This window comes from Adiantum capillus-veneris, chromosome 4 (assembly GCF_014529385.1).
Source record: "Adiantum capillus-veneris isolate H3 chromosome 4, ASM1452938v2, whole genome shotgun sequence".
NCBI lineage: Eukaryota > Viridiplantae > Streptophyta > Polypodiopsida > Polypodiales > Pteridaceae > Adiantum > Adiantum capillus-veneris.
This window is the reverse complement of record NC_140934.1, coordinates 161,122,610-161,194,698: the sequence shown is the minus strand read 5'-3', so window position 1 is coordinate 161,194,698 and position 72,089 is coordinate 161,122,610. Positions and strand designations below refer to the sequence as shown.

The window sequence follows — 72,089 nt, the reverse complement described above, 5'->3', positions numbered from 1 at the left end:
AAAAATGTTAGTAATGAAATACAAGGATGTATTTCCAAATGATTTTTCATCTGGCTTACCATTGACACGTGTTGTGCAACATGACATATATATGGTTGCAAGTAGTAATCCCATAAGTAAACCACCTTACATATTGAGACATTCTGAGGCTACCTCAGAATGACTCAGTAGAGAGTTTATACAACCCAGTTCTTCAACATGGGCCTCTCCAATCTTATTTGTGAAGAAAAAGGACGGTATTATGCACATGTGCATAAATTAACATGGTTTGAAAATGGTTACTATTAAGAACAAGTATTTGTTGCTAAGAATGGATGAGTTACTTGTGATAAACTCACCCTTACTCATGTCTTTATGAAGATAGACTTGCGGTTAGGGTATAATCAAGTACGCATTAGGCTTTTTGATATACCCAAAACTATTTTTCCAACAAGATTTGGACACTATGAGTTTTTGGTTATGCCTTTTGGGTCGACCAATGTGCTAACTACTTTCATGATGCTAATGAACAATGACTTGAAACCATATCACGATAAGTTTGTTATCATTTTCCTCAATGAAATTCTAGTGTATAGTGCCTTCAAGGAAGAGCACTTGCAATATTTGAAGCAAGTGTTTGAGTTGTTACAACAAAATAAGTTATATACTAAGGAATCCAAGTGTGATTTTCTCGAGGAGAAAATTCACTATTTGGGGCTTGCAATTTTAGATGTCGGACTCCATATGGATAAATCAAAGTGGATGCCATTAGGAGATGGCCTCCTCTCAAAATGTAGAAGAGCTATAGATTTTCTTGGGATTTACAGGTTTTAACCGATGGTTCATTAGAAATTATGCTCATATTGTTGTTCCAATGATGGACCAACTAGAAGCCAAGGGGAAAACCTTTCAATGGGGAGAATCTCAACAGCAAAGTTTTGATGCTCTTAAGGTTGCATTAGCTACAACTTCTATTTTAGCTATTGTGGATCTTATGAAATCATTTATGCTAGAAATGGATGCTAGTAATCATTCAATTGGAGCAATCCTTCTACAAGAGGGAAGGCAAATTGCATTTGAAAGCAAGAATCTTGATTTTGCACAACAAAATTGTTTTGATTATGAAAGGGAACTCTATGTGATAGTGTTTGCTCTGAAAATGTGGCGGCGTTATTTGTATGGGGCTCAATTTGAGATTGTGTTTGACCATGAAAGTATAAAATGATTTACACAACAAACCGATTTGAAGGGTCAAAAGGCCAAGTGGAATGATATTCTTCAGGAATATAATGCAAAGCTCCTATATCATAAAGGACAATAGTATGTGGTAGATGATGCTTTTAGCCGTATGCCTGAGATAAACTCTCTTCTCTTTGCACAACTTTGAAGCGAGTTTTGGAATCTCTAAAGGGAAATATGAGCATGATGAAATATACTCCAAAGTGTGGAGCTATGTGAAAATGAGGGATCCTTCTAATTCCAATGCTAGCACTGTGCTTTTTTTCTCCACACCCATTTCTCCTCCTTTGAGTGATGAATTGTAGAGATGGAATAATTTGATGGGGGCCTAGTCCACAAGGGAAGATTTTGTGTACCGATGGATGGAAACATTTGGTGCCAAAATCTTTATCAGTGTAGGACACCCAAGCATAAAGAAGACTTATGCACTTGTACGATGATAAATTTATTGGCCAGGTTTATACAGGTATGTTCCAGACTATGTCTTGCATTGCCAAAAATGTCAAGTGAATAAAGCGGAGTGCCTGAAAGCAGGAGGTCTCTTGCATCCATTGGAGATTCCTAATGGTAAATTGAAAAGTATCTCTATGAATTCATCGTGGGTTTAACCATTGTACAAGGTCATGACTCAGTATGGGTGGTAGTAGATCGAATAACTAAACTTTGCAAATTTATTCCAACCAAATCGACAATTAAAACTTCGAAGTTAGCTAAGTTATTTGTTGATAATTTGTATAGGTTGTATGGGTTGCCCAACAATATTGTGAGTGATTGTGATTCCAAGTTTAATAGTCATTTTACAAGGGCTATTTTTAAATGATTGGATACACAACTCAACATCAATACTACACATCATCCAAAAATGGATAGTCAAACTAAATGTGTTTATCAAGTGCTAGAGGATATGCTAAGGACATACATCAGCAAAAAGCAATCAGATTAGGAAGATTATCTCCCTATTCTAGAGTTTGCTTACAATAGTGTCAAAGCATGCGATGACTTGTTTTTTAGTCCTTTCATGCTTATGTATGGTTTTCAGCCTAGATTATCAGTTACAATGAGGTTGAAAACTAAGAAACTTTATGAAGTCAAGGATTTTCTCCCACACCACATGGATATGTTGAAACTTACTCGTCAAAATGTTCGACAAGCATAAGAAAGATACAAAAAGTATGCTAATAAGAAACATTGGCAAGTTACTGTACGCTTTGCCGTATGTGTCGAAGCTAGGAACTTGCCTGTGCATTGTGTGCGAGCCTCGAAAGGATGCAAACACACAACTAGAAGAGCCTAGCAAGCTCAAAGGGACAGGGGTGTGTCACTCACCGCTCAATGCTTCCGTCGTGAAGGATACTGTGCTGCAAAGAAGATGGAGCCGTCGTCAATGCCGCGCTCAACTGCCTTGCCACCGCTGATGCTACCGCAATGCTCAATCACTCTCTCTCTCTCTCTCTCTCTCTCTCTCTCTCTCTCTCTCTCACACACACACACACACACACACACACACACACACACACACAAACACACACACACACACACACACACACACGCCTGTGAGCACATGAAGGAGAAGGAGATAGAGATGGAGCAAGAGCACTTCTTAGCTTACACCTCAGAGAATGAGGATTTTTAGGTCAAATGGACCTTTTATAAGAGTTTGGTCCATTCACACATGGATGTCCACAGTGACCGATCGTTGCAAAACTACTGTAAAAATAAGATAAGTGGTGCGCCTCTCATGGGTGATCACCTACACACCTAATGGACTGACAAGCCCGGTCCATGACTCAATCAAATAAATAATATGTGTCTGTCGAAGGTGATAGGGTGTCCGTGAGGGTTAACATGCCTCCCTTCCTAATGTAGATTCCGTCCTCGGAAGCTATTGAGATGAAGCCCGTTCGTCGAGGTGGAAGAGCATCCGAGATTGAATGTTCTTTGCCTTCTTCAATCACTGCAAAATCAACCAAAATTGGCACAATAACTGCATTCTCATATACAATTAAAAAGCATATGCAGTTGTAGATAGACAAATTGATTGGTAACAAAATATTAAACAATTTGTCAGCATAAACATTAAACTGTAATATAATCAAACTCATAAACAGTTGTAAAAGAAGGAGCATAGGACTATTGGATTTTGCAAGATCGTCATGGGTGAGTCGGAGGCAGAATCAGATGCCCATGGTCTACTTGAAATATTTGCAGGCAAATGATGATCATATTTTTACTCAAGATTACCTGACTGAAGCACTGATTACCAAGTTGTTTGATGTGCCTACTGCTGAAGACAATGAAGTCTCAGTAAAGCCACAGAGAAGGACATGACAAAAGATTTTGGGCCATCTTAGGGTGACAGGCACTACTACCAACTGTCAGGCATGAAAAATCAGGTCAGGCAATAGCAGGTTAGATGGCTTATTGAAAGGGTGTTTTTGTTGGTCAAATCAGAATACATAAGAAGGGAAAACTATGGGATAGTGTTGGCAACTGAAGAAGGTAGACAAATTGGACGGGCCAATATTCTCTTTGATAGAATCAAATTTGAGATTTACACCAAGCAAAGAAGAAAAGACAAAACAACCAAGGTGAGTCCATACTTGGCAACAGTTTTTCAATATGCTAATAACAAAAGTAACTTGCAGGGGAAGAGCTTTCTATCATCGGAACAAATGATTGAAGACTCAAGGTCTGCACAAAGAAAGGAGAAGAGAAAAAAACTGTAACATGACAAGAAGCCCTTGCAGATGACAAAGGATGTGGACACACTGATGGCTGCAGGTTATTCAAAGAAAGAATCTTTAGATGCAGTAAGAGTAAAGTTAGATAAAAAAATCTGGAGATTTGTTTCCTGAGTCTACAGTTCAGGAGCTCTGTGTGACAGACCTGCAGTCCCTATGACAATGAAAACATGTATCAAACTCAAAAAATTGAAGGGGAAACTTACAGGGGAAGTGCCTATACTTGCAGTTGGGGAATCTATAGTTCAAAAGACTGGCATGTCTGAAGAAAGTTTTTTAAATGTATCTTTAAATGAGGTGCAAACTGCATTGGGTGTAGTAAAGGAGTATGTTAAACAACAAACAATGGATTTTATCTTGTTGAGCAGGGAAAATGAGGGATTGCACAATGAGTTGAAGCAAATCAAAGAGGGTGCACTAAAAGAAAAGAAGACTCAGTCTGAAGTGGAAATTTTACAGCAGCAAGTAAAGAAGTTGACTGATAGGCAAGAGCTCATGAAACAGGAATTAGCCTCTTATAAGCAGTTAACAGTGTACTGAGAAAAGAGTTCATAGAGAATTGCATAGTGGAAAGAAGAGTGGCTAGGTGTTTTGCAGGGGCAGTTGACTGAAATGACAACTTTGAATGCTACACTTGAGAGGAGTAACATGGTTTTATTGAATAGAGTGACAACATGCAAAAGAGTGGAAGAACAGATCAGGCAAATGTCAGAAGAAGAGCTAGATGTAAAGCGTTGGTATCTAGCTTCAACTGATGTGGACGAAATGAAGACTGAGACAATGGAGTACATGAAAGGAGTATGGGATCGGATCAAAATCAGAATGTATGATGTGGTTAGTAAACCATCTCAAATGTTTGCAAAGGAAGAAGCCAAAGAGGAGAATTTGTTTGTGCAGAAGCAGTTTGATAAACTGAAGAAGAAGTATGAGGAATTGCAGTTGCAATTGGAGCTATAGAGAAGTTATCAACCTGAACAAGTGATTACTCAAAGTGATATTGTAATGCTGGAGCAAACTGAAATTGAAGTTCAGAAACAGTTAATTGAAGGTGCAATCGCAGTTGCAGTTCTGATAAAGAAGCATGTGTTGCAAATGGACAACAACAATTTAAAGATCCAATATTGTCTATTGTGGATGACATACTCACTGGAGAAGATGCTGAGGTTGCAACGAAAGAACCTGATACTCAAGTCGATGCAGCATTTGGTAAAAATGGTAAGGAAACTGCAACGGAAGAGGAAAGTTCGAATGAGCCTGAAGATAAAGTTGCTATTGAAGTTTTTGATCAAGGGATGGTTTCTCACAATGTTTGAGAAACATTGCCCACCAGGAGTGGCAGAGGTTAGTGCCTGATTCGTCAGGGCACTTATTTTTTGATTGTAACTAAGGTCTTAGCTTTAAGCCTTAGAGGTTCATTTACACAAGAACTTTATGCCTAAGTAGTTTTTAAATATTCGAATGGTCAGATGGCGTGTAGCAGTTTTCGAAAGTAATCGACATGCAATTTTAGCAGTTCCCTACAGACGTACTGTTGTTTTTTCTCTGTAGTTCGATGGTGATGATGAATATACCATGAAGCAATACTTTCTTATCCTTATTATGGTGTTTCTTCTTCATCTACTCTACAGTTCTATGATTAAATGTGCAGCAGTCTTCTACCTTGTTTTCCTTCATATTGTCTATTTCTTGTACTTAATATCTGTTAGGACTGTGAGCCCCTAACAGTCCTTCAATCATTCACTTTTTGAGGATTCAAGATTACTTTTACCATAGGAAATGTTTGTAGTAAGCACAAAAATGTGGACAATCAAGTCACGAGGGTGCAAAAAAATACTCTTTGGCATAGTCAAAGTCGGGTTGTTGAGCCACTAAATGAGCAAAACGTTAGTCCCAAAGCTTCAAGTCTTAATAGATTCTGTGCTAAGAGTCATAGTTATTAGGCTTGCACTCAATGAGCAAAGTGTTAGTCCCAAAGCTTCAAGTCTTAATAGACTCTGTGTTAAGAGTCATAGTTATTAGGCTTGCACTCAAGCTTAGAGAATTGAGCATATCTAAGTCATGCCGCTCATGCTGGATGAGATGAGCATAGGAGTTGAAGTCTATTAACTTAATCATGGTGGAGTGACGTAGAGTCTAACACTCACGCACATTGCACAATATGATGAGAACACATATCCTCGACAACAAAAACCCTCCTTAAAAGGGGTGCCAGCTTGTAAAGCGACGTCATATGCTTTCATAGCTACACCTTCTTTTTAAAGAACTCCTCAAAAATCTTTCTTGCACAACATATTGTTTTTCCATGTATTTTTGTGTATGCATATATACGATAACCCATCATTGGACATATGCATTAGACACTCTTTTTGGCTTATCCTCTGCACCTTGAGTGGACTACAACAACCAAACCAAATATCCATAATGCTACTCTTATATTTGTTAACCTCTTATTTTCATATCCATCAGCTAATGATCCCTTCAATACCATGGAGAAATATGGACTTTGCATGGGTCTTGTAAGAAACCCTAATTTTTTGAGATTAAGGATAATGTTGTGTAGGGTTAAAGGGACAAGGACATTCAAGAAGTTAGTTTTGAGTAGGATTTTCTAGCTTTTTTTTAAAACACATGTAGGATGTGAACCTAAGAGGTCACTTTCTCTCCCTAGCCTTTTGAAAGTGAAGGAAGTAAAGGGGTGTGGCCACATCACCAAAAACGTGGGTCACTAAGAGCCAAAATTTGACTTTTTTTTAAAAAAATTATTTTTACTTAATTTTGACTTAAAACTCCCCCCCAACATATATACATATCAAAAAATCATTTTTTGACTTTTTTTTAACTTACAAGCACTAAAAGTCCACTTTTTCAAAAAAAATCTCCCCAAAAAATAAAACCATTGTTCTCTCTTGCTCCTCTCTCATCTCTCCCTCTCCTCCTCCTCCCTCCTCTCTTCCTCTCCTCTCCCTCCCTGCCCCCTTTTCTCCTCCTCCTCCCCTCTCTCTTCCTCTCCCCCCCTGTCCCCTTCTCTCCTCCCATGTTCCTCACTCTCCCTTCTCTCTTTTCATCCTTTGCTTCCTCACACAACAGCTGCCATGGTGCTCACGAACATCACAAATTGTATGCCTCCATCACCATGTACTACGCACAACAAAGCATACATATTTGCTTGTCTGCGACGTTTGCATCGGAGGTCACATGTGAGGGTGAGCAGAGGTCATCCTAGGAACGTCGTACCGTCGGTGAGACGAATGTTGATGGTTCTTCAATATCTTGGGAGGGGAGCAGTAGGCTTGTTAGGCTATTGAATTGGTTGTGTATGGGTGTAGGTGCTTCTTTACATTTATGGATGCACAAATGTCAAGCTCTTCAGCTCAAAATAGTGGCATTACAAGAAAGTATTGCCTCTTCGAAGAGGGAGGTTGAAACTCTCCAATAACAATTGTAGGAAAAGGATGTGTACATTATGAAGCTTGCCAATACCATCGTATATTTGAAAAAAACACCCCTTGGTGCAAGGTAAAAATATACTTCTTACTTTTGGTTGTGTTCTTCTTATTATAGACTTTGAAGTCAAAGGTGTTGCCTCTACTTGTTTTGTAGTGCTTGGCACAAAGGTTGCTTTTGTGCACAAATAGTGAAAGGCTGCATGTTAGAGAGATCAAATGCCACCACTTTTCCTCTAAAACAACCCTTTTGTTACATCTTGTAAGTAGGTGCTTCAAATCCATGCTTATTAGAGGTAGGTAATCTCATCCTAATGTATATTTAGAATTGTTTATTCCCAATTGGATGGAAATACTTGAAAATTTGTATAACATATACTTAACAAGTGTTTTTATTATACAGCTTGAAATTTTGAATTCATACATGCTTATGTTTAAAGAACATGTCTTTAACGCATCATGATACAAGGTGACCTCTTACTATGCTAGTTGAGTGGCGGTGTTTGCAAGAATGGCTCAAGGAACTGGCATAACATGAAGCTTTTACAGTGGCACAAAGCTCTCCTCAAGCAATGTGGCTTCCACTATACCAAAAATCATTATGCTAACATGGAGAGATCCCTAGTAGGACAATACAACAGCTTTTCATCAACAACACATCCTTTCCTAACATGAGGGCACCCCCACCAAAGATATTTTTATGTGATAGGTCACCCCATGAGCATATCATGTCATGGAATGGACGTAAGAACTATAACCTCACTACCCCTTGGAAGTTGTTCATGAATGTATGTTTATCAAGTTTAATAAGAATAAATTTGGACCTTTTTGTTTGTTGATGTGTAAGAGCACTCTACATCTACCATATTTTAGATTTTTTGATAAGTTAAATAAGATTTGTGGTCATTTAAAATGTAAATTTGTTTTTGTTTGGTAAGATTGTACATAAGAAGACATGATAAAGTACAAGAGATCTTCATGAAATAAACCTCGATAAGATTCCTACCATGCACTTGTGACTCCATACCCCCTTTGACTTCTACCATTGTGGGAAGTCCAAGGGGGGCCTATTTTCAATTTTTAGCAATAGCATTTTTTTGAAGAAATTTTGGTTGTTTTATATTTTGTACACAATCTAAGAGTTCATTCTGATTGTTTTCCTTCAGTTTCAAAATTTTGAGACTGAGGGAACTCTTTGGAAGCCACTTTTGAAGATGTTAAGGCAAGATTTTGGAGAGTTTTGTACATAGAAAATATAGTCCTTAACACAATGAAAAACATTGGTTCTTTGAGTATTTTCACATTCCATGGTTTTAATGCTCGTTGGAGCCTGTAGATTAAGGAAAAAGTAAGAAATGTCTGTTTTACATCATTTTTAAAAAAATTGCCAACTTGCTCGTCGATTTTTGGAAAATCCGAGCAAGATATGACTTTTTTGCATCACACGATGGTCGAAGAGCCCGATGAGATGAACAAATTCATGTGAGTGAGACAAGCCCGAACATATTCAGAGCCAATTGGAAGCTAGAAGTTGTTAAAAATAGCCTAAAAGTTCAACCTTGTATCATGTTCATACACCTTCATATTGCAATTTTTGGCCATGTGAAGGCCCCGAGGCCCTCAACAAGAGTGGCCACAAGGGCATGCAAAATGCTTAAACAGGACCCCTATATGGGCATTTGCGCGCCCTTGTGGCCATTCTTGTTGAGAGCTTCGGGGGCCTTAACATGGCAAAAAATTGCTTTTTTTCATGCATGGTCATGAGATAAAGATGTGATGTTAGATGTAAAGAGAGCAGCCCCCCCCCCCCCCCCCCCCCCATTTTGCTATGTGTTCAAAGGCCTCATAAATCCCCCTAGAAATTAACAAAACAAGGAGTCATTTTTTACTTCCTTATGTCCACCTCCTGTTCTTGGGAATGTCTTGGTAAAGGCATGGGCAAACAACTAAATATGCCCCTATTTGTCATTTTAAAGTCCTAGGGACCCTCAACAAGAGGGGCAGCAAGGGCGCGCAAAATGGCTAAACAGGGACAAATAGGGGGCAGCGGCCCCTCTTGTTGAGGGTCCCTAGGGCTTTAAAATGACAAATAGGGCCTTTTTTTAATGCATGTCCATGAGATAGAGGTGTAGTGTTTGATGTACTTGGAGCCACCCCCCGCCCCCCCCCCCTTTTTGCTCCGTGCTCAAAGGTCCCGAGCATTCACTATGTAATATTTTCCAATATCATGTGCGTTCATCACAATGGATTAAAAGTACCCCTTATAGGCCTTACCTACACATGTTTATGTAACTTTACAAGAATATAAAATCCCTTCTGTTGAACACATGTTCTATGTTACATATACTTTAGTGAAGTCCCCAGGTCAAAGGCCTCACAAATCCTGAGCACTAAACATTCAGCACTAGAAATCGACCAAACAAGGAGCCAAATTTTACTTCCTTGTGTCCACCCCGTGTTCTTGGGAATGTTTTGGTAAAGCCATTTCTTTGGCATTTAAAACCACATGTGACCCCTATTGTTATAGTATCCAACCAAAGGTTTCTTGATTAACAATTTACATAGGTTCAAGTGGTACATATCTTCTATGTTAACAATGCATGCATCTATAATTTATGTTTACACTTTCTCTATCCAGATGAGCTACATAGTAAAAATCAAATCCGCAATTTAATAGTTAAGTTCATGTTGGAATCACTTAAACCCACAACTAAGGTCATCCTAACCTAAAAGGTAACCAAAAGAGAACGCATGGCTCCTTGGTCTACCTGAGCTGACTCTCCTACCCAAAGGTAAGTATAATGAACTATGACACTCGGACACTGGGTGTAAGTTCTGTGTCCCCAACAAGGTCCCAATGCTGGCGGGCCACCACGATCGGACGAAAAAATTGGGTACACCATGAAATTTAGACTAACCTTTTGTATACTCTTGCCAACCATGTAGGGTATTTGGAACCAAGTAATCAGTAGTTTTATGACCATAGAGAAAATTACAGAAGACCTCTGTGCCCCAATAGACATCGTTGCCAATAACATAGTCTTGCAGAAAGGAGATTTGGATATCTTGTAGTGCCATTACAAGTTGTGGGAGTATAATTTTTTGAACGAGGTTGCGAGGATAAAGAGAGATGTGATTACTGTAGCCACCACATAGACGCACTATAGATCCTATTCTTTGCAAGTATTTGTGTCAGTAATTGGTTGCGTGCTGGTGAGCTTCTGCTCGCAATACAACAACTAACATAATGGATGATTAGAGCTACTTCAATGGTATTACAACGGTTCTAAAATGTTTTAGATGATATGTTGAAACCTCTCGCATCTTTTACAAGTATGGCTCCTCGCTTTTGCTCTAGATGGCATCAAGTCCTCCCCCTTAGAACTGATGTTTATTGCATGCTTGGGCAAGCCTTCGACATGTTTTCTTTGCCAAAACTCAAGATTATTCATGGTGTGTGATGAGATATACAAGATGGGGGAAATTACAGAAGATTGGCGGTAACAAGGGGTGGTGTGTAGGGAGCGAGCAAAGGAGAACAATTAGATGAGGCTCGTCTCAAAGGACGCATGTGTAGGCCACTAAAGAGGAAGAGAATAGGAGTGAGAAGAGAGAGAAATATTATTTTGCGGCTTTTATCGGCATGGCATGAAATCTGAGGAGGGGAGCATGATTATAGATGTATGAGAGAGAGAGAGAGAGAGAGAGATAGATTGAATTATCGTCCATGGAGGTCATATATGACCTATAGGACCAGAACAAAACAGTACAAAGGATTTCGTCTCATACATATCAGTTAAGGACTGAGAGTCCATCGAGTGGGGAGAAAAAAGATAAGGTGGGATGAACAAAAGTCTAAGATGAGGTAGGTGAGGAGGAGGGGGCTGGTTTGGGAGTTTGAAACTCTTGGATGATGGCTTTGCCTCCTCGGTAAACTGCCCATTTCCCTGCTGTGCGCGCTTCTCGCATCTTTTGGAGTTTGGTCTTCTTTTGTTTGAGTTGGGTGGGTGTGAGATCTTCGGCAAACCAAATTTTTGTGTCCTTGAGAAGCTTCGATTGCTCAAGGAGCTTGACTCGATCCGCTTTGGTCTTGAAGGTAAGAATTGCATGGTTGGTGCGATGCTCGTGAGCGAGAGTGGTGATTGTCGTTGGATCCCATTGTATCATGGGGGTTGTTGTTCGGATGCGATCGAAAGACTTGTGGAACTTGGGGTCCTCTTTTCCTTGCCAATCGCTCGGGAGTCCGCCAATGCGGACATTGAGAGCAATAGCATCTTGTCGTTGTTGTTCGCGTAGCATAGACGCCACACGAACTTCGACTTCGCGAAAAATGACATCCTGTACTTGAGTTTTGACCTTCTCTGTGAGGGTGACTTCCGTCTTCGTATTGTTGGAGTCCTCCACTGTGGTGAGGCGAGACTCAATGGCTGCGAGTCTTTCCTTCAAAGCGTCATTTTCCTTGCGAAGTCTTTCGACTTCATGTTGAAGCCGGGCCATGCTGTCCACCTTTGGGGGTGTTGCCACGACGCTGGCGAATGTGGGCTTCACGCGAGAAGAGGCCCGAGTGGCCATGGTGGGCAGTCTCTCAAGAGAAAAAATCACCTTCAAAGGCTTATAATCAACTTTAATTAAAGGAGCTCTCTCTGTGTAGCAGGTCGAGACTCGGGTGAGCAGAGGCTGAGACTGGCGGGCTTCAACATGGGCAAGGCTGAGACTGAGACTGGCGAGGCTGAGATTGGCTGGGGTGAGCAGGGGCTGAAACTGACGAGCTCTACAGAGAGCGAGAGTGCACGCGAGCAGAGCTGGGCGGGATTGCTACTAGAGATGGAGAGAGAGAGAGAGAGAGAGAGAGAGAGAGAGAGAGAGAGAGAGAGAGAGAGAGAGAGAGAGAGAGAGAGAGTGGAGGTGGTTTTGGGGTTGGCTATGGGGAATTAGAGAGTGAGTTGTGCTGCTAGACGAATAGCAAGCAATATAGGGTGTGATTGCATGCAAGGGAGTGATGGGAATTTAGAGAGGGAGAATTAATCGATTGAAGGTTGTGGCTTTGGGGTGTATATTTTCTGCCAAAAAAAGAGTGCTTACCTATAAATTGGTTGCTCCAAGTGGAAGTGGTTAGTAGCTATAGTGTGCGGCAAGTAGCTCGCAAGACTACATCAAGCAATCAGTGCCACCAGAAGAGAGAGAGAGAGAGAGAGAGAGAGAGAGAGAGAGAGAGAGAGAGAGAGAGAGAGAGAGAGAGAGAGAGAGAGATAGATAGATAGATAGATAGATAGTTCTATTATCGTCCTGGGAGGTCAAATATGACCTATGGGACCAAATGAACATGTCACGTGGTGTGAGTGGTGGGACCAAATGAACATGTCACGTGGTGTGAGTGGAGTTCATAAGTGACTCTCGATGCTCAAAAATGGTTGAAATGAGCGTCGCAATAGAGAGTCCACATCGTGGTTGGGAGAGGAAGGTATGTAGGGAGAGATCATGGCTGAATATATGGGGAAAAGAGGACCTAATGTGGTCAAAAGCTGAGCACTCAAGTAGTGTGTGGTACTCACTCTCTCGCACTTGACGAGGGCATAAGGTGCAAAGTCGATGACACTCCTCGCTAGTGCCCCAACATCCTGTCTCGCAGCGTAGAGAATGGGAGCTAAGACGAATGGAGGCAATGGTGCGGATCGCACTCAACGGGATGGGCTCAAGGATGTAGGAATGGGTTCGGTTACCTCGTTCCGAGAAGAAGAGAGATTTGTAGTTTGGGGCAACGTGTGTGGTGTAATGGCTGAAGCGAGAACCTCCGGATTTCTCCCAAGCCGTGATACATTGGCGTTGTAAGAAGGCCTCATTAACTTGGGAGTCGATCGACGCATCCTTGACCAAGTGACATGCATCCCATCTTCCAAACCATTTCTTGATATCAAGCATCCACCCCGAACTTAGTATTTTGCTCTTGCATGTCTTTTCAACCATTTGACTTGCTTCATATGCGATTCTAGGAAGTCGATGCAAAGGGCTATGTTGTGTCTTACGCATGTACTCCACAACCCTTTGCATGCCCAAGACCTCAATGGGAAGCAATCCGGACTCAAGAAGTAAGAGCATGTAGGGTGTTTGTGTCTTGACTTGGAGAAAGTTGGTGAGAAAACGCTTTTGGACATTCTCAAACTCTTTCCAAGTAGACTTCCCGATGCTTCCACCCCACACCTCCACTCCATAAAGAAGCACCGGTGTCACCAATGTGTCAAAGAGGTACTTTTTGAGTGCCCAACACTTGATCTCTCCTGCATTGCACATGTTCTCAAATGCATAATAGGCCCTCTTTCCGGCTTCCAAGCGACGCATTGCACAATCCTTCCATTTATGATTGGATGGAACCTCAAGGCCAAGGTACTTGAAGTGATCTACCACTTCAAGTTTCTCATTGTTATATACAATGCATGGGTTTTCATCATTGAGGGCCTTTACAAGCATAACCTTGGTTTTGGATCCATTCACGATCAGCCCGCTATGTAGGCAAAAGCGTTCCAAGACACTCATAAGCTTTTGTGCATCTTCTAAGGTATGTGCCAAGAGCACTACATCATCGGCATAAAGCAAAAGCATGATCACCGCATTTCCAATCTTAACCTCTTCTATGCCTTCTTGCTGCATAAAGTCAAGAACCATGCATTCCAATTCATCAATGAGTAGCCCAAAGAGGGTTGGGGAAAGTGGGCATCCTTGTTTGACACCAATAGTGCTTGCAAAAAATTCTGAAATTCCATCTCCCATACGTAATCGACATATCACTTTTTGGTAGATGCGAAAGACTGCATGCATAAATTCTCTCAGCACTTGAAGGCTTTGCATACGTCTCCAAAGATTTCCTCGCGGTACCATGTCAAAAGCTTTCTTGAAATCCACAAAGCAACAATACAACTTTTTTCCTTTCAATCGAGACGCTTCCATAAGAACTCGAAGAGTGACAAGGTGATCAATAGTGCTATGATGCTTTCGAAAACCTGCTTGGCCAAGTGCACGTTTGCCATTCTTTTCAGCCCATTCACTTATCTTCATCTCCATGATACATCCAAATAACTTTGCCATTAAAGAACCAACCATTATAGTGTGATAGTTGTTCACATTGTTTACATCTCCTCGTTTGTGCAAAGGTTTGATCCAATTTGCACTCCAATCATGAGGCATGCCATATTGAAGTGCAAGGTTAAACATATCGCATATCCAATATCGTGTTTTCTTGCTTGTCCATTTAATCATTTCAGCCTTGACACCTTGAAGGTCACCTGCCTTGCGAGTAGCAAGTTTCTCAAGCGCGCGGCATACATCTTCAATGGTAAAGAAGGGAGACATAAACGGAAGGGAGCTACAACAGTCCATCTTATCAAAATTGCGTTGCTCATAGAGGTTCTTACAATGCATATACATATCCTCAAGAGTCAAGTCACCAAAGCTCTCAACGCGCTTGCCTTTTAGATTTTGCCAAAACTTGCCACATGCATATGCTTTCTCTTGTGCTAAAAGAAGTTGTTTTTCGACTTCCCACCTTCTCTTCTTCTTTTGAACAAGTGCTTTGTATGTGTGTGAACATTCCAAGTAAACTTCCTTGTCTTTGATTGCATCCAATCTTAGCAAGTGTTTTTGGGCTTGACTACATTCCATGTCAAACCATTTCTTCTTGGTGCTACCCTTCTTAGACCTTTTGCAAGACATGTGTTTCACCGAAAAGCATTCCTTCGCACAAGAGAAAATTACTTCTTTGAAAACTTTCCACTTGCATTCTAATGTTGGGCTCTCTTGATGCTCTATCATGCTTAACATTTGGTCCACCATATCAGCATATATAAGTGCTTGTTTGAAGTCTAGACGTAGGTACAAATGATTCACATCATGATTGGAGGCTACATGCTCGGGCCGTTTACCACACTTGAGGTCAATACATAACATCCTATGATCCGATTCCGGATTCCATTCACCGAGAGAGAGAGAGAGAGAGAGAGAGAGAGAGAGAGAGAGAGAGAGAGAGAGAGAGAGAGTTGGTTGGCGAGAGAGTCGAGAAAAAAAAAGCAAGGTCAGTGCGTGTGTAGCCGCTAGTTGACCAGAGATAGAGAGAGTTGAATGGTGGCAGGCATGGGAGAGTCAAGAGAGAGATGAGACAAAAATTGTGTGAGTGTGGCTATTTGACGTCATGCATAACACAAAAAAGTGGGTGAGCATAGTTGGACAACTCTCAAGAGGAAGACTGCATGTGAGTTAGAGAGAGAGAGTTGGATGGCAGGTAGCACCTCATCACTATCTTACACGGGGTCGATGAGGGGGGATCTAAGGCCCAAATTTGGGGGGTGCGAAGCGGCTTTGATCCCAGTTGTCCGATCTTTGGTGAACTAGGGGGTGAATTAAGGGTGAACTCGGGGCAAAAATTGTGCTTTGAGTTCACCCCTAGTTCACTCGCCTTGTGGGTGTGGGTCAAACCCAAGACCTCTCACAAATGCCCTACCACCACGCTAGTGCATGTCACTGCCCATGTTGGCATGGCACATGATCATACCCTAGTTTACCCATCTTTAGTTCACCTTTAGTTCACCCCTAGTTCACCCATCCCTAGTACCCCTAGTTCACTAAATGATCCGACAACTGAGATTAAAGCTGCCTCACCCCCCAAATTTGGGCCCTAGATCCCCTCTGGACCATATGTCCGTGCCAGATAGTGACGAGGAAGGTAGTGCTCCTCAGTTACTAGTGTATATCAGGCTAGAGCCCTTTTGGGTGAGACATGAGGCGCTCAAAATGCAAGGTCGTAGGTGTTGGTGTGTGGAAGTCGAGAAGTATAGAGACTATATGTGTGTGTGTGTGTGTGTGTGTGTGTGGTTGTGTTTTGGCAACTCCAAATTTTCATGGTGATTGCATGCTGATCTGCAAGTCCTTAGTACGATTGGTGCTATTGTATCCACAAGGTCACATTACCCTATCAGACTTTGTCGATGAGTTCGAATCAGCAGTGATCAAGTGTGATGCAGCTTACAAATGAGAGGTTGGGCAACACAAGCTAGGTGGTTGGTTGGTGCAAATTTTGATAAATGTGTAGACTGCTAGAGGAAAGTTGCTTTATAGGTTTATAGCATGGAAAATTGGGGCCATTAATAGTGCCAAGACAACAAGTGAGCGGGTCCATCACAAGTGTACAAAGCACAGATTACAACTAAGGGAAACACGGGCATGACCAAATGGATGGTCCTACACAACTAAAGCAGTAGCAAGCGAGCATCGTAGTTGCACTAGAGATTGAGTCAACTTTTGCAAATGCTCAACAATGTGACAAGCAACAAATGGATCCCAAAATGAGTATGCCGCTCTTATGCATTGTTGTGCTTCTTTAACCTAGACTCATGCTCATGCTCCTTATGCAATTTATTAATTTGGGGATCGGGGGAAGGTCCCCTAGGATAGTTTCTCAGTAAACTATTTTCTTCTTAGATGGTACCTCTTTCAAGTCGCACTAATTGGGCAAGTCCTCTCTTACATGTCTCTAATAGTTACCTCAATCAACCAAGCCCATAGATTGCTCTCAAATCATACTTTGTTATTATTATTATTTGCTCAATTTTAAGCCTTGTTTGCAAGCAATTTTGAATGGCTATCAAACCCATCCCTAACTTGTACATACTTCCAGTTAGCCTCAAGGTATGTCTCATACGCATGTCTCTGGGGGATGGAATTTTTTTTCTAATGTCACTCCAAAAACACAATCATTACTATATTTGGTATGTTTTTTATCATCTTTGTTTTTTGTTACATCCTCAATTGGGTCACAGCTTAATCCCTAAACTGCTCTAAAAAGGACAATCATGTGGTTTTGTTCTAGCCAAATTTTGAAATAGTTTTAAGAATGCCACTAACTGGCTTGAATTCAGCATAATTTTGGTCTTTTAATCACTCTCTATTGGTATACTCTACCATACTAGAGAAGAAATAATAAAAATTCGAGAAAAGGATAGAGAAAATGACTTAGCTCTAACTCTTAGAGCTTTCCATAGCTTTACTTGTATCCACAAGAGCATTAATAGAGCTCTAATGCCATTGCAACAACCAGGAGTGCAAAGGGCCTGCAAAATACACAAATAGTATGCTACATACAATAAAATCAATGGATCTATATACTTGAAAAATTGTGCGAGCACGTCATCGAAGCTATACACGATCTGAGAGAGACAAAGAGCGAGAGAGAGTAGGAGAGCACGTGCAAGTGTAGAGAGAGTAGGAGAGCATGTGCGAGTGCACCTCTTGGAGCGGAATGCTACATAGGCACATAAAGAGAAGAGGGGAGAGAGGGAAGGACATAATAATGACCATAGCTCATAAAGAGTACTTAAATAATGAAATGTCCATAAACGTGATATCCTTTTGCATAGCCCATAGTTCACTCATGCTTTTACCACATGTTGGTTGTAATAAATAATATATATCAATTTTCATTACATTTAATGTATTTATGGCTAATCGTGGGATAAAACACGAATGTACAGTGCGGTATACAACCCCGCAAAATGGTGTTGCTGAAAAGAAAAACAAGTCTCTTATGGAGATGTCACAATGTATGGTTAAGAGTCAAGCTTTACCACGTTTGTTTTGGCTTTACCGAGTTATGTGTGCTACTTATGTACTTAACAAGTGTCCTACCAAAGCCTTGCACTTTATGACGCCTTATGGGTTGTCAAATGCATTTTTGTTGCTTATAGTCTTGCAAGAAAAGGTTACATGTTATACCATCCACAAACAAAATGTATCTTGGTTTCATGAGATGTATTTGTGGAAGATTCTGTTCAACCTTTGTTGTAATGTACTAGAGATAGTAATGTAAGCTCATTAAGATATTTATGGCACTTTGTTGCCTCTCTTTAATGATGGAAACTTGAATGTAAGTTCCAATGAGGCAAATGTATAGCCTATGGGGGTCTCTAAAAATGTTACCGATCAGCTTGTTACTAATGCACATGTACATGATGTACTTGATCTGGCAAGGGCTGAGAATAAAGAGGCTAGGGATATGCCAAAATAGTTGGTGCATACTTTGCATGATAGTAAATTGGATGCACTTTAGTCATACTCATTCAAGTTCCTGTCGTGTATCAGATTGTTATGCTTGGCTGGTTTTAATTTATGTGATGAAGAGGAACCTCTTTCTTTTGTTGAAGTACATAATTCAAAAAATTGGGTGGTTGCAATGCGATCAGAATATGATGTTCATGTAGAGAGAATGAAACCTGGACTTAATGTGATTTGCCTCTTAGCAAAAAGGCAATGGGTAAAAAGTGGGTTTGCAAAGTTGAAATGTAAGCCGGATAGTGAGATTGATCGCTACAAGGCTAGACTTGTTGCTAACGGTTATGCACAAGAGAAAGGCATTGACTATGAAGAGACTTTTGCTCCCACTTATTGTATAACTATTGTTCATTTTCTACGTGCATTCACATCTCATTTTGGATGGAATATACATCAATTGAACATTGTTACTGCTTTCTTGAATGGTAATAAATTGAGGAAGTATATGTGATGCAGCCTTGCGGTTTTGTCAAAAAAGGACAAGAAACATGGGACCTCCGAGGCATGTTTTCCCTCACTAGGAGGTTTTCCCCCACGTGCATTGTATATATGCCTATCACTCTAGGGATAACTTATCTTTCTATTTGTGCACTGAGCAATACACTCTTTGTTGTGTGCCTTGAGCTTCTTAATCTTCTCCAAGTTGTGTGTGCATCCTTGTAATCCTAATTCCCACGATTTCGGTACTCTCTCTCTCTCTCTCTCTCTCTCTCTCTCTCTCTCACACACACACACACACACACACACACAAAGATTTGTGCTTTGCTTTTGTATGAAAAAATAGATTTTTGAATTGCAAAGGCATTTTAGTAAACACACTATTATTAAGGTTAGTGCTCTGACATGTATAGATTTGCACCAGTGTTCACACAAAAATGAATGTTTAACTTTATTAGAGTAACTACAATATGAATTTTCTCTCTCTAACGGAGCGAAAGCCATTCTTGACTGAGATAATAAGTAGAAAGAACCAGAATTAGCAACACAAGGAAATTTTTCTGCGATAAATCGACGTGTTTAGCCTTATGTTCATTGACACCGATCATTGGCTGACATCTTGAATCATTGCAGGCTAAAATAATTTGGCCTAGATTTTGTAGATGGGAGCTTAAACTCCCTAATTTACAGTTAATTAAGTCGACGATGCTATTAACAGCACCACCTTGGCTAACGTGCGTCGGATTTTGTCAGCATCATAAAAATCAATTAATTTAGCACTTTGCTCCTGTTTCGAAGAGGTTTCTTGATATCTTTGCGATGTAGTGCATCTTTCTTCCTCTCTTCTCCCACAGCTAGCAGCCCGCGGCACTGATCGGGCTCACGTTTCGAACACATATCCCCCGACAACGTGGGGGTGTTTCTAAGACTCTTGAAATATCTGTGCTAGCCAGCCCGCCTGAAGGCCTTGCGTGTCTGATGAGCTAACTTTCCTCTATTAAAAAAGATGCCTTTTAGCCAGCGCCAGCCCCTCACAGCCCATGGTTGCCACCTGCCTCGCGGACGTTTGTCCAATTGATTAGCTCGTCGGCATGTGCACTCACTCCTTCGCTTTGCCTTCTCTTTTGCTTCATTTTCCAGAACGCATCTCCCTGAGGTTCGCTCTAACAAAACCCAAGAAAGATCGTGACCCACATACTTTCAATAGTTGGAGTGAGATTGTATCCTCTAGTCACTCCACTCCGCTTGCTCTCTACTACTAGGTGGAATTTATCCAGATTCCATCTTGCCAAAGTGGATTTTTTTGTTGTTGAGATAACCTTCAGGAATGCACTTTGAGCTCAAGACATCAACGTTGAGGTTATGCACTACCTTGTAAGCCATTCCACCTTCAACACTTCAGTGAAGTGTGGGTGATCCCATGAAGCTTTAAAAAAGTATACTTGTTTGCCCCTACTTCCTCGCGCAGGCTCTCTTCCCCAGTTGCCCGCCCAGTCGTGCGTTCATTCTTCTCTCACGAACACGTGGGAAGCCTTTGCCTTTCACTATTTCATACATGGGAGTATTGTTTGGGAAAAATCGATTTCACAAACATACAAAGTTCTCTTCACAGTGAGGGGGAAGATATTCGAACACACTCTTTTATGAACCCCTTGTGCAAATGACAAACTTCAAATTCATGATAAAAAGCAACCTCCCTCCCCTTTCCTTCCATGTCGTGTTTCTTTTTTTTTACATACTCACAATTGTGAGTGGGTGTATCTCTTAATAATTCCTATTAATAAAGCACCTACTCTCTCTACTCCTCGCTCCACTCCACATTCCTTATAGGGAATCTTTACAGATGCCTCTTTGGAGATTTCCTCCCATGTTGAGCCAAGGGAACTTAGAATGTAAAGTTCACGATGCATGGTCAAGCTAAAAGCAAGCTCAGGACGATGTCACCCTCACACGAGGCATTTCGTCGTAAGCCATCACACCACCTACGAACTACAACTCCACGAGTATAAAAACGATCTTTGTCTCCTCTTGCCCCGATCGGCAGCAGCTTTGCCATGAAGCACCCTTGCATGCTAAAGACCCCAAGACTGGTTCCTGTCACCTCCCTTGCTCTTTGCCACCTCACCACACACCCATCACATGCACTACTTTTATGTCCTCAACCTTAGTTTTCCATAAATGTGAAGATGAATCATGGGAGATTCCACTTAATGAAACACTTAAGCCTACCTACTTGAACAATGTCCTAGCCTAGTCTTCCAAGTCTTGCTTGCACCCGACATATAGATCACCACTCTGCTTTCTTTTATAATCGCTGAGAAGCTTGCCACGTTCACACAACGGTTCCTCGCCTGCCGTATATGATGGAAGAAGAAGTACCTGATAGCCTGAGTGCAGATGATAAGAGTAGTACTTCCCACCTTCTTGTGACCAAGGACTTACCTCCTCTATGTCGTTTGATCATGTCGAATCTCCCCACATGCTACCGGCCCACCAAGAAACTGTTTGGCTTCAAGCTTGGGACCTGGTGCGAGAAGTGAAATACCTAGTGTAAGCCAATCCACCGTGCGGAGCTCGATGAAACTCTTGCGAGAGTAGACATTTCAAAAAAGGTGCCTTGCCCTTCACGCTCAACTAGCACATGCCTGACCTGCTCTGGCTTCGTCCACGACACCTTGCTCTCATCCTCGTTTTGCCTCCTGTCTAGTACGCGACAGTGTCCCCCCCCCCACCCCCCCCCCCCCAAAAAAAAAAAAAAACTTAACTTCTCAGATTAATAAAGGAAAACTTTTCCCTTTCCTTTTCTCTTTATCTTAGCCCAAGGGATCTTTCAAGATTCCTATTAAAAAGATATGGGTACAACCATTAACAATATTTCAAATACAAAACTAAATTAGTTAGTTTCTCAAAAAATTCTTTTACTACACATATGTCTATGGTTTCTAGTATGCTTTCAGGAGCTGATCGAGGATGACGGAGGCAGACAGAGGGCTTCATAGGTGTACTGGTGTAGCAATATCAACCTCGACAGAGGCACCACACCGGGGATTAGGAAACAGTTTACACACAAAGGCGCTCTGTGGACATAGGTGCATTTGTCCACACTTGGTGGACAATGTGCACGGGTTGCACACAGACACGTAGCCGCACAATGCCAAGTACATCGCCTACGTGTAGTGGCATGGACAAGAGGAGTGGAGGGCATAGGCAAAGCCACACAAAGGGCTGTTGAAGAAGGTTGACGTCTCTCGTTTTCTCTCTCTTCTAAAAATAGAAGCACACCCAGGAGAGAGTTCTAAAAATAGAGATAGAGAGAGATCGTTCGTGCACAATCTGCCCCGTCGTGCTCTTATAGGATATAGATATGTGCTTCTAGACCTATCTCAATAGGGGTCCAAAAGGAGACGGTCTACCAAAGAGCAATGTGCAATAAGTGCTTCTAGATTTACCTCAGTAAGAAACCAAGAGGAGAGATGGTTGCATCTCAAATAGGGGTCCAAAAGGAGGTAGTCTATTAAAGAGAAACATGCATCTAATGGAGTTAAAAGACCTTAGGGTTGGCTTCATTAGAGACCTCCAAAAGTAAGTGTTAAAAAGTCTTTTGACCTTACGCAAACTAGGGCTAACCTCGAGGTGGAAATCCTACCCAAGCATGAGGCGCTAAGATGCTTAAAGTGGTTGTGGGAACCTTGCCCAAAGCTTGAGGTGATTTTTATGCTTAAATGACTAAGGTTTTTGAAATGTTAAATTCAAAGATAAATTCTCAAGAGGCATGAACGTTTTCATGCTTGATTGACTGAAGCTTGAAGTATTGATTCAAACCAAGTGACTTAGAGAGAGAGAGAGAGAGAGAGAGAGAGAGAGAGAGAGAGAGAGAGGTGTGGACCAAGCATGAGAGGGGGGTATACTCTCTCACACACACACATTTTCTCTCGTTGTGTGGAGTGCAAAGTGCAAGAGCTCCATCTCCTTCTCCAAGCTTGTTAAGAAGTGGAGAGCCTACACCAACACTCTTGGCTATGGAATGCAAATCCAACCAAGAGCCATGCAATGCTTAAGCTTGTCATCTTCTTCATCTTCATTACTATGATATTATGCTATGCTAAGCAAGAAGAGTGATGATACGTGAGGAACTATTTTCTATGAATGATTCTTCTTCCTCTTCCCTACCCTCATTCCCCTCTAGCTCTCTCCACCTTCGAAGGTGTTTGAGGCCTTGGGACTGAGGCTTAGGATAGTTAATGCTTTTGCAAAGTTTATGTTAAGCTCGTGATGCATGAAGCTTTCCATATTCATAGCATAACCAAGGTCACAAGGAACACAAAGATTGTATTCTACCAAGTCTCTCTTGATGAGAGAATCTATAATACAAACGTCTTTTGGAGGGGGGACCGGCCCCAAGTAAATCCGGTCCTCAATTATTGTCATGTTCTTAAAACTCTCTCCCTCTCTCTCTTGCAAAAGTATTATTCATGCCAAGTTTATTAAGTACTATGTTTATGTTGCTACCATAAATTAAGTTCACCCTCTATGTTCTCAAAGTAATCTCACAAAAATGCTCACTCTAATTCTCTTAATTCCGCTATTCTCAAAGTTCATAGGCTATTTCCATTACATTGGTATCAGAGCGTTTGGTTTCTCTTTTATTGCTTAAGAAGAGAGATCATTAAGTAGCCTTTTAATGGTTGATTTTGTTAATTATATTAGAGTAAGTGGGATTGGAATCTATTTATTTAACCCACGATGTGGGATATGGTGCACAGCTCGGGAGCTTTGGTCTTAATAATGGGGTCCTTTTAGACTTGCCTACAACTTTACCATTATTGAGCCATAAGAAGTCCGAAAGGAGCTATCCCTCCGCAATTCTGCTATGTTAGACCCACTCCACTACTCTCAGTAATTAACCAATTTGAGCCATGGGTGTAGATACTTAAGTGCTTATTTTCAAAGGCTAAGAGGAGTAGCAACTAAGGTTTTGAATTGCCAAAGAATACACTAAGTAAACACATAAGTATAATTACCATGGCTGACAATAACCAAGAGAGTAGAATGAACATTGATAACTTTGATTTTGCACATGAAAGTGCTAATGATGATGCCCCCATGTTTATCAATTATCTCGTTACTAGGTTGCATCAAGCTATGGGCAACCCTACTTTGCAAGCCGAAGTTACCCAACAACTTCGTGCTTATGGGATTTTCCTTCCTCTCCAAGAAGAGAGAGAGTTTAGGGGGCCTTTTGATGAGACTCCCAAAAGAAGTCTCTCTCCGATAAGAGAGGAAGAATCCAAAGAACGAGAAAGAAGTGAATCCCTAAGTTCCTCTAAAGATGTGGCTCCATGAAGACGACGGTCTAAACTATTGCTAACTCCTCCCAAGAGGAAACGGTCAACCCATAGTCCTTCTCCTCGTCACTCCAAAAGGGAAGAGAGGAAACAAAGGAAGAAAAAGGCAAGAAAGAGGTCACCCTCTTCTCCTTCTTCTTCACCTTCCTCCTCTTTCGACGAAAGCAATAGTTATTCTCCTAGAGAATACAAGAGGAGAGGACATCACAAAACTTACCCAACATAGCGAAGGTCCCAAAAGCTCAAGAAATTCAAAGAAGGAGGAAATAGTATCTCTTTTCTTACCTATGATGGCACCACCGACAAAGTATTGGCGTTCATCTAACAATTCGATCCGGCCTTTGGAGACGAGATGCCTCCCCCCCAAATTTATAAAAATTCCACAAGCCAAGCCTTAGGCTCTTCTGCTTGTGCGATCCACCGCCTGCTGCACCCATTGCCCTCTACCCCCATTGCCTCTGCCCTCATCATCGGTGCCCGTGCTTTCCTCGCCTACTCCCACACTTCCCATCACCTGGGGCAGAGAGAAAGGGCTCCCTCAGTTGCCTGGACGAGAGAGAGAGAGAGAGAGAGAGAGAGAGAGAGAGAGAGAGAGAGAGAGAGAGAGAGAGAGAGAGAGAGGCTCCCCTGGGCCCTGTGTCCTCGCCTCCAAGTGAGAGAGAGAGGAGAATCTCCACAGGGCATATTTGATTTTCTCTTTTTTCATTGTGGTGCACACATGATCATATTGGAGGGCCCTAAATGGTTCGCACCCCAGTTTATTCATTGTTTCGCAAGACTCCTTGCACCTGAGGCTTCCCTTCCACTTTGAGATTAAGCTTTAAAAATGGAATGGTAGATTTGAACTCGGCTTGTCGGCACCACGACTCTCAGTCAAACCTAGTAACCAGTCCAACTCGTGCCCGATGGTGCTACAAGAGCGCAATCCATATAATAAAAAAACAAAAACCCCGTCTGAACCCCTAATGGATTTCGCCTTTGCCTTCACCTCACTATCCCCTTCTCCCGATGTCGATTTCATACGTCACCTTGCCGCTCGTCTGTAATTAGCTTTCTGCCAGCCCGCCTTCTTGAGTTCCCTTTCCTTCACGTTAGCCAGAGGATCTTACCCGATTCTCTCTAATAAAACATTAAAAGAGATTGGGTCACCCCTTTTAGCTTGTTCTTATGTTTATTCATTTCCGTAGAGATTCTAGGAGACTTTGTACCTACTAGATAGAGGCTGCTACCTAGCACTCATTACAAAAGAGTAAGTACAGATTCGAACCCCTGTCGCTTAGTCTTTTGGAAGTAGCAATCGTCACCCTAAACAAGTAACGCGAGTGCTCATTGCGTACGATGCGTCGCTCATAATACTTGAAAAAATATACATTTCGCTTGCACTCCCCTCTGCACGCCACCGGCCTTAGCAGCCTTCAAGCTTTACCTCCGCCTACAGCTATGCTTCCCTTGCCACTCATACCTGCATAGTAGGCATCCCACGAGCGTGTGCCCAGAGAGAGAGAGAGAGAGAGAGAGAGAGAGAGAGAGAGAGAGAGAGAGAGATGCCTCTGCTGCATCCGCTAGAGGGAGAGAAAGGAGAGAGATCTCAAATGGGGAAAAGCATGTCCACTTGCGTGCCTTCAGATTCCACTTTCTCCAGACTCCACCCTTCCCTTTTTCACTTGGAACTAATGTGCGCTTTTTGGCTTTCTAAAAGAAGCCTCAGTGTTGAGTTGGGTTAGGCATACTTTCATTGTTTTCAGTGCCATAATGGAGACTTACCTTAAATGTTATTTCCATTTTAAAATATTAAATGAATCTTTTTATTTCACCTTTCATTTCACATCCTTACAAGGCTTGACTTCACTTGCATTCTATTCTTTTAAAATGCTAAAGTGAAGCTTCACCTTGCATAATTCTAGTAAATTCTATACATACACACATACATATATTTATTTATTTTACACACACACACACACACACGTGCACATATATCTATATATTAAATGAGCAAATCATGGTAAAGGGAAGGAAAAATTGAGAAATATGTGAGAACTTAGTTCAAAAATCTTGCAAATTAAAAAATCGACTATTATTTCCGGTTTGCTTCTTTGTAAGGAGGAAACTTAGTCCCATAATACAAGAGTATTCCTGAACAATGCTTTACCTTATATAATTCTAGTTAAACTCAACCTAATGATTTTATCATTTTCTTATTGTTGGCACTGCTGTTAAGGTAAGGTCTAAGGGGAGGAAATTTGTCCCCATGGCCATAGGGGCTTTGGCCAATGAAAAACTGGCGTGTGAGGGGTTTTTTTTTGTGTGGCTTGCACGTAAGGAATTAACTAATTCTAGGGTCAACGAGGTAAAATTTGGGCATGTGAAGTATAATCGACTAGCAGCGGTGACTTCTCGCGTTCTGCAGCTCTTCTCCTCCGTCACCAAACTCCCAATCTTGCGCAGGATTTTATTTTTTTATCGTGCCACTATGGGCAGTGCCCTCGTTTACTTTAGACCCTTTTATTTGTTTCAAGTTCTCCCAGCTCGTACCCCCTAAAATGCACTAAATAGATTAATAAAAGAAGTCGTGCCTCCAGGTTTAGCGTCGATTGTAGCAATGTAAAGTTGTAAGATACGCAGAGCGCGTCCAACTACACAGAGTTGTTCTACGAAGAGCGTGTTAATTTTGACACACCGATCTTTCTCTTTTCCGCAGGTCTTAGCGGGCCGTAACGCCGATCTGTCAAAGCAGATGCTGAAGGACTTATGGAGTTCTAAAGTTCAAGAGCGGAAATTCACGATAAGGGTATCTCTGTATGTTTCCTTTAACCAGCCTCATCCTTGTTTCCAATATTCACAGAGAGGAAGCATCTCAAGGTTTCTGAATTTCGAATAGTTCCCATCGTGATGAAAAGCCCACATCATGTCAACCCTTTGGAGATGGTGGAGGCGGCTGTTGGAGTTGTAGATGCAGCATGGACAGCCGTAGAGCGGCACCGTGATCATGCCCACCATGATGTTGCAGCTGCGACATGGGAGGATTGTGTCAAGTTAGAAGGAGAACTTATTCAAGAAAGGTCCGAAAACCACCGCCTAAAGGTAGCTCTCGAAGAGCTTCGCAAAGCATTGCATGCGTTGAAAAAGAGGGATTGCAATCGCCAGTCCAATGCCATTCCTGCATCCTTCAACACCTTTAAAGATGGCTACCCTGCTGATGTAAGGCAATTTGCTGCATTGTTCACAAAAGAACACATGTTGCCTTTCAAATTTATCTTATATATTTTGTCTTCAGCTTCATGAGAGGCTTCTGAAGAAGGTTGATACTCCTGCATTCCTCGAAAGGCTCAAAGATATGCAGGAAGTTGATTCACAGAAATCTTCAAGGGTGGCCTTAAAAGATGCTGGTATTCTTTATGTTTGTAATGCATTATCATCCGATTTTTCTTTTGTTGTTTTCAAATACTTGGTTTGCCATTTTTTTCTATCACTACTGTGAGCCAGCTGCACGTGCATCAATGTTATTGTTTTCTATTGCTCATGATTTATACCGTGGACCTTTGTTTTCTCAACTTGTATCATGTTCAGAAAAAAGCTTGGAAATGGAGGATTGCAGCTCATGGGTAGTTGTACCTAACAAGCTGCTAGAGACAGATGGAAGAGAGGAGATAAGCGCTTTGGAGGATGAAGGGTTTTTACTTATCAGCCAAGATGATGTCATTGAAAGTCTAGCAGCTTTTGTTGCCAAACTTGTTGTATCAAATCCAAATGCAAAGGTATGATAGAATATGCACACTTTTCATATTTTCATTTTACAGCATTTGCAACGTGATTATTTGACAAAATCGGGTTGTTTTTGCAGTCAATGAGTCCTCTCCAAATTCAAGAAGGTATTTTATACTGTTTAAGTTTTGTTGGTTCCTTAGAGTAAACATCGAGTTAGTCATGTTTTGGCTGATGTCTCAATTAAAAAAATCTATTGCACCCTAGTTTTTCTTTTTAGTTCTTTGCTTATTTCCAGAATTCATAAGTTTGTCTTATATCTTTGCATTGTAAGGTTTGAGGATTTGGTATTTAATGATTGTCAAGTTGAGTTTTTGTGAGGAATAGTTGACAGACATTTCAGGGAATTGTTTTGATTTTGTTATTTTTCTTTGGTTCATTTGTGAAATGAGCTTATAGCTTTTTCTAGTGGAAATTTCTTTCATTTATGTAGGCTTAAGCGGAGACAATGCCATCCCAGGTGATGACCATGGGTTGTGGGAGTCGTGAGGTCCTCTTTAGGCTCTCTACTCGTGCTTCATCCAAGAGGTGTAGCACCCTAGAATCCTCAAAAGCGCGGTCTTGGACTGCTTGCTCTGTGCATGCTTGTTTATGTCTCTTGTGAGGAAGAACTCCCCTTGTTGTGAGAGCACGCTTGCGCGAGAGAGAGAGAGAGAGAGAGAGAGAGAGAGAGAGAGAGAGAGAGAGAGAGAGAGAGAGAGAGAGAGAGAGAGAGAGAGAGAGAGAGAGAGAGAGAGAGAGAGAGAGAGAGAGAGAGAGAGAGAGAGCTAGCAGTGCTATTACTATTGGTTGTCGTGTCAGTCGCAGTTTTGAGCTCTCTCGGTCTGTCCGTCAGGGATGCCCTTTAGCAGCATACCTGTATCTGTTTGTGGGAGAGACTATGTTTGACTTTCTTCGTGCTCAGAGTCATGCATTTCGTGGCTTGACCATGCCAGTACCTTCAGCTCCGGACCTTATCGATCAGGAGTTTGCTGATGACACTATGCTGATGTTGCGTTATTTGCTAGCACCTCTTGATGCCATGCGGGGAGCCCTGGAGGTTTTTTGCATTGCCAGTGGTGCACGCATTAACTGGGATAAATCCTATGGGTTATTGGTTGGCAGTGATGACATACCTACTTGGGGGGTAATTGATGGTTTCACATGGCTACAGCCAGGTCGGACATGCAGATATCTGGGCTTTCAGGTTGGATTTGACGTTTCCTCACAGCAGCAGTTTGCACCAGTACTTCAGTCTATTCGCAGGAAGCTCTGGCATTGGTCTTCACGTCATCTGTCGTTGGCTGGCCGTGCATTGGTCGCCAACCAGGTCATTCTGGCTACAATATGGTATACGGCCTCCTGTTGGATGCTACATCTGGTGTGATAGCTCAGCTCCACAGACTCGTGCGGAACTTTTTATGGAGTGGCACAGATGGGACTACTGATACTCGTGCTTGAGTTCGCTGGTCCACGATTATTCGTCCTAGATCAGAGGGTGGCCTTGGCATTATTGATCCAGAATTACAGAGCCGCGTCCTTCTTACCAAGCTTATTGTTCGGGGTCTTTTCCCGGCCAAGAACCTTGGAAGATGCTTCTTCAGGCCGCTCTTTCCACAGCGACTCCGCGCCTCGGCACTAGAGATGGCCATACTTGGCAAATAGGGTATCGTTTTCTCTTTACGGATGCCCCCTTGTACACCAATACTCTCTCACCCTTCATCCGCTCGCTCCTTCAGATTTGGGTATCCATGCGACGAGCTATCAAACGCTCACCTCCCTCATGCCGTGAGGAGATTGAGCGCCAGCCTCTCATTTGGAATGATGCAGTTCTTGATTCTTCGGTTAATCCACCCCGTCAGCTTGGAGAGAGGACTCACATTGATTGGGCTGCTTGGGACACTGGCCCTGCTGCCTCTATGCGGTTGTTTCATGAGACACGTATGCTGGATGCGGATTTTGTGGTAGAACATTATGACATTGGTCGCGGGGTAATAGACAGACTGCTTGAGATTGGCTCTGCCATTCCTTCACACCGGGACGTAGTCATGCGAGGCACGGTTCAGATGCCTCCACATTGTGGTTGGGAAGGCCTCTTTACTCAGAGCACTCTCTTATTAGCTCGTTTCGACACCATGCTGTTCATAGTTGATACTGACTACTCTTCGGGGATGCATGCCAGGCTGACATATGCTACTACCTCTCCGCACCTTGTCTACCCCGGCGCTCGATGGGAGGCCATACGAGTAGTTGGCTCCTGCGGGAAGCGTCGTTGTGTTGACCCCCGTTTCGCTTCCGCTGATGCTGCTCTTTGGAGGCTTTGGGTGTGGGAGGGTCGTGCCCTATCTCAGCTTTACTGGACCCAGGAGAGTGGCATTGGCCTCACTCTAACCCCACCGGTGCACATGTATCATTCTTTGAGTACACAGTCAGAATTGGAAGATTTGCATTGATGAGACAACACTTAGAGCAGCCCACTCGTATGCGTTTTTGGTTACATTCAGGTCTCTCCCATGCCTATCTACAACAATTTTGGTCAGCCATCTGGGATTTACATGTGGCTCGTCGTATTTCTTTTTTCCTGTGGATGATTGCACATGCAGGACTTCCAGTCGGGACTTGGTTAGCTTCTATGGGTCATGATCCGTTATGTACTCGCTGCTCTTTGCGCCTACCTGAGTCACCTGTAGATTGCCTTTGGTCATGCTCGTCTTCTCATGCAGTGTGGCTAGCAGTTTGCTTTTTACTTAGCAGAGCTGGTGTTCAGCATGGATTCCTCACTTGGGGATCCTTCTCCTGGTTGATGCCGATGCCCGGACCGCATCTTTTCTACGAGGGCTCAGACACAGATCCAGCTCTTATGCTTACCTCGACTTGTTACCGGCGAGGGACTTTGGCTATGTTACCACAGATTGCTTGGCAGGGGGATCCTCAGACACGTGATGAAATCTTCTCAGTCATCACTAGCATTGCACTCTGGAATGTTTGGAGAGCTCGTTGTCTTCATATTCTTAGTGTGGCTCCACAGCTCCTTCCGGATACCCTCACTGCCATTTGGCTGGACATCATTCACACCCTCATTTGGCAGTGGGATTCTTCCTCAGGTACATCTAGAGCAGCCGAAGCTCGTCGATTTGACTTCCTTCGGCGTTGGGCCCGATCTCCACTCTTCTTCACACTTACAGGTGGACAGATTACATGGCATTATGCACCTCCTCAGTGGTTTCTCCTCCACTCATCATACAGAACACCATGAGATTGTTCTAGTCGAGTTGTCACTATAGTGGCTCTCAACCTTACATTCAGCTTGTACACCCCACGTGATAGGCTATTTTGGCGCCAGTCTTTGGGGCCTACAGGGTGTCGGTCTCGTGTGCGCAGTGACATTCTAGTCGCTGGACGCAACTGTGTTCTCTTCCCTTCTCAGTGCTCTGTGTAAAGTTAACAGGTAATTGAAATAGTACCGCCCTCTACGTTGTACGGGCCGGTTATATGGTTCCATCGACGGGATAGTCACTTTTTCTTCAAAAAGTGCAGCGTGGATTGTTGTGGGTGAAAGCAACACAGAGCTTGTCGATATGGCAGAGAAGAGAGACCAAGTACCTGAAGAGGGATCTTCCTCACATGGCACAGAGAAAATTCCTTCGACTCTTCAAGAAGAGGACAGGTTGTTTAGAACTCAACTGCGTTGTTGCATGGACATGTTTCAGTAGTTGGCTAACAACCCAAGGATGCAGAAATTCTTACAGGCTCCGACACAGGGTTTTCAGCCTCCTACACAGGGCATGACTGAGCCGTTGCAGAAAAAGGAGATTTCCAATGCGCAGAGGACTCATGATGCTCGAGGGAAAGCCCATGTGGTTGAGCAACTAGCGGTGTCCAATGATCCAAAGCAACTTGCTTTAGCTGGACAGGAACCGTTTGTGAATGGTCAAGGGAGCAATGAACAGGCTATGCGTCAGACCCTTCCATTACCTAATACTTATCCTGGTTATTTTGGAGGTGGTTCAGTGTTTCAAGCTATGGCTGGACCTTCCACAGGTTATATGCGAGGGAATGTGTTCGGGACAATGCAAACAAGCATGGGTAACCCTATGTACGCGAACATGGGTGTCCAACCAGGTTTTCAGGGTGCCTATGGTCAGTTTCGAGTGCTTGGAACACAATTTGGTATGGCTGGTTTTTCGCAGCCATACGTACGAAATGCAGATATGACAGGGAAAACAGTTGATGCGAGTGCTGGAATGAACACTCATGGAGCACCACTGCTACAGACACCTGTTTATGATAATGTGGCTCCTTTGAGTCAGCCTAAGGATTACAAGGAAGGTGGGCAGGGAGTGAAGTTTGAAACTTTCAGAGGAACTGAGGACCAATTAAAGGCTTTGACCTTCATACAGCAGTTCGATGCAGCTTATGCTGGAGGCAACTTCACGGAATCTTCAAAGATACGCAAGGCTGCCACTTTCTTGAAAGGGAATGCGCTTCAATGGTGGACCGCATTGTTGAACCAGGGTCAAGCCCCAACAACGTGGGTCCAATTCAAACAACTTTTTGCGCCTGCATGGTTGACAAACACTTTTGAAGTGGATGTGATGACAGAATGGCACGAGTTGAATGCTAAACAGTGTGCGAATTTGGAAGAGTACAATAAACAGTTTTGGGCCGCACTGTTGCCAGTCACCTCTTACAGGTTTGTGCCATTGTCAGAACAGATTGAGAAGTATTGTTGCGGATTGCCCAAGAAAATCAGGGACTACTGCACAAAGACTACTGTCATGAATATGTTTCAGTTGATAGAGAATGCAAGAGTGGCCAGCAATCTGTCGAAGGGAGATTCCGATGGATTTAATAGCCACAAGAAAGGGTCCCAAGGCAAACAGTTTTCAGCCAAGGGCAATGTTGCAGCAAAGCCTTCTGAGCCTCCCACAAAGAAGCCCTCCACTGAAGAAGCTGATACGTCCAAGAAGCAGTCTAAATCTTCTTCGGAACGAGGACAAGGACAAAAAAGGCATTTTTCTGGCAAAACTTTTCAAGAAAGGAAAGCTCTTAGGGAGGCCAAGAAATGCTACATTTGTGAACAAGAAGGACACTTTGCAAATGAGTGCCCACAGAAGAAGTCACATGATAAGGATGACAAATCAGATCATAAAGGGAAGAAGCCAAAGCCGAGTGCAGGACTTGTTCCAGATTTGGTTGGAGATCAGCCAAACACAGATGCCACGGAGCTGTGCAGAGCTTGGGGCAAAGTTAGAGACCAGACAGTGCTGGTTTTCTTTGATCCAGGAGCCCGTGCAAATTTCATATCACCAGAATTGGCATCAAAGTTGGGCATTCGTGCAGAGGAGATGGGTATGACAGGCGAAGCAGGTTTGGCATGCCCAAGACATTCAGAGCTTGTTACTCCCATTCTGGGAAAGCTTCGTCTACACATTTAGAGCTATGTGGATGCGGAAGAATTTCATATTATGCCGCTTGAGGGCTGTGATGTGTTATTGGGTATCCCATGGTGTTACAGGTTGCATGCTATGGTGGATACTTACAACAAAAAGATTACCCTTGTACATAGAGGAAAGACTCATGTATCTAATTTGTCTACCTTAGATAAAGACAGGTCAACTTTTTTGAGTGGTTTCAGTGATTGTTTTTCGGACTCTTTGCCAGGGGAGTTACCTCCTGAGAGACCTGAGGATCATACTATAGATCTTGTGCCAGGTTCTAGTCCACCGAATAGACCACCATACAGGGTTAGTGCAGCCCAGCAGAAAGAGATTATGAGTCAGGTCAACGAGCTTTTAGAGAAGGTGCTGATTCAGCCCAGTTCATCCCCTTTTTGTTCGCCTTTACTCTTAGTGCAGAAGAAGGATGGTTCATGGCGCATGTGCATTGACTATCGCGCCTTGAATAAGAATACCATCAAGAACAGGTTCCCCATACCGAGGATAGATGACATTCTTGATCGGCTTGAGGGAGCGTCATTATTTACAAGACCTAAAGAGCGGGTATCATCAGATACGCATTAGACCAGAAGATGTCCATAAGACTGCGTTCAGGACAACATTTGGTCTCTATGAGTTTCTTGTCATGCCATTTGGTCTCACAAATGCTCCTGCCACATTTAATAGAATGATGGATAAAATTTTTAGACCACATAGAAACTTCGTGGGTACCTTCTTTGATGACATGATTGTCTACTCAAAGTATGAAGAGGAGCATAGGGATCACTTGACCGCAGTTTTCAATGAGCTACGCAAGAATAGGCTACTCATTAATAATGCGAAGAAAAGTGAGTTCTTTTTGCAAGAGATTCACTTCCTTGGGCACATTGTTTCAAAGGATGGGGTACGCATGGATCCCGCTAAAGTGGAAGCAATTAGGTCATGGCCAGACTTGAAGTTCGTACATGACATTTGAAGCTTTCTAGGCTTATGTTCCTATTACAGGAGGTTCATCCGAAATTTTGCCGAGATTGCTTCTCCACTCCATGCACTGCAAGGAAAAGGAGTTGCTTTCAAGTGGACAGCCAAGGAAATTTTAGCGTTCAAACACTTGAAAGAGAAGCTGACTTCAGATCCGGTAATTATTTTGCCAGATCTTTCTAAACCTTTTGTGGTTCAATGTGATGCGTGTGGCCATAGTCTTGGTGCAGTTTTAATGCAGAATGGCCGAGTAGTCGCATATGAGAGCAGAATTCTTTTGAAGACTGAAAGGAACTTGCAAGTCTATGAGAAAGAATTGCTGGCAGTAATTCATGCTCTCACTAGTTGGAAACACTATTTGCTAGGGGCTGATTTTGTTGTCCAAACGGATCATCAAACCTTGCGATATTTTCTTACACAGACGAAGTTGTCTGAGGAGCACATGCGATGGGCAAACATCTTGTCAATGTTCCATTTTCAGATTGTGCATGTGCAAGGGAAAAAGAACGTGGTGGCTGATGCGTTGTCACGAAAGCCCCAAATTTCAGCAGTGTCAATTCCGTACCATTGTGAACTAGACGAAATGAAGACACAATATGCTGAAGATTCAGATTTTGCAAGGATCTATGACGAGCTTGTTGATGGGCAACATCATGAGCACTATATGCTTAAGAATGACTTTCTCATGATGCATGGAAAGTTATGCGAACAGTTACGGCCAAAGATTTTGATGGAAAGTCATGCTCCACCTTATGCTGGGCATCGTGGAATTGATGCGACAGTGAAAGGGGTTGAGGCATTCTTCTATTGGCCAGCTTTGCGTCAAGATGTTGACACATTTGTAAGATCATGCTTAGTATGCCAAAAAGTCAAATTTGACAGACAAAAGCAACCGGAATTGTTGCAGCCATTGCCGATCCCTGATAGGCCATGGGAAAGTATAGCAATGGACTTTATCTTTGATCTTCCAAGGACGCAAACAGGAAATGATGGGATTTGGACTATCATTTGTAGGTTCAGTAAGCAGGCCCATTTCATTCCTGTTAGGAAGAAGATAAAGCCAGAACACATGGTCAAGATATTCATGAGCAATATCTTTAAATATCATGGGATGCCTCAGTCAATTGTCAGTGACAGGGATCCACGTATGACGAGTCTTTTCTGGAAGGCATTGTTTGAGAACATGGGCACTACGCTCAAGTTCTCTTCTTCGTTTCATCCGCAAACTGATGGACAGTCAGAAGAGGCAAATTCTACTGTCTTGGACCTACTCAAATGTTATGTCTCATAGCACAAGGCAACTTGGGAACACCATCTCCCATTGGTTGAATATGCTTACAATAACACTATGCATACATCAACAGGTAAGGCACCATTTGAGATAGTGGAAGGAGGAAAGAAAGTCCCACCCATTTTGCAGACTAAGGACAAGATATTTGAGGCAGACAAGTATGTGCAAGATATGGATGAAACATAGAGGAAGATAAAGATTGCTCTTGAGAAGACTCAGGCTAAGCAAAAGAAAACTGCTGATCGTCACCGTCGTGAACTTGTATTTTCACTTGGTGATTGGGTACTTTTGCGCTTTGAAAAGGCCAGGTTAAGGAAAAGGAAAGGCAAGGAACGCTTGTTTCCTAAGCTCAGTATGCGATATTATGGTCCTTTTCAGATTTCAGAAAAGATCAGCGATGTAGCTTACAGGTTAAAGCTACCAGAAGGCTAGAAAATACATAATGCTTTTCATGTCAGCCTTCTAAGGCCCTTTGTTGGTGATGTGCCAGAGAATATGCTTGATGAGGAACAACCCGAAGTGGAAGAATTGGATGAAATCCTTGTTCCTGAACAGATATCGGCACATAAAGAAAGAAAGGTTAGAGGAAAAGTTGCAAGACGCTATTTGGTGAAGTTCAAGAACTATCTATCATTAGATGCCAAATGGATGGAAGAGTCTGAATTGCTTGATTCACCTCAGCTATTGCAATTGTATCTTGAAGCCTTTCAAATGGAACCCACAGTGACTTGATGCAACCTTTTTGGAGCAAGGTAAGAGCATGGTTCATGATGCTCAAGAGAGTAGTTAAGCAATTGTATCTACTCTTTCCATACAGAATTTAGCTAGAGAAGTTTGTGCTCAAGAGTACACTAGAAGACTTCTATGCTTGATATATGTGTCGTAGCCAGGTTGGTGGGATTGTTTAATCGTCCAACGCTACATTTCCGGAAGTATGTATATCTTGGATTCCCATCATAGAATATATGTGATATCAGGAGATATCTGCATGTATTATTGGCATGCAAGCGAGGTCGCTTACAGTATTTCAAGGGTGGGGTGTGTCACCAGGAGGTGTATTTTTCCTGTTGCCTTCCGTAAATAAGTAGTAGATATATTTATTTTATTTTTACTTGTTTGTCCCAAAACCCTTGAAAAGGTGCAAGTGGACATTGCATGGCCAGTGTGAAACGGTTGCAGCCAAATGGGTTTCTCACATCGGGGATCTAGGTCGGTCAGACAGGGACTGCCCGGGCCAGTTAGCACTGAATTCTGATGAGTATGGAAGCTCGTGTGCGCCAAACTGGAATTTGGGCCACTCGTCAAGTCACTGCAACTTTATAAGTTGAAAGGGGCCAGTAAATTAACCCACATTGTAGATGTTGGTCAAATGGTAGTCTTCAATGATGGTCAGGAGACCGATAAGGATGCCATGGAAGCATCTCCTAAAATTTAGGGAACTGCTATTTTTGACCGGAAAATGTGTTCGCGTCATTAGCTCTGGAATGACAAGGGGAACATTCTATTGCTCTGCTGCCAAGTCAACTGACGCACCAGTTGAGATATTTTTAGCAGGGAAAGCCCAAACTCGGAAATTGGGCGACGTGTCAGCTTGTGAGCGATTCTGCCACTCTGGGAGGCAAAAACGAGCTGCATATCAACAAAGGGGGCGCCATTTTCAGCCTCAGGTGGATTGTAGCAGGTACAGAAGCTATGGAATGCTTACCTTGCCCTCTATGCACAGTATGGTGACGGGAGTGATGCCCCGCACGCTACATACTGCTCTCTTTCTTCCCTACGTACAGTATGTTATGCCCCACTAGTGGGCTTCTCATTTGACCTATGTACAGTTCTGGGGGTTTATGCGCGTTTGCCAAAGCAAGAGCCTTCTGAACAGGAACCGGATTAGCTAATTGCTAATCCCCCACAAGTACGCACAGTTCCATCACGAAAGATTGCGAGTTTGGAGAGTTTTCTTGCGTGAAAACTCGTCCAATTCACAGGGGAACTGTCCCATTGCGTGCGGGAGCCCTTGGGACACACGTAGGCGTGTTCGCTCCGCTAAAAACGATCCGAAACAGGGAATTACAGCCTGTTGTGTTTTTTTGCAGGTTTAGGGTTTCGCACCTAAACTGCAAGGGAACATCGGGGGAGCCTCGTGAGAGCCTTGGGATGCGTGTACATGCTTTTGGGCTCCCGGCAGTGAAAAACAGAGAATTACAGCCCGCTGAATTTTTGTGACAGCTCACCAAAAAGCTTCCAGATATCGAGGGAATCCGTCCTAGACAGGTGTTTTTGACCTACAAGGGTTTTTGCGTCGTTATGTTGTCGAAATCCGGTCGAAAACCTGCGTTTTCAGCCCTCGCCAGGTTTGGACAGCTTTGTGAAAGCTTGTGCTAAGTGGTCGGATCGTCTACCTTAATTTGAATAAAGAAATACCGAAAGGGGCGCCAGTCTTTGGGGCCTATAGGGTGTCGGTCTCGTGTGCGCAGTGACATTCTAGTCGCTGGACGCAACTGTGTTCTCTTCCCTCCCAGTGCTCTGTGTAAAGTTAACAGGTAATTGAAATAGTACCGCCCTCTACGTTGTACGGGCCGGTTATACCGTTCCTTATTCCAAATCCTTGAGAACCAAGGTTCTCGCCTCTGGATCACACCTTCCAGGCTCAGGGCATGGTATCCCTGCAACTCTTTTCCGACTCTGTTTCCAGAGTCCTGTTCCTGTAGAATAACTCCGCTTTCTTGGACACGAAGTCCTTCCCTTGGGAATTTCAACTTCCGGATCACATCTCGAGAGTCTACCTCTCTTCGATTCGTGGATCTGCTTCCCAAACTTGGGTACGAAACCCTTGGGCTGATCTGGCTCTAGTTCCTCAGAGCGCTTTTATCCTGCAGAGGCTCATGCCTTCCTCTGCTCCTACTCCCTCACGAAGAGGAAGTACACCTGCAATCAAATACTTAAGAGATCATAACATAAAAATCGTACCTTCAAAGTCGCGACGCTCGTAACGCAACTCGGTTCTCGAAAAAGCAATTCCCCGGAAGAGATCTCTGCATAGAAAATCCTCTCTTCCAATCCTACACACAAAAGAGGTGTGTTCTCGGGTTCCTTCTCGTAAATCAGCCCCGTCTACGATTTTATGGGCTGAAAACAGAGAAAAACAGCAGCTTGTCGCGATGGAAACACGCTCCGTAGGCACTTCTTCGCGAGGGAACTCGCGCACTAGGTCTTGGTGACATCTGGTACACTTGGGGCAGCCATGGGCATCACCGGCAACGTCTTCTTTACGGCTGGAATCTGCAGCAGCATCTCCTCCTTGCAAAGATTGGTCTTCCCTCTAGGAGAGGGCGTGTGATGCTTTTATAGCTCCTTGGCCATGGCAAAGATAGCTGCTCGCGTAGAGATCGCGGCCGTTTTTTTTTTTTGGGTCAAATTTTTTTTTTTCCGTTGTTCTGCCAGAAAAAGAGAAAGAGGAAACGTTGGCTGATCTGTTGCCTTATTTATCATATGGCTGCCCACTTATTAAGTGGGCGGCCGGCGTATTTTAAAAGAGTCTGAATCTGCCCAAAAACTCAATAAAACCTTATAAGTTAAAAACAATGCTTTCACAACACTTCCAGGCGTCCCTGGATGCAATCACATGCACAGTTGCAATGCAGACACAGACTTCCTCGCGGGAAAGCATTTGCTTTCCCGAAAAGCAATTCCGCTTCCTTAGAAAGCATCTGTTTTTTCCTCAAAGTTTCCTTTGAACCCATCTTCATTCAAGTGCTTGCTTTTCCTTGTGCACTATTCTAACACAGTTCGGAATTTCCTCCTGACAATGTATATTCCCTTTCTGATGCACCCGTCACCCACCTTGTGACGCATCAGGAATACCGCTCCCGGATGGTTGGATACTTCTTCCCGATGCTCCCTGTCACCCATCCGATGTGACGCATTAGAAGTATCCGTTCCTGGTGGCCTTACAGATATTCCCTTTCACAGTGCTCCCGTCATTACTTTGAATGACGCACTAGGAATTCTCTGTACTCGGATGTCTCCAGTAAGAAAACCCTCTCACTTATAAATCCAATAATTCATTTAGAATTATTTTTATGTCAGATAAAGCCAATTTAGCAACAGAAAGCGAAGCTCAAGAGTCTATGCTGTGAAGGGCCTCTGAGAAGAGGTGTGGTTAGACCAAGCTGTCTGCATCGTAATTATCTTGTATGAAGAAGGGAAGCCGGACTGAGAAGTCTGCGCTATGAAGATCTTCTAAGAAGAGGAAAGGCCAGACCTCTTTCTGTCTGCGTCGTCTTGCGTGTATCTCCTGCCTCCTATCCTTCGGCGTCAACCAAAAACAAAATCCGCACCAACGCCACCAAACCGCATCTTGTTGTGGCTCTCATGTGAATGAGCTGGGAGTGGCCTACTACTCAGGTCGAGGGATAAGTCTGCTGTAAGGCTACCGAGGGTGAGTGTAAGAAACTCTAAAGGTAGCAATCCAAATGATTAGGAGTGTAGAAGAGCAACTGCACTACCATCCAAGCCAAGCTCTGGGTGAATCTGGATGTAGTCGCGGGATGCCTGATCTCCCGCATCTCGCGGGTAAACTCTCCAAGAGAGTCAAAAGCACTGGAGTCCCACTCCAATCTGTAGATCCAAGCAATGAACGTGTCCAAGAAGAGATCCAAGATCCTCTCCCTAAGTCCATGTAGATGATCTTGTGTAAGCAAGTGACTTGACGTGTCGAGGTCAAGTGGTAAGTGTCTGTCCACCCAAGATCGTGGTGTCTTCTCTGGAAATGTCGGAATCCCATATGTCATGTGTAAGGTGCAGTGGAATGAATGTTTGAACTTTGCTCAAGATGAGTGCTCCGAAGTGTGCTCAAGGGTTCCTTTTATTCCTATGGAAGGGAGAGCCTTCTGTTCTTAATGAGTGAGTGCAATGATCACAAACAAAGTGAATGGACATTGTGCGTGAAAGTGTATGAGACTGAGAGATAGAGAGAGAAGAGAATACGACACCAGAGACGTTGTAAAACCCTCCTCCGAAGGCCCCACTCTCTTCGGCGAGAGTGGTCTACTATTGATTGCACAAACTGGTACAAACTGAATGCATGTGCCTGATGCAAGTCTAGGCTAGATCGATGACGACGACGGAGATGGCGAGACCGACCTAAGGGCTGAAATCCGACGCTTATGAACTGCTGTTCCAAAAACGTTGCTGGCTGAAATCTGCTGTACAAACTGAATGCATGTGACTGATGCAAGTCTAGGCTAGATCGATGACGACGACAGAGATGGCGAGTGAAACCGGCCTGTTCAATCCAAAAAGGGCGGTAGACTTTACTTCAAACCTTGATTTAGCTTTCACCCATTATTAGTCGTCTATTTTACCTGTACTTTCAAGACACAACAAAGGGGAGAGGGATACAGGCTGCTAGATTGCACCTGTATGAGTAGACGGACACCAGATTGGCCCCTAACTTAGGCGCCCCTTTCGGTATTTCTTTATTGTTCAAAAGAGGGAATATACGCTGTGGTTCTTTACAAGCTGCCCCGCACAACCTTGGCTGAATTTTGACTGTTCGGGCTTGATTTCGGCAGCATAACTGTACTAGAACCCTTCACAGTCAGTATTCCCACGCATTGGCCGACTTTCCCGACGCATACGGGCACTTTACAAAACCTGGTGAGAATCTGCAGCACGCTGAATTCTCTGTTTTCAGCCCTGAAAATGCGCCAGATCACCTGTACAGCGGTCCCCTTGCGTCCCCGAACCTCCTGGGGGTATTAGGGTCCGTTTAGGGCCAAAACCCTAAACCTGCAAAAATACACAGCAGGCTGTAATTTACTGTTTCGGGCTCCGTTTCGTGTGCCGGTCGCATCCTTAGCAAGTCCTCGAGCTCCCGCACCTGTAGGGCTACTTGCCCTTTGAATCGGACAAGATTTCTGGCGTGAAACCTCTCCGAATTCACCTGTACTTGCGGGGGGATTAGCCGCTAGCTAATCCAGTACCTGTGCAAGAGGCTCTTGCCTCGACAATCGCGCATGAACCCACACAACTGTACATTGGTCAAATGAAGAGCCCACTAGAGGGGCATAACATACTGCCAAAGGGGAGAGAGAGGGCAGTGCGTAGCGTGCAGGGCATCACTCCTGGCACCGCAATGTGCATAAGAGGGAAAGCAAGCACTCCATAGCTCTTAACCTGTGACAAATCTGAAAATGAGGCTCTCCCCTCTTCAAATTCAGCGCCACTTCTTGTTGCATGAGGCAAGTGCACCAGAATGTGCCACTTGGCACATTTACAAGCATTTTCCCGTTTCGGGGTTGCCGCCTAAAAATATCCCAACCGGTTGCCCAGTTGACTTCACGGCAGAGTAAGAAAATGTTCCCTTTGTCATTCCGGAGGTAATGACGCCAACACATTTTCAGGTCCCAAAATAGCAGTTCCCTAAATTTTAGGAGATACTGCCATTGTATCTTTCTAGGTCATCCGACCCTTTTTGTACACTGCGGCCACATCCAGAACTGAAATGTAGCCTCTGTAGCAAAGGATTCCACTTTGGCTAGTCAATGACCCCACTTGGCTAACCATAGTCCTTGTCCAACCTTAGTGCTCTTTTGCCCTCAGGCCTGGACTCCCTCTGGACAGTTCCACACTAGCTATGCAATGCAGGGCAATTAGATTTCCCGAGGGGTGTTTCCAAAAAGTGAAAGTAAATAGATAATAAGAAAGAAATCAACAAAAAGGATAGATAGTAGTCACACGTTGGTGACAGCGAGACCGACCTAAGGGCTGAAATCTGACGCTTATGAACTGCTGTTCCAAAAACGCTGCTGGCTGAAATCTGCTACTGCTGAAAACGCTAGGGAAAACGTTGGTATCTGCTGATCTTTGTCGCTGAAAATCTGCTGCTATGAGGGCTGAAAACAGCAGGTCTTTAGGGCTGAAAACTGATGGCTTAGGGCTGAAAACTGCAGGTCTTCATCTGTTGAAAATCGCCATGGCAAAATGCTGCAAATCTCGAAACGCTAGGTCTGTGAAAAACGCCAGGGCTTCAGAGTATTCTTGGAGGAAAAATGCCAGAGCTAGGAGTGCATGGCGATGAGGCTAGGATGAGAAAACGCTAGGGCTAATGTGGAGGGCATGGGGGATCTTTACTTGGAGGGAAAATCGCCACCAAGGGGTTCTTGCTTGAGAAGTTGCCTGTTGAGCGGTGAAGCTCCTGCTGCCTCTTCTGCCAATTAGTGCCAGTCTAGGTTTGCTTATATACAAACTTACTCAATTTGCCCTACCTACTTTCCAACAAAAGTCACTTAAAAATAATAAGTGAAAAATGTCAAAAATAGGGAAAATAGGCTGAACGCACTGGAAAGTTTCCCTGAAGGATTCCGATGGATTCTGATGGGAATGCTTATGATCATGCTGTGTGCAACCAGAGGATATGCATCTACACTAAGTGACTGGGCATGCACGGTTTGCAAAGAGACTCACAAAAGTGCCAGATCGCTTCTAAATCTAGACTGAGTGGACTGACTGAACCCTTGTCGTGCTGTAACTTGTCCACGGACACATAGGGTTGGATGTGTCACGTGACACCATGAGCATGGCTATATCTCATGTGAACTCCTCTGATGAGTGCATAGGTGTGTCCATAGCAAACCACAAGTCACCACCCCCTCTGGAGTGCGCAATCGTTGAATGATGGCTGGAATGAATGGATCTCCTATGCCCGTAGATGATCAAGCCGATGTCGAAACTACCGTGTACTGCAGCAGTCACTGAGAGACTGCACGGACCACCACCAGATGGTGTTCTGGCAGGAGATAACTTCATATGTAAGGTGTAGCGGAATGAATGTTGAACTTTGCTCAAGATGAGTGCTCCAAACTGTGCTCAAGGTTCCTTTTACTTAGGGAAGGGAGAGCCTTCCGTGCTTTAATGAGAGTGCAAGTGATCACAAACAAAGTGAATGGACAGTGTGAATGAAGGTGCATGAGATTGAGAGAGAAGAGAATACGACACCGGAAAGTTGTCAAACCGGCCCCACTCTCTATGGCACAAATCTCTACAATGCTTGGACTTGCCGAATGTCACGTGACACATCCCAACCCTATGTGTCCGTTGACAAGCTACACCATAGCAGGGTTCAATCAGTTCAGTCAAGTCTAGATTAGCAGTGATCTGGCACTTTTGTGAGTCTATTCTTGGACCGTGCATGCCCAGTCACTTAGCATAGATGCATATCCTCCGGTTGCACACAACATGATCCCATCAGAATCCATTAGTATCGGTTAGGGGAATTTTCCAGTGCATTTAGCCTATTTTCCTATTTATTGGTATTTTCACTTATTATTTTTAAGTGACTTTCCAACAAAAGTAGGTAGGGCAATTTTGCTAAGTTAATATATAAGCAAACCCAAGTTAGCACTTTCTGGAAGAAGAGGCAGCAGGAGCACCTTGCTCAACAGGCAACTTCTCAGCAAGACCAACCCCCGCGACTACTCTAGCGTTTTCTCCACAAAAGACCTAGCGTTTTTGCATCAGATCAGCCTTGGCGATATGTGCACAGCAGATCAGCCCCGGTGTCATCACGACACAACAGATCAGCCTAGCGTTTTTGCATTTGCAGAACCCCGGCGAGAGAAGGACCAATTTCAGCCCCTGGCGTTTTTGGATTTCAGCAGCAAATTAAGACCGGCATTATTCACCTAAAGTGTAGCAGATTCAGCCCGTAAAGACCATCAGTTTTCAGCCCTAAGAAACCTCATTTTTCAGCCAAGAAAACGCAGCCAAAACAGTCATTTTCAGCCACCGAAAGTCCCAGAATTCAGCGATTAGAAGATCTCAGATTTCAGCCATCAAGTCGTCGTCGTCACCACCGTCGTCGTCATCGGCATAGTCCCATTGCATCAGTCCATTGCATTCGCATTGTACACCTTCGTGCAATCAAGTTAGACCACTCTCACCGACGAGAGTGGGGCCTTCGGAGGAGGGTTTTACAACCTCTCGGGTGTCGTATCTCTTCTCTCTCCTTCTCTCAGTCTCATTCACTTGCACGCACAATATCCACTCACTTTGTTCGTGACCACAACACTCTACAAGACGGAAAGCTCTCTCTTTCCCTAAGAACTAAAAGGAACCTTGAGCAATAAAGATCACTAATCTTGAGAAAATACAACATTCATTCCGCTGCACCTAACATTGGTATCAGAGCTTTGGAAGTGTTCTGCATTACTCAAGGAAAGAACCACAAGAACCACAAGAAATTTTTTTTGCTTGTTGCGATCGCACGAACCCAAGTTTACTTGGGCGTGGCGATTCCTAATCGTGTTTAGTTGAAGAGTGACAGGAATCCCAAGAAAGAAGGGCTTGTCCAGCCTCCCCTTGTGTCTCTTTTCACTCATTGAGAGCGGACCGTGCACTTAGCGGCCGGCCAATCGACGTGAGGTGGGAAAAAGCAACCTTGGTGTGAGCTCAAGGCCGCCAAGGGGTGTGCCCGCAGAAAGGAGTAGAACTCTGTTAGGTGCAGCGGAATGAATGTTGTTTTTCCTCAAGATTAGTGATCTTTATTTGCTGAAGGTTCCTTTTACTTCTTAGGGAAAGAGAGAGCTTTCCGTCTTGTGGAGAGTGCTATGATCACGAACAAAGTGAGTGGATATTGTGCGTGCAAGTGAATTAGACTGAGAGAAGGAGAGAGAAGAGATACGACACCGAGAGGTTGTAAAACCCTCCTCCGAAGGCCCCACTCTCGTCGGCGAGAGTGGTCTATTCTTTGATTGCACAAAGGTGTACAATGCGTATGCAATGGACTATGCAACTTGGTCTATGCAGATGACGACGACGGTGATGACGACGGCAACTTGATGGCTGAAATCTGAGATCTTCTAATCGCTGAATTTCGGGACTGTTTCGTTGGCTGAAAATGACTGTTTTGGCTGTGTTTTCTTGGCTGAAAAATGAGGTTTCTTAGGGCTGAAAATTGATGGTCTTTACGGGCTGAATCTGCTACACTTTAGGTGAATTATGCCGGTCTTAATTTGCTGCTGAAATCCAAAAACGCCAGGGGCTGAAATTGGTCCTTCTGTCGTCGGGGTTCTGCAAATGCACAAACGCTAGGCTGATCTGCTGTGTCGTGATGACGCCGGGGCAGATCTGCTGTGCACAAATCGCCAAGTCTGATCTGATGCAAAAACGCTAGGTCTTCTGTGGAGCAAATGCCAGAGTAGTCGTGGGGGTTGGTCTTGCTGAGAAGTTGCCTGTTGAGCAAGGTGCTCCTGCTGCCTCTTCTGCCAGAAAGTGTGAACTTTGGTTTGCTTATATATTAACTTAGCAAAATTGCCCTACCTACTTTTGTAGGAAAGTCACTTAAAAATAATAAGTGAAAATCTCAATAAATAGGAAAATAGGCTAAATGCACTAGAAAATTCCCCTAATTGATGCTAATGGATTCTGATGGGAATTCCGATGATCATGCTGTGTGCAACCGGAGGATATGCATCTACGCTAAGTGATTGGGCATGCACGGTCTACGAATAGACTCACAAAAGTGCCAAATCACTGCTAATCTAGACTTGACTGAACTGACTGAACCCTGCTGTGGTGTAGCTTGTCCACGGACACATAGGGTTGGGATGTGTCACGTGACATCCCCTCCTTTTCAAAGTGAGGTACTGGTGCCGAACTGTATGGCGTCGAGGGAGATCGCCAACAGCATCCGGAATCTTGGAAGGGACTCTTCGTCGGCCTACTCTTATGTGTGGGTCGTGCGGTACTTGAACTTCATAAAGGTCGACAACGCTTGCTTCTTTGGGCCGCGCCGTAAGTGACTCAAAGTGTTCTGTGGCTCCTTCGATGCTTCAACTTCGTTGAGAGTCCTGCTTCCTTCATCTTCAAGAATCTCCATGGTTGAAAATTCCTGAAACCATCTCTAACACAAAACCATGAACATACCCATTCCATGTAAAGTGAAGGAAAAAAATCTTGTCTTCTCTAAAGACTGTGTATGCAATGTCGATGAACATAGAGACGGAGTGACAACCCGTTCATCAAACACATACAAACAATGCGATCGAATCTTTTCTGTTTGATCGAAATCAATCAACTGTGGCAAATCACAATGGAAATGCCCATGCTTGGTGCTCATACTATCATGTGATCTTTCGGAAACTGTGTCATGCCAAGGAAGAGACATGCAATGTGACTTCCTGACATATAAACTTTTCAACTTTTTATGAACAATCCGCATACATTCGTGCTCATCCACGAGAGAAACGTGCTCAACATACAATATGTCATGCCTAGTAAAAGGGATCACATAACGATGCTGACTAAAATACAGGAAACCTTCACGAATGAAACACTCGAACAATACGTGCGTATCAATCGTGCGAACACACAATACTTCCTGTGATGGTACCAAGGCTCGAGAGCCAAGATCGCTTCTTCCGGGTCTATCGAATCTTCTTGTGGAGGATCTATGAACCTTGACTCGAAAGCCAAGATCAATTCTTGGTGATTGATCGAATCTACAATGAGGTTAGCTTTGCTAGAAAAAGCATCAACTAACACATCATCCTTGTGAACAATCACATCATCTTCATGCAACTCATCATGCTTGTGAGAAATCACATCTTGATCATGCAAATCATCATGCTCGTGAGAAATCACATCTTGATTATGCAAATCATCATGCTTGTCATTGGCATCCAAATCATCATGCTTAGCAATATCATTCAAATCATCATGCTTATCTTTGTCATCCAAATCATCATGCTTAGCAATATCATTCAATTCATCATGCTTCTCATGGTCAATCAAATCATCATCATGCTTCACACAATCATGCAAATCTTGTGTGTCATGCTTTGGAGAAGAAGAGACTGAGAGAGTCTCCTTTTCCCTGTCCTGTTGAATCTGTGCCTGTATTTGAGAAAAGAGTCGCAACATCTCTTGCCTTATTGCTTTGTTCTCGCAATCAAACTTGGCTTGCATTCCTTTGTTCTCTCGATCAAATTCTGCTTCTCTTGCTTTGGCTTCCAAACGTGCTTGCTCGTTCTCACGCGCTATGGCTGCCATGCCATTCTTTCTTAGTATTGGCGCTCTATGGCTGCCATGTCTTCTTCGTAGGCTTTTCTTTCTGCTTCTCTTTCTTGGTCGAACTCCTCCATAGGAGTTCGTGCAATCTTTGTCGTAGATGGGGAAGGGTCAAAAAAACCTCCTGGTGGGGAAAATTCTTCTTCGCCTCTCTCATGCTCATCACCGCCAAGCGAAGTATCCATTCCGCTTCGAGTGATGACCATTCTGCAATCGTGGGTTCTTGTGGGTTCTTGGGGTCTTGGGTTCTTAAGTCCACGAGGAACTTGGGTTCTTGCGGGTCTTGAGGTTCTTGAGGTCCTTGATTCGTGAGAATCTTGGGTTCGTGAGGTTCTTGAGGGTTTCTTTTGCTTGCAAATCGCGTTGGAGAAGGATCTTCTCTTCACCCGAGTTCTACCCTTTTCTGCAGGCGCACCCCTTGGCGGCCTTGCGCTCACACCAAGGTTGCTTTTTTCCACCTCACGTCGATGGGCCGGCCGCTAAGTGCACGGTGCGCTCTCAATGAGTGAAAAGAGACACAAGGGGAGGCTGGACAAGCCCTTCTTTCTTGGGATTCCTGTCACTCTTCAACAAAACACGATTAGGAATCGCCACACCCAAGTAAACTTGGGTTCGTGCGATTGCAACAAGCAAAAAAAATTCATGTGGTTCTTCCCTTGAGTAATGCAGAACACTTCCAAAGCTCTGATACCAATGTTAGGTGCAGCGGAATGAATGTTGTTTTTTCTCAAGATTAGTGATCTTTATTTGCTGAAGGTTCCTTTTACTTCTTAGGCAAAGAGAGAGCTTTCCGTCTTGTGGAGAGTGCTATGATCACGAACAAAGTGAGTGGATATTGTGCGTGCAAGTGAATGAGACTGAGAGAAGGAGAGAGAAGAGATACGACACCGAGAGGTTTGTAAAACCCTCCTCCGAAGGCCCCACTCTCGTCGGTGAGAGTGGTCTATTCTTTGATTGCACAAAGGTGTACAATGCGTATGCAATGGACTATGCAACTTGGTCTATGCCGATGACGACGACGGTGATGACGACGGCAACTTGATGGCTGAAATCTGAGATCTTCTAATCGCTGAATTTCGGGACTGTTTCGTTGGCTGAAAATGACTGTTTTGGCTGCGTTTTCTTGGCTGAAAAATGAGGTTTCTTAGGGCTGAAAACTGATGGTCTTTACGGGCTGAATCTGCTACACTTTAGGTGAATGATGCCGGTCTTAATTTGCTGTTGAAATCCAAAAACGCCAAGGGCTGAAATTGGTCCTTCTGTCGCTAGGGTTCTGCAAATGCAAAAACGCTAGGCTGATCTGATGTGTCGTGATGACGCCGGGGCAGATCTGCTGTGCACAAATCGCCAAGGTTGATCTGATGCAAAAACGCTAGGTCTTCTGTGGAGCAAACGCCAGAGTAGTCGCGGGGGTTGGTCTTGCTAAGAAGTTGCCTGTTGAGCAAGGTGCTCCTGCTGCCTCTTCTGCCAGAAAGTGTGAACTTTGGTTTGCTTATATATTAACTTAGCAAAATTGCCCTACCTACTTTTGTAGGAAAGTCACTTAAAAATAATAAGTGAAAATCTCAATAAATAGGAAAATAGGCTAAATGCACTAGAAAATTCTCCTAATTGATGCTAATGGATTCTGATGGGAATTCCGATGATCATGCTGTGTGCAACCGGAGGATATGCATCTACGCTAAGTGACTGGGCATGCACGGTCTACGAATAGACTCACAAAAGTGCCAAATCACTGCTAATCTAGACTTGACTGAACTGACTGAACCCTGCTGTGGTGTAGCTTGTCCGCGGACACATAGGGTTGGGATGTGTCACGTGACAAACTCAGGTGAAGAGAAGATCCTTCTTCAACGCGATTTGCAAGCGAAAGAAAACCTCAAGAACCCCAAGAACCCAAGACCCTCAAGACTCAAGAACCTCAAGAACCCAAGATTTTCACGAATCAAGGAACTTAAGAACCCAAGACCCCCAAGAACCCAAGTTCCTCGTGAACTTAAGAACCCAAGACCTGCAAGAACCCAAGTTCCTCGTGGACTTAAGAACCCAAGACCCCCAAGAACCCACAAGAACCACGATTGCAGAATGATCATCACTCGAAGCGGAATGGATACTTCGCTTGGAGGTGATGAGCATGAGAGAGGCGAAGAAGAATTTTCCCCACCAGGAGGTTTTTCCGACCCTCCGCCTTTTCCATCTACGACAAAGATTGCACTAACTCCTATGGAGGAGTTGGACCAAGAAAGAGAAGCAGAAAGAAAAGCCTACGAAGAAGATATGGCAGCCATCGAGCGAAAGTACCAAGAAAGAAGGGCAGCCATAGAAGCAGAATTTTATCTCTAGAACAAAGCACAAATGCAAGAGTTATTGCGACTCTTTTGTCAAGCTCAGGCACAGATGCAACAGAATCGGAAAAAGGAGACTCTCTCAGTCTCTTCTTCTCCAAAGCATGACACACAGGATTTGCATGATTGTGTGAAGCATGATGATGATTTGAATGACAAGCATGATGATTTGGATGACAAAGATAAGCATGATGATTTGAATGATATTGCTAAGCATGATGATTTGGATGCGAATGATGAGCATGATGATTTGCATGATCGAGATGTGATTTCTCACAAGCATGATGAGTTGCATGAAGATGATGTGATTGTTCACAAGGATGATGTGTTAGTTAATGCTTTTTCTAGCGAAGCTAACCTCGTTGTAGATTCGATCAATCACGAAAAAGCGATCTTGGCTTTCGAGTCGAGGTCCAAAGAACCCCCACAGGACGATTAGATCATTCAGGACGAACCGATCTTGACTCTCGAGCCTTGGTCCAAAGAACCATCACAGGAAGTATTATGTGTTCGCATGATTGGTACGCACGCATTGTTCGAGTGTTTCATTCGTGAAGGTTTCTTGTATTTTAGTCAGCATCGGTATGTGATTCCTTTTCCTAGGCATGACATATTGTATGTTGAGCACGTTTCTCTCATGGATGAGCATGAATGTATACGGATTGTTCATGAAAAGCTGAAAAGTTTGTATGTAAGGAAGTCGCATTCCATGTCTCTTCCTTGGCATGACACAGTTTCCGAACGAGCACATGATAGTATGAGCACCAAGCACGGGCATTTCCATTGTGATTTGCCACAGTTCATTGATTTCGATCAAACAGAAAAGATTCGACCGCATTGTTTGCATGTGTTTGATGAACGGGTTGTAACTCCGTTTCTATGTTTATCTACATTGCATACACAGTCTTTAGAGAAGACAAGATTTATTTCCTTCACTATTCATGGAATGGGTATGTTCATGGTTTTGTGTTGGAGATTGTTTCAGGAATTTTCAGCCATGGAGATTCTAGAAGACGAAAGAAGCAGGACTCTAGACGAACTTGAAGCAAGAAAGGAGATTCAGACGACTTTCTGTCGCTATCGGCGCGGCCCAAAGAAGCAAACGTTGCAGACCTTTATGAAGTTCAAGTACCGCACGACCCACACATTAGAGTGGGCTGGCGAAGAGTCCCTTCCAGGATTCCGGATGCTGTTGCCGATCTCCCTCGACTCCATACAGTTCGGTACCAGTACCTCACTTTGAAAAGGAGGGGATGTCACGTGACACATCCCAACCCTATGTGTCCGTTGACAAGCTACACCATAGCAGGGTTCAGTCAGTTTAGTCAAGTCTAGATTAGCAGTGATCTGGCACTTTTGTGAGTCTATTCGTAGACCGTGCATGCCGAGTCACTTAGCATAGATGCATATCCTCCGATTGCACACAGCATGATCCCATCAGAATCCATTAGCATCAGTTAGGGGAATTTTCCAGTGCATTTAGCCTATTTTCCTATTTATTGGTATTTTCACTTATTATTTTTAAGTGACTTTCCAACAAAAGTAGGTAGGGCAATTTTGCTAAGTTAATGTATAAGCAAACCCAAGTTAGCACTTTCTGGCAGAAGAGGCAACAGGAGCACCTTGCTCAACAGGCAACTTCTCAGCAAGACCAACCCCCGTGACTACTCTGGCGTTTTCTCCACAGAAGACCTAGCGTTTTTGCATCAGATCAGCCTTGGCGATTTGTGCACAGCAGATCAGCCCCGGTGTCATCACGACACAACAGATCAGCCTAGCGTTTTTGCATTTGCAGAACCCCGACGACAGAAGGACCAATTTCAGCCCCTGGCGTTTTTGGATTTCAGCAGCAAATTAAGACCGGCATTATTCACCTAAGTGTAGCAGATTCAGCCCGTAAAGACCATCAGTTTTCAGCCCTAAGAAACCTCATTTTTCAGCCAAGTAAACGCATCCAAAACAGTCATTTTCAGCCACCGAAACAGTCCCAGAATTCAGCGATTAGAAGATCTCAGATTTCAGCCATCAAGTCGTCGTCGTCACCACCGTCGTCGTCATCGGCATAGTCCCATTGCATCAGTCCATTGCATTTGCATTGTACACCTTCGTGCAATCAAGTTAGACCACTCTCGCCGACGAGAGTGGGGCCTTCGGGAGGAGGGTTTTACAACCTCTCGGGTGTCGTATCTCTTCTCTCTCCTTCTCTCAGTCTCATTCACTTGCACGCACAATATCCACTCACTTTGTTCGTGACCACAACACTCTACAAGACGGAAAGCTCTCTCTTTCCCTAAGAACTAAAAGGAACCTTGAGCAATAAAGATCACTAATCTTGAGAAAATACAACATTCATTCCGCTGCACCTAACACCGACAATGTCGACGACGACGAGACGGGTTGAAATCTGAAAATGCTAAGGGCTGAAATCTGCAAATCTTTATCTGCTGAATTCTGACTCTATGTCGATGACGATGTCGATGACGACGATGCGAGGACGATGCGCTGAAAACACAGATGCTGAAATCTGCTTTTTTTGTGCTGAAACTGCAAACTTCGCGGGATCTGACCGTGTGGCGAGGATCTGCTGCGGAAAGGTGAGATCTGCGATGTTCGGGGGTTCCTCTGCGGGCTCTAACTGCTGAAAACTGAAAACGCTGAGTGTAGGGCTGATTCCGTCGCGAAGATCTGCAAAAACGTTGAGGTTGATCTGCAAACCAAAAACGCAAGGGACTGAAATCTGTCTTTGTTGAGGAAATTGCTAACGCTAGGGCTGATTTGCTGACATTGGGGAATCTGCTATCGCTAGGGCTGATCTGTTGTGTCTTGTGGTCACCGAGGCTGCTTTGCAATGCAAAAACGCCAAGGCTGATCTGGGAATGAAAACGCTAGGCTTTGCTGTTGGGCAAAAACGCTAGGTTGGTCTTGGGGGGTCCTGCTAAGAAGGTACCATGGCAACTAGGTCGATGTCGATGGCGACGACTTGACTCTGTTTTCGGCTGAAAATGGTGACGAAGTAACCGCTGAATTGGCTGAATGTTGTGGCTGAAAAAAACACTATCTGCTGGTACTGTGAATGCAACTGAAATCCACTGCAGTACTGGGACGGAAGTGCTGGTGCAAGGATCCAAAAACGTTGGCTTGTTAGGGCTGAAAACGCCAGCCTATGGTGAGGGTCGTCTTGCTGAGAAGGGTCTCCAGAGGGTCTGCTGCACTTGGGTGCCTGATGCTCTCCTTCCTTTTTTGCCAAATAGTGCTAGCTTTGGTTTGCTTATATATTATCTTAGCAAAATTGCCATACCTAGTTCCCAACAAAAGTCACTTAAAAATAATAAGTGAAAAATGTCAAAAATAGGGAAAATATGTCTGTACACTGTAAAAATGCTCCTGATGGGTGCCGATGGAAATCTGATGATCATGCTGTGTGCAACCAGAGGATATGCATCTAATCTAAGTGTCTGATCATGCACGGTCTGCGAACAGACTCATAAAAGTGCCAGATCACTTCCTATTCTAGACTGACTTGACTGAACTGAACCTTGGTCATGCTGTATCTTGTCCACGGACATAGGGTTGGATGTGTCACGTGACATCCCCTCCTTTTCAAAGTGAGGTAGTGGTACCGAATTGTATGGCGTCGAGGGAGATCGCCAACAACATCCGGAATGCTCGAAAGGGCTCTTCGTTGGCCCACTCTGATGTGTGGGTCATGCGATACTTGGAACTTCATAAAGGTCTGCAATGCTTGCTTCTTTGGGCTGCGCCGAAAGCGACACAAAGTCTTCTGTGGCTCCTTCAATGCTTCAACTTTGTCTATGGACGTAGGTCCACCTTCTTCAAGAATCTCAAGGCTGAAAATTCCTGAAACCACTTACAACACAAAAACATGAACATGCCTATTCCATGTAAAGTGAATGGAAAACATCTCGTCTTCCTCAAAGACTATGCATGCAATGTAGATGAACAAATAGACGGAGTGACAAACTGTTCACCACACACGCGCAAACAATGAGATCGAATCTTGTCATGCTGATCTAAATCAATCAATTGTGGCAATTCACAACGGAAATATCCATGCTTGGTGCTCATACTTTCTTGTGCTCTTTCTGATACTGTGTCATGCCAAGGAAGAGACATGGAATGTGACTTCCTTGAATGCATACTTTTCAACTTTTCATGAACAATCCGCATACATCCGTGCTCATTTATGAGTGAAACGTGCTCAACGTACAATATGTCATGCCTAGGAAAAGGGATCACATAAAGACACTGACTAAAATATAGGAAACGATCACGAATGAAACACTCGAACAATGCTGCTGACTAATCATGCGAACACATAGTACTTCCTGTGAGGGTTCTTTGGACCTCGACTCGAGAGCCAAGATCGATTTGTGGACCTCGACTCGAAAGCCAAGATCGATTCTTCGTCATTGATCGAACCTGCAACGAGGTTAGCTTCGCTAGAAAAAGCATCAACTAAACCATCATCCTTGTGAACAATCACGCCTTGATCATACAAATCATCATGCTTGTGAGAAAACACATCTTGATCAGCATGCAAATCATCATGCTTGTCATTGTCATTCAAATCATCATGCTTATCATCATGCAAATCCTGTGTGCCATGCTTTGGAGACGAAGAGACTCAGAGAGACTCCTTTTCCCGAATCTCTTGCATCTGTGCTTGCACTTGAGAAAAGAGTCGCAACATCTCTTTCAGGTGTCGCTCGTTCATGGCTTTTCTTGCTTTGTTCTCGCGATCCATTTCTGCTTTTCTTTCTGTGCATTCACGATAAAATGTTGCCATTCTTTCTGCTCTTCTCGCTTCGTGTTCTAACTTCCTGTCCATCGTCATCATGTTGAAAGCCTCCATAGGGAGTTAGTGCAATCCTTTGCGTAGATGGGAAAGGGAGAGGGTCGGAAAAACCTTTTGGTGGGTCTCTCATGCTCATCATTTCCAAGCGAAGTATCCATTCCGCTTCGAGTGATGATCATCCACTGATGTCGTGGGTTCTTGTGGTCTTGGGTTCTTAAGTTCACGAGGAACTTGGGTTCTTGTGTTCTTGAGGGTCTTGAGGTTCTTCTTTCACTTGCAATCTGTGTTAGAGAAGGATCTTCTCTTCACCCGAGTTCTGCTCTTTTCCGCGGGCGCACCCCTTGGCGGCCTTGTGCTCTCTCCAAGGTTGCTTTTTCCCACCTCACGTCGATTGGCTGGCCGCTGAGTGCACGGTCCGCTCTCAATGAGTGAAAAGAGGCACAAGGGGAGGTTGGACAAGCCCTTCTTTCTTGGGTTTCTTGTCACACTGCCAAAGCTCTGATACCAATGTAAGGTGCAGCGGAATGAATGATGAACTTTGCTCGAGATGGAGAGCCTTCCGTTCTTTAACGAGAGAGTGCAATGGACACAAACAAAGTGAATGGACACTGTGCGTGAAGCATAGTTACTAGGAACGGGAAACCGGAACGGGAACGCGGAACAAAATGCCATTCCCTGTTACGAGTACTCACGTTTGAAACACGGAACGGGAACTTGGAATGGGAACGGGGAACGGAGACCTTAAAACGGCCATTCCCTGTTACTATGGTGTGAAGGTACATGAGACTGAGAGAGAGAGAGAGAGAGAGAGAGAGAGAGAGAGAGAGAGAGAGAGAGAGAGAGAGAGAGAGAGAGAGAGATGTTGTCAAACCCTCCTCCAAGGGCCCCACTCGATAGCGAGAGTGGTCTACTATTGATTGCACAATCTGATACAACTCTGATGCACTTGAAGACTAAGATGCAATGGCAACTAGGACGCGACGACTTGACTCTGTCTTCGGCTGAAAATGGTGATGAAGTAACCACTGAATTGGTTGAATGCTATGGTTGAAAAAAACGCTATCTGTTGGTACTCTGAATGCAACTGAAATCCACTGCGGTACTGGGGCGGAAGTGCTGGTTCAAGGATCCAAAAACGCTGGCTTGTTAGGGCTGAAAACGCCAGGCTATGGTGAGGGTCGTCTTGCTGAGAAGGGTCTCCAGAGGGCCTGCTGCACTTGAGTGCCTGATGCTCTCCTTCTTCTTCTACCAGGTACTGCTAGCTTTGGTTTGCTTATATATTATCTTAGCAAAATTGCCCTACCTTGTTCCCAACAAAAGTCACTTAAAAATAATAAGTGAAAAATGTCAAAAATAGGGAAAATAGGTCTATGCACTGTAAAAATGCTCCTGATGGGTTCTGATGGAAATCTGATTGATGATCATGCTGTGTGCAACCGGAGGATATGCATCTAATCTAAGTGTCTGGTCATGCACGGTCTGCGAACAGACTCACAAAAGTGCCAGATCACTTCCTATTCTAGACTGACGTGACGTAACTGAACCCTGGTCATGCTGTATCTTGTCCACGGACACATAGGGTTGGATGTGTCACGTGACATTGAGCCTATCAAGGATATACTCTATGCGAGGCATCGGAAACTTGTTCTTGACGGTCATCTTGTTCAATGCCCTGTAATCAACACACAAACGAGATGAACAATCCTTCTTGCGAACAAACAAAATAGGAGCAGCAAAAGGACCTACACTAGGACGTATGAATTATCTGGCCACCAACTTCGTGAGTTGTCGCTCTAACTTTTCTTCCCGTGTCTTGTTCAAATGGTAGGGAGCCTTACTGACAGGCTGTGCCCCCTCCATAAGCTCGATGCGATGGTCCTCCGGCCGCTCGGGTGGGAGACGGGGTGGAAGATCATCCTGCAAAAAGAGATGTTTAAACTTGGTAAACAAATCTGAATACTTAGCTAGAGCTTGAATGCTCTGGGAAATTGGAACAGCATAGATGAATGCTGCTTGTGCTCCTCGTCATAATTCACGCTTTACCTGTACATGAGAAATGAGAGGCAAAGAATGCAAACCCTCAGCACGAATGATGAGGGGAGAGTCAGTTTTGGCATTTAATGTGAGAGTGTTAATCTCCCAATCAATGAGAGGGTTATGCTCCCGAAACCATCTAATGCCCAAAAGCATATCACATCCTGAAAGAGGAGACATGAGAAATTTCCTACGGAAAGCAGCTTGCTGAAGTGTAAACAACACATCAAGGTACTCTTTCGTGATGAGAGAGTCCATACTAGGAGCGAAGCCAAAAACCTTGAGAGGAGATTTCTGACTAACCTCTAGGCGGGCTCTCTCAACAAGAGGCACTAATCAGATCGTGCATACTGCTTGGATCAAACAATATGATAAAACGCTGACCCTTTACATGACCATAACACTTCATAAGAGACTCATCAATGTGTGTGTCAAAGACATGAGAAAATTCAGCTTGGTTCATTTAAGTGCTTGTGGTTGCTCTGGGTGCCTTTGGTTCTTTAGGTTGCTGAAATCTGAAAACAGCGGGTTGAAACTGTAAACGTTGGCTAATCCGACGGTACGGTGAGGATCTGCTGCGGGTAGGTGAGATCTGCGAAGCTAGGGGGCTAAATCTGCAAAGGTAGGGGCTGAAAACTGAAAACGCTACCTTTGCCAAACACATGAACAAGGCAAACTTGTGGAGAAGAGAGATCACTGAGGTAGAAAGAGACAGGACATCTAAGAGAGAGAGAGAGAGAGAGAGAGAGAGAGAGAGAGAGAGAGAGATCTGGGAAAGGCTCTCCATGCTGATAACAATCTGCTCATACAAGTGACGGAGGGTAGTCCAGCATAGAACCGACATGCCAACTTGATAGACCCGAGGTGCACACAACTGCGACTGCTACTGACACTGCCAACTGCTCTTGCACACGAGACCACTGACACAGTCTCCACATGGGCATCACCTCCAACATGCTCTCAGAGCATAGATCTGGACCCTGGTGCATCTCCTCTTGGCTAGATCTAGATGTGGATCTACATCTTGGTCGAGGAAACCTGCCCACTGCATGGTCACAAGGGCCATGAAAGGCTGCCCTGAGGAGGTACTGCACCGTAGAGATGATCTCCGAGCACTGCATTTGCTGCCCATGAAAAACGCTGGGGCTGAGCTGCTGAGCAAAAACGCTGGCTGATCTGCAGCATAACGCTGGCTGCCCTCCCTCTGCAACAAGCCCCCCTGGGGCACCCAAGGGAGGGCGCCTCCCTCTCGGCTTTACTGCAATCCTGTAAGAGGTGACCCTCCCCCTGCATATGTAGACCAAACCTCAACCTGCCCGACCCAGCTCTATACCTCCACGACCTTGGAAAAAGGGAGAGAAATAGGAGATGGACACTAGATGCCCCTTAGCGTTTTCTGCAGCAGATCTTCCCCAGCATTTCCTCTAGCAGCAGAGCACCTAGCGTTTTGCAGTTCCGTCGCCGGATCTTGTTCAGATTTGCAGATGTTCTAGATCGGAGTCGAGGTGCCCACCGGATCACTAGCCAATTGTTGTCTTCATTGCATCTTCCGCTGCCACCTTTGACACAAACAAGTCCATCAGATTTGTTTTTTGTCAGTCGGAACCCCACTTTGAAGTTGTTTGTACAAGGCGTTTTGCGATTGTTATCACACTTCAATGGGCATTCGACAACAGCAGCATGTACCCTAGGATAAGGTTGAGTCACTCCCTAGATCTTGCATCAAACAGGCAAGCCATTTGCAATATGTACCCTTATACAAGGAATGTGCACTGGTAGCGACTTACATCAGCCTGGAGAGGAAATTCGGAGTGAAATTGAGACGATCAAGGCTTAAGTATGCAAATTGCAGCAAGCATTAATTTCCTTTCTGTAGATAAGAAGAGCCTCAAATTGATAAGTTGTCTTTCCTAAGAATGGAGAGAACCAAATTTCTTAAGAAACAATAGGAATTGAGCCCACCTGATTTTTCCCGTTATAAAAGATATTCGTTTAGTGTTTGTTGGCGTGTGGGGCTGTGCTTCCCCTTCCCCTTTTATCTGCGGATATGCAAATTCCTGGCATCTTGGTTGACCTGGACTCATAATAGATTACTTGATTGGATTTATATCATGACCTATTTTGCATAGTAGACTGAGAAATTGGTACTCTTAAATATCTTTTGCAGTTATATCTGTTGCATTTGCGAAGTTGGAACAGAAGGGAAAGTTGAGAAAATTATGGAGCACTGCAAAATTTGTTTATTCTAGTGTTACATGGACGACAACTATAGCGACGACAGCTGTAGGGTAAGTATTTGACTTCTTGTCACATGCTGGGTAGCTTGTGATCTGTAAGAAACCATTCTTTAAACATCTGGATGTTGATACTCTTTTGTTACTGGTGCTGTGTATAGGTTGTACAAGAATCCATTTATTGTAAGAGCTTTGTTCAAGGCACTCACAATGTCTAGCCGGTTGGTGATCAAGGCTCTCGCATGAAGTAGGACACTATGGCTCCTGCTCGTAATTTGAGATATTCAATGTATGCTTTTCTTTCCTAGTTTTATCAATTTGTGATATGCGTAAGCCGCCACAGGCATTGATGCGGGAGTTGTACTTGGGACTCTCAAGATTGAACCGGTCACTTCACAATTCCCGTGCTTTCTGTACATATGCATCAGCATGTGTTGTAAATAGTAAAGGCTACCATCTTCTGTTTGACTTCAGTTTCACTTTCTGTACATACCAATTAGCATGTGTTGTAAATAGCAAAGATAGTCATATTTTACTGGACTTCAGCTGCAATTTGAGGTATTAAAAGTAGAGTCCTCTTTTCATTTCTGTTAAGTGGTGTGTGTGTGTGTGTGTGTGTGTGTGTGTGAGAGAGAGAGAGAGAGAGAGAGAGAGAGAGAGAGCTAGCTGGGAAAAGGAATTATTTACCAAGCCTGCCTAATGGTAAAAGTTTTGGAAAGGAAATTTTTTCCTATCCTAGCTCGATGCTATAGTCCCGTTTATTGAACGCCTATTGAGCACCGTGTTCGATTATGCGACACGAGTCTGGCCAACATGCGTGTGGGAAGACAAATTAACGTCTAGCATTAGCTAGATATGTTTAAGCCATGTCAATTATGCATGCTTATTTTTGAATCAACAGAATGGCATCCTAGAATGTTCGTGATAGATTGGTATAATGCTGACTTGCCTTGCTTGGGAACGACTTGTGTACAAAGAATGGCAAGAATCTGTCTTACCTTTCGACGACACCATCCTTTATTTAATCTATTTGCAAACTGTATAGTTCATTTTCTTCGCTTGTGTGAAAAGTTTAACAGTCCCAACTCGTCATGCATTTAATGATATATATATACACATACATAAGATAGATTAATTCTCTGTAATTAGGACTATAATATAGACCACAAAAATATAAATATGAACTGTAGTGAAAACATACTGGCTCCATTGGCATACATGTAACGAAGCAACCGCCTCCCTTTACATCTCTCAATGTTTTAGTGAAGCAAAATGAACTTTGAAGTTTATAAAATGTTGTCAAAAAGCAAGACAGATTCTTGTCGTTCTTTTTGACATTTTTCTTTTGCCACTTCAAAATTAACCCACAGATTCTGATCGTTCTTTGACATTTTTCCACTTCAATATTAACCCAAATTAAGTATCATGAGGAAAAGACCTTGCTATATGTCGGAAATGCAATAGAAAACTTGAAATCTGATGCAAACTCAGAGTGCAGACCAACCAACTCCAAACAACCCGTTAAGTGAACATGGCTTGTAAGGCCTAAATGAAAATTAAAATGTAAATGATGTACTATATTGAGAAAAGCCTCCTTTACTTTGTTTTTTTAATGAATTTCATTTCCCCATATGACCCCTTATTTCACCACACCCTCCTATTTTATAGACGAACAAGGGGAGAAAAACAAACTTCAAGACTTTAATGCTTGAGCCACTTCATTGAAGTGAAGCTAGTCATTTGCAGGCACCTCATTTGGACAGAATCATTTCAAACTTGAAGAAATCAAAGTGTAATAAGCTCTCTCTTTAATGCTAGATGTTAGGAACTGTGAAGGCTATAGGTAATCTACATTAAGATAACCAACTTTCAAAAGGAAATTACCAACATGTTACGATAAAATGCCATTTGACCTTAGGTGTTGGCAAGGGCATCTAGCCGATGCCTTCCTCGCATGCATGAATGTTGCGTTGTGAAATTAATGTAGAAGCCAACGATAGCACTATTGAGTACGAGGTTAGGTCAAGTCCAAGGATTCCTCCCTTTATCCGTGTCCTTTTTTGTCTATCTATCTCGGATTAACCTTGTTGGCATTTGACCATGCCTATCTATTCGTAGCATCTTAAAAGAGATTTCGAAAGTTTGAATAGTCGGTTAATTTGTTTTTTTGGGTTTAATGATAATAGAATCATCGAAGACCGATATGTTGAGTGAGATCCAGAATTCGCCTAAAGCCGAACACCAAAGGGGAAGGAATAATCTTACTTTACTAGCGGCCTTTAATTTGAGTCCCATCTTACCCAACTATATTTGGAGTTGGCATCATCTTTGCTAACTGCATAAGGTTTAATTGGGAGTGTTGATTAATCGTTAACTCATCGTATCGTCAAGGTAGAAAAATTGGTTTATGTGGAGTTAAGCCAATTATATATGATTAGCCTTTGGGCTTGAGTGGAGTCACCTTTTCATTCACATAATAATTTGCTTCTCGTATTGAGTCGCAAATCTCCAAGGGCAATATGATTTTTGTTTCTTTAGATGTTTTACTGCTAGCTTGGTGGATAGGCAATTACTCTTGATAGAATTTTGAGAATACGAATTCATGAAACAAATGCAGTAGACTAGCAATGAATTTCATGCATTGAACGATAAAAAATCAAATAAAATTTGCTACGAAAGCTAGCTAACGAGGGTATTCTTGCATATAAAGACATAGTAATAGATAAGGTAATAGCTAAAATAGGATTAGTTTTAGCTAAAGCACCTAAATTTGTTATATATTAACACAGGTTTAACGATTCATAGTGCTTTGCGCTCTTAGGAAGAGAATTCTTCACCAAGCTCCTGGGCTAACATGGAGACCCATCAACTTTATTGATTATTTATTGTAAATAACACCAAATGTTTCGTATAATAGTTATTTTGTATGTCTTGTATAGTTCTCTGCGAATCAGGATTTTGTTTTGTCTTAGATTAAGAATCGTTGTATTTGCTAGAAACTCTTTTCGACATAAAGAAAGGTCCAACAAAAGTAGGCCTCGTGGAATTGAGAAAGGTTAGCCTCCTTGCAACCAAGCAAGCATTGCTTTGATAGCATAGATAACATCTTAGTAGACTGAATTAACTAAGTCTAAATGAAATTGAAAACAAAAAACAAAAAAACTTCCACATGAAGCTGTCAAGGTTGCTAGACAGTAAGCCACAAGCAAACATAGAAATTGACTTGGATTATTAAATAGGTTCGCAAGGACTGCCAAGGGCAATGAAATTTCATCTCTTTAGATGCTATAGAGCTAGCTCGGTGGATAGAAAAGTACTCTTGAGATTTCTATCCTAACAAATGGCTTTATAGGGCAATGCAATGGGTGTATGTAGGCCAACTACCTGTTTCTTTTATTAGGGACTTGGACATATAAAAAGGATGCTCTGTTATGTTTTCTTTTAAACGAAGGGAAGAACTTGAAGGAAAAAATCCATTGCTTTGCATCTTCTCGAGTCGGTCAACAGGGCATGATGAAATCGCAGGGCAATCCTAATCCTAGTATTGGAGAATACGATGTTCGATTGTTTAGCCACTTCCTCGTTTGTGGTCATGGGATTGCTTGTTACTCCCAATGGACTTAATCCGGTGATATTAATCATGTTCTAAATGGAGGGTAATTGGAGAAAACGTAGCCCAAAGTAAAGAGTAACGTAGGAGAGTATCTTTTGCTCCCTCTATGTAATATCTACCCTCATAAGCTAGACTTCTTTTGATGCCATTGAGGCCAGTTTACTAATGCTATGTTGTGCACTTGCTTCTCTCTGCTAGTAATGATGCTGCTTGATTCCTGACAATTCTGACACCTTGCCTTTCAAAAACGTGAAGCTTTTTTACCTGAGAGAGAGAGAGAGAGAGAGAGAGAGAGAGAGAGAGAGAGAGAGAGAGAGAGAGAGAGAGATTATGTTATCGTCCTCAGAAGTAAAATATGACCTATCGAACGAAAGATGCATGTGATGTATGATGTATGCGGCTGATGTGTGATTCTTGATGCTCAAGGATTGTGGTGATGAGAATCGAAATGGAGAGCTCAGCCTATGGTTGGGAGAAGAAAGTACGTAGGTCTGGGTCATGATTGAAAATGTGAGGGAAGCAAATCTGGATTTGAGCAAAAACTAAGCATTGAGCATTATGTGTAGTCAATGGGGCTCTTATCCATTATCCCAATGCCCCATATCACTAAGCCATATGGTTGCAATAGTGCTTATTGTCGACAAGAGGGTAGGCTCGAGCATATAAGCGAGACTACAATTTCTTCTTTTGGCGAAGAACATGGTTTTGTAGTTGGGGCTAATCGGAGTGGTGTAATGTATGAAGCATGACCCACCAAATTCTTTCAAAGCCGTAATACATTAGCACTATATAAAATCTTCTTTCACTTGGGAGTCTATCGAAGAAAGTGTAATGCATCCCATCTCCTTTACCACTTTTTATATGTCAAGCTTGCATTTATCCTGTGCTTAAGATCTTGCTTTTGGGCGTCTTTTGAACTTTTTTGCTTGCTTCCCATGCAATTGTACGAAGCCAATGTGACGGGTTTTGGCACATCTTTATCATGTACTTACATCCTCTCCATGGTTGTGTCATAAAATCTAATATCTAACCAACCCAAACGATTTTCTATATTAAACTGATAATTTAATGTGGGAACAAGGGTTAAGATATAGACATGTGCTTACAGATCTATCTCAACGTGGGGCCAATGGTAAAGGGGCCCAAATGAGAGATGGTCTATCAAAGAGCAAGGCTAACCAATGGAGCATAAGACCTTAGGGTTAAATTCATTGAAGACCTCCAATAATTAGTGTAAAAGTCCTTTGACCTTAGGGTTAAATTCATTGAAGACCTCCAATAATTAGTGTAAAAGTCCTTTGACCTTAGGTAAGCTAGGGCTGAGCTTGAGGTGGGACCCGGCCCAAGTTTAAGGTGCTTGAGGTGCTTGTCGTGCTTGATGACTAAGTGACTAAGGTGCTTGAGGTGCCTGATGACTGAGATGCTTGAGGTGCTTGTCATGCTTGAGATGCTAGGGCTACACTTGAGATGAGAACCCAACCCAAGCTTGAGGGGCTTAAGGATCAAGCTTGTGGTGAGAACTAGGCCCAAGGTTGAGTGGCCTACAAGGAGGGGGCGAGCCCTATAAGAGGGGGGATGAGAGAGAACGCAAACACACACACACACACACACACACACACACACACACACTCACACTAGGCATACTTGGTACAAAGAAAGCAAAAGGGACACTTGTCAAGTTCCTCCTCATGTTGCCCTCATGGTGTGCCTAAAGCCTATTGGTTGGACACCCAAGGGGTGCAATGATAATTAGAAGATTTAATTAATTGTTTTTGTATTTATCAAGTCCTCTCTCTCAAAGGGGAAAGGGGGTCACTTGTCCCAAGGCTACCCTTGTTGCGTGGTATGACTCCTGCTTATGATTGGCTAGGCTTGGAGGGGTCCAATGAGCTTTAAGCATGAGCTACAAGGGGGGGTCGACCAAAGAAAGTAGAGGGATTTCTAAGGGGGTATACTCTCCCACACACACTCACACACACTCTCATTGCGTGAAGTGCAAAGTGCAACCTCTCCTTCTCCAAACAAGTAGAGAGGTTGAGAGTCTACACCAACACTCTTGGCTATGGAGTACAAATCCAACCAAGAGCCATGCTTCAATGCTTAAGCTTGCCATCTTCTCCATCTTCATTACTATGCTATTATGTATGCTAACAAGAAGAGTGATGATAAGTGAAGATGTTTGAGGTCTTGAAACTGAGGCTTGGGATAGTTAATGCTTTCTTCAAAGTTTATGTTATGCTCATGATGCATGAAGCTTTCCATCTTCATTGCATCATCTTAGTCACAAGGAACACAAAGATTGTATTGTAACAAGTCTCTCTTGATGGGAGAAATCATAATACAAATGCCTATTGAAGGGGGGACCGGCTCCACATGAATCCGGTCCTCAACTATTGTCATGTTCTCTAAATTCTCTCTCTTGCAAAAGTATTGTTCATGCCAAGTTAACTAAATGCTATGTTTATGTTGCTACCATCAATTATGTTCATCCGCTATGCTCACAAAGTAATTTCCCAAAAGTACTCTCTCCAATTTCCGCTACTCTCAAGTTAATAGGCCAATTCCATTACATGGTCGTAACCTCAGTTGGATGAGATCTCGACCCAAGAAGTAGGAGTGTATATGATGTTTGTGTCTGAACTTGGAGAAAGTTTGTAAAAAAGTGCTTTTGGACATTCTTACTCTTTTGAGATGCTTTTGTCCCACATTTAAACTCTATAAAGAAGATCAAGTGTCATCAATGTGTCAAGATGGTACTCTTTGAGAATCCAACATTTGACATCCTTCCATTACACATGTTCTCAAATGCATAGTGCGCTCTCTTCCCAGCTTCCAAACGATACATAACACATTCATGCCACTTCGAGGCTAAGGTACTTGAATCTCTTAACCAATTCAACACACGCATAACCTTTGTTTTGGATTTATGTACATTTAGCTTGCTATGCAAGAAAAAGTTCTCAAGGACAACCATAAGTCTTTGTGCATTCTCTAAAGGAGGTGCTGAAAGCACTACATCATCTGCGTGCAACAAAAGCATGATTATTGCATTACAAATAGTAACCTCTTTGCTTCCTTCTTGATGCATAAACTCAAGTACCGTTTGTTCCAATCGATCAATGCATAGCCGAAAGAGAGTTGGTGACAATGGATATCTTTAGTGGTTGCAAATTTTTTGAAATTCTTCTTCCCATACGCAATTGACATAGCACCTTCTTATAGATGAGAGAAATTATAAGCATAAACTCACATGGTATTTGGAGTTCACCCCAAATTGTTATGTGGAATCATATCAAAGGCTTCCTTGAAGTCCACAAAACAACAATAAAATCGCTTATCTTTCAAACAACTTTCATCCATGAGAACACGAAGAGTGACAAAATGATCAATGATGCTATGACGTTGACAAAAACTTGCTTGCATGCTTGCCATACTTTTCAACCCAATTATCTCCATTATGCACTCAAATAACTTTGCCATAGGAAAAAAACCCAATCATTATAATTTTGTAGTTTTTACATTCTTTATATCCCCTCCGCTATGCAAAGGCTTGGCCCAATTAGTGTTCCAATCACAAGGTATATCATGCTAAAGTGCAAAGTTGAACATATCACACATCGAATGATGTGATGCCTCTTTTGTCTATCTAATCATTTTTCTGGCTCGATACCTTGAAAATCTAACGCTTTGTAAGTACCACCTGTTAAGCCCCTCACATACATCTCTAATACTAAAAATAAGAGCATACATACCACATGAAATCTTTTCAGTGTTTGGTTGCTAATAATGTTTCCTACAATGCATGTACACATCCATAAGACTCAAGTTACGGAAACGCTCAACCTTACATGAAATCTTTTTAGTATTTGGTTGCTTATAATGTTTCCTACAATGCATGTACACATCCATAAGACTCAAGTTACAAAAACTCTCAACCTACTTGTCTTTTAGGTTTCTCAAAAATCTTCGACATGCACGTGGTTTTTCTTGGACTTGAAAAACTTGCCGATTGACTTCCCATATTCTTCTCTTCTTTTTGAATTAGCGCTTTGTATGCATGTAAATGACTTTGATAGTTATATTTGTACTTAATTGTGTTTAGCTTTATGAAGGACTTTGACATTCTTTATAACCACCTCTTGCATAATCTACCTTTGTTGACACTTTTTACATCCTTTATGCAAAGTATTCTTCAACATAAGAACAAATAATGTTTGAAAGATTCCCATTTAGTTTTCAATGGTGCATCATGTTGGAGGTTTATCATCCATAACTTTTGCTCAACCATTTCAATATACATCGACGTTTGTTTGAAATCCATGCAAAGAGACAAATTTTCTTCACTTTGGTTGATATTTCATGCTTAATTGTTTCTCCACATCTAAGTTTTATACGCAAGGTCCATGTTCTTATTCAGGGCTCCATTGGTCAAGTGTCAAACACTATGCAATACATGATGGCTTCAAAGAGTAGCACATAGTCAATCACACTACCCCATTCTGTTTTCTACTTGTGAATCTACCAGTTTTACTCCAGATAGATACAATATTCAATGAGCATACCCATACTATTGTACATGTGTAGAAATAACTATCCACAGTTATCTGACTCTTTCTCATCCATTGAAAAATGATAATGCAAGTGAACTTCCTCTAAATCCCTTGAAATGTTCAGCATATCAAATTGTTGTGTATTGTGTTGCAATGTCTTTGTGCAGGTATTCATGTCCTCAAAGATAATAGCGTCACCTTTGCTTTAAAAATAACCAACATCTTCCTATATATAAACAAATGACTAATCTCTATCCATGCAAGCATTTAAGGGGAAATCATGGAGAGAGAGAGAGAGAGAGAGAGAGAGAGAGAGAGAGAGAGAGAGAGAGAGAGAGAGATTTATTAGTGTCTTCTAAAGGCCAAAGTTGAATGAGAAAAAGTGTCCTTTGGATATCCAAAAAAAACGGACAATATGTGTGCAAAGGTATAAACTTGTTTTCAAATTAATCAGTGAAATTCTCTTTGTAAACATTCCTTTCATGAAGCAAGCAAGAAGTTGGAAGAACAAATACATTACATACATCAATTTCGGCACCCATGGTGTTTGCGAAAATTTTGTATCACAAAACTATGAATATATATATATATATATATATATATATATATATATATATATATATATATATATATATATATATATATATATATATATATATATATATATATATATCTACCTTTATAAGTTCAACATAGTCTGAACTCACGATTTATAAGAGGAAATAAAGCGCTCATAGAACTATAAAAGCAAGGGACATAAGAAAAGAAAAGAAAAGAAAAGAAAAACTAACTAAATCACTTTATTTGCTACGAAACGAAAGAAAAGACATGCACAAAATAAGTTGACGCAGCGTACTTGGCTTAAAACAAGTACTCAACTTTAAGCAAAAAAGGATAAGATATCTTGAAAACTTAATTCTAGAAATCAAATTTCACACAACGACTTCTAAAGGAACAAATTATTAAGTCCTCATGCAAGCTAAATACGAAATCAAAAAATGAATACTACTACAAACCTACAAAGAAAAAAGATCCAAACTTGACAATATGCAACCTCAACTTCTCTCTTGTCCAAACAGGAAGAATAAGATTATTACCTTTATCATGCATAACTTGGACATCCCTACTCAGGTTTGATACCACATACAATGTCTTCAATTACAATGGATACATTTAAAAAGGTTAGTGTTTCCATGGTATTGGACACATTTTTGTATTACAATATAAAGAAGTTTCATACCATAAACAATTACAATGGATACATCTAAAAAGGTTAGCGAATCAAGACAATACGAGTGCTTCACTTTTTCAAAAGCTCAAGGATTCAAAAGTAACATGAGGACTTTAACTTAATGCTTTTAGTATTTATTGAATTATTAACAATATTGCTTTTAAAAAAGCACACTGACATTGAAAGAGGATGATCATTAAATAAATGCCCAATCATTCTTCAATTGAGTTGGGTGTCCATTCTTCATTCATCTCCACATAGGCATGCTAGGTATCATACACTTTCTATAAGAGAGAGACCGTACTTAATCTTCATTCCCCTTTTGGATGCATGATATATCATTTACCATCTCTCTCTCTCTCTCTTTCAAATTAAGCACAAGACCTGTGATGCAATTCCAAATCTTCATGATAACAAGCTCATCCTTCAAAGCATAGCTAGCATTATCTAGAACATGACCATTATCTAGAACATGAATTAAGAAATGGTCAACACAAGTACATGACAATCTACAAGTAAAGCGATGATTGAACTATTAAACATGCCATTCAAAATTGGAGTAGATTTTTTAGGTGATTAGATCCAAGAGTAATGATATTTTGTAGACAAGGAAGAGGCAACACGCTGATGAATAGCAAATTTACTTCTGCAAGAAGAAGAAAGCTAGCTCTTAGACACCAAATAAGAATTTACTAACTTGGGATCGCCAATATCAATAATCTATCCATCCCAACCACTCTTCAATATAGTCAAGTTGCGACTTCAATAGGCCTAGTGCTCATTGATAGTTTTGAAATGCATGGTATGACCGCCAATCATACACACTAGTTACCATACGTTTGATTGATATGATATAGAGGAGTTGCACTTAGTATTCGCCACATGGCATTTTTATGGTAGAGCTATGCAATCTATAAGGAAGCCCCCCCCCCAACACACACACACACACACACACACACACACACACACACACACACACACACACACACACACACACACACACACACACACACACACACACACACACACACACACACACACATTATTGGAGGCTTGCAAAACCTTAGCCTTGAAATGTTCTTGTTTTGATCCTCTCTCCACCTTGAACTTGGTATGCTGATAATCCTTCACCTTGGCATGTGCTGACACTACTCTCTTCAATTGATTAAAGGACTTGGATCTAGCTTGTATGATTTTCAAAGCTCCTTTCACTACCTCTTTTACAACAAGAGCATAAGATGGAACCAATTTTAATCCCTCACTATCATCGTCGATATGTGTTCCAAGGTTTTTCACCATCTCAAAGTGTGCTAACTTCTTTCACAGTTTGATCAATACTATGGCTTCATAGACATTGAATTTGGCAACCTGCTCCAAGACAATACACATATTCCACACAGAGTGCTATTTGCTTATGTGAAACATAGCAAGATCCTTGGTGTCAAGATTGATTTGGACGGCAAGCACTTCCTCTTGGCCTCCTAGAAGGCTCATGACTAGTGCTCTCGCAAACGAAATGAAGAAGAGATGAATGCAATTGCATAGCTATGTGTGTGTGTGTGTGTGTGTGTGTGTGAGAGAGAGAGAGAGAGAGAGAGAGAGAGAGAGAGAGAGAGAGAGAGAGAGAGAGAGAGAGAGAGAGAGAGAGCGTCCAAGTCTATTGGTAGCATAACGTTTCCCTAGCAAGCCACAGATAGAAGAATAACCTCCTATACTTTTGGGTAGAGTTGTAGGAGACTACCTTCGGAGGCATCCGTGAAGGGAAAAATATTTCTACCCTTCAAAAGAAGGATAGAATATTGAAAAATATTTAAGTAGCCCTTCTAATTTTTGCCTAAATATAGCTTAATGAAGGATAGGTAAAAATTTACCCTTCAAATGAATGATAAGGGTCAGCCTTCAAAAATGAGCCTTGACAAGAGAGATGAGACCAGTGTTCACAAAAAACATGTAACAGTAACAACGCACGTGCTAGGTTTTGGTTTCTACCTGTAAAAAAAATATACAATTTGGGAAAGTTGTAAAATTTTCCCTAGTTTAGTTATAATTTTCTGAAGAACCTGCAAAATTTTGGAGAATAGCCCGTAGATTTTAGAAGCCCAATTTTTTCTATTTGTTTGAAAAAATGTTCTTTGGGAACACTGGATGAGACGCTTTGCAATCAAGAAGGCAAACTTGTTGATGTCCACTCTACCCCTGCCAATTAGGTTGCATTTGAGTAATGAGAGTCCCTCGTTAATAAACGACACGAGGTGGATTCAAGGGATCAACGATAGGGGTTCCATCCACCGTCTATTAATCTCCAGCGAGCGCAAAAAGATTAGGGTTCCCCACCGACATCGAGCCTCGAGCCCACATCCTGCCCCTACACACCCCCACACTCTATCCAACTCGCCTAGCGCATACCATTGAATGCATTGCGAGCCCCAAGCTATATAACTCTTGTCCATGAGTTTGCCTTCAATAAGTTGGAAGACACAATTTTGGGTTAGAGTACAAGAAGAAGTTGTAAGAGGAGTAGACACATTCTTAAGCTGAAGAAGTAAACACTAGACTTGTAATAAGGAGCCATAAAAATGGCTAAATCCACAAACATGACTGAGATCAGAATAATAGTGAATAAATCATAACTTTTGTATAGGACATCAAAACCTCATGATACTTCTTATGTATGGCTTTCAGATATGAAAGAAGTTTTCGAATACAAAATTTATATGAAATGCTCAAAACAAAATTATTCACTTTTCTAAAATTAGCAAATTATACTTAAAACTTCACCTCACTACTTTTGTTGGAGGAGTAAAATACGTTGACAACTTTTATATAAAGGTTGAAAAACATTGGTACATCTGTCACATACCTATTGAGGGATATTACAAAGAAGTCTAAGCTGATTAACAACGATTTAACTTACTTTCAAAAGAGAATAGAAAAAAATATCCATCTCCACAAGTTAGTTGTTGAGGTGGCCATGGAAAGACACCATTAAACTTTCATTTAGCTTTGTACTATTTTTTATCAACTCATATTGAGTGTTGGCTATAATTTTCTCAAAGCATTTTTTATTTAAACTTATGTGGTGCTAGAGATTTTTTAAAACAAAAGTCTATAAAAGCCATAAAAGTGACTATTTTTTTGTAAGATTAGTGATAAAATAGGTGGTGCAACAAATTACTCTTTTTGTGAAGCTATTTAAGCTTATCTAGGAAAGGAAGACTCTGTGAGTACTACACTACACTCTACACATGTGTGAGTATGTGTGTATATAGAGGCTGATGATGTTTATTGGGTGTTTATTACATGTTAATAGTTGAGATTCAGAATCCTTGAAGGCTTCATCATGAATAGAGGTGTTGATCCACTTGACAAAAACCCATAAAGAGAGAAAAACTACCACATAGGTGGTTGACAAAGTTTTAGCACACCACTCAACTTGGCCTAGCACATACTCCACCTCCGTTCATGAATGAGTT

General features: G+C 42.7%; 1 protein-coding gene across 3 annotated transcripts; it reads left to right on the top strand.

The window, feature by feature from the left end:
- Window positions 1-26,864: 26,864 nt before the first annotated feature.
- Window positions 26,865-59,762, top strand: LOC147460254 (elongation factor). 3 transcript variants are annotated; one of them, XM_086511341.1, is made up of 8 exons: window positions 26,865-26,885; window positions 26,975-27,072; window positions 27,155-27,474; window positions 27,551-27,662; window positions 27,844-28,031; window positions 28,118-28,145; window positions 59,156-59,276; window positions 59,384-59,762. In XM_086511341.1, the coding sequence occupies exons 3-8, from the start codon at window positions 27,166-27,168 to the stop codon at window positions 59,466-59,468; spliced, it is 843 nt and encodes a 280-aa protein (XP_086367467.1). In that variant the 5' UTR covers window positions 26,865-26,885; window positions 26,975-27,072; window positions 27,155-27,165; the 3' UTR covers window positions 59,469-59,762. The 3 variants fall into 3 exon arrangements, with proteins under 3 accessions (XP_086367467.1, XP_086367465.1, XP_086367466.1); XM_086511339.1 differs by lacking the exon at window positions 26,865-26,885 and having other exon boundaries at window positions 26,892-27,072; window positions 27,174-27,474; XM_086511340.1 differs by lacking the exon at window positions 26,865-26,885 and having other exon boundaries at window positions 26,933-27,072.
- Window positions 59,763-72,089: the final 12,327 nt, after the last annotated feature.

Coding starts and splice junctions, on each gene's coding strand:
- LOC147460254 (XM_086511339.1), top strand. CDS start 27,011: ATGCTGAAGGACTTATGGAGTTCTAAAGTTCAAGAGCGGAAATTCACG. Junction 27,073..27,173: donor TTCACGATAAGGGTATCTCT/GTATGTTTCCTT, acceptor CGTGATGAAAAG/CCCACATCATGTCAACCCTT. Junction 27,663..27,843: donor GGTGGCCTTAAAAGATGCTG/GTATTCTTTATG, acceptor TATCATGTTCAG/AAAAAAGCTTGGAAATGGAG.